General features: G+C 47.0%; 2 protein-coding genes and 1 pseudogene across 2 annotated transcripts; 2 read left to right on the top strand and 1 right to left on the bottom strand.

Annotated features, from left to right (window-relative positions):
- Nucleotides 1–32,863: 32,863 nt before the first annotated feature.
- LOC117863644 (uncharacterized) lies at nt 32,864–34,262 on the top strand. The gene has a single exon (XM_034747450.2). It carries the CDS (start codon nt 32,969–32,971, stop codon nt 34,004–34,006), a length of 1,038 nt encoding a protein of 345 aa, XP_034603341.1. The 5' UTR covers nt 32,864–32,968; the 3' UTR covers nt 34,007–34,262.
- A 3,397-nt stretch (nt 34,263–37,659) lies between these two features.
- Nucleotides 37,660–39,207, top strand: LOC140223407 (uncharacterized; annotated as a pseudogene).
- Nucleotides 39,208–40,340: 1,133 nt separating this feature from the next.
- On the bottom strand, nt 40,341–43,943 carry LOC117863646 (protein EIN6 ENHANCER). The gene is made up of 3 exons (XM_034747452.2): nt 43,553–43,943; nt 42,259–42,326; nt 40,341–40,772 (listed from the first exon to the last, which is right to left on the bottom strand). The coding sequence occupies exons 1-3, from the start codon at nt 43,725–43,727 to the stop codon at nt 40,641–40,643; spliced, it is 375 nt and encodes a 124-aa protein (XP_034603343.1). The 5' UTR covers nt 43,728–43,943; the 3' UTR covers nt 40,341–40,640.
- Nucleotides 43,944–72,089: the final 28,146 nt, after the last annotated feature.

The raw sequence follows: 72,089 nt of genomic DNA, 5'->3' as shown, positions 1-72,089 counted from the left end.
TTTTTGGTCTAAGGGCAACTTGTACCATGTCGGCCATGTATCCCATCGCTGCACCGAATAATAAATCGGCCAATCCGGTCAGAGGTTTCGTCCTTAAGGCGATGTCTCCCTGCATCGGCTATATGAACATGAGTCAATAGGAATCGGCCACAATGACTCGACATGCTATATCATCGGCTACGCGTCTACCCATATGCTAGGATAGTATCTCTTCGAATACCTTCCATTTAAAGCTCTTGTGAATTCCTCTCCTTCGATGGTCTCTAATATGTATGCATTTCTCGGTGCACATCGACCGATTTTATACGGCCCTTCCCAAGTAGGTGACATCTTGCCGTATTTGGGATCTTTAGACCCTATCGGCAGTACTAGTTTCCATACCAAATCTCCTTGGGAGAACTGCTTGACCTTGACTTTCTTGTCATACCACCTGGCAACTCTTTTCTTATTCTCCTCAATACTGATCAAGGCCCTCAATCACTGACCTGCCAAATCGTTGAGCTCCCCTTTCATAAGGAGAGAATACTCATCGGCCGTCAACTGATCTTGAAGTGACGTGCGTCTAGACCCCATCCTTAATTCCCAAGGTAACACTGCCTCATGTCCATATACCAATTGATAAGGAGATACCTTGGTAGCGCCGTGGCAAGCCATCCTGTAGGCCCACAAGGATTCATTAAAAGATGCGTGCCATCTCTTGGGCTGTTCCTCTATCTTCCTTTTGATTAACTTGATTATCCCCTTATTGGATGATTCGGCTTGACCATTAGCTTGAGCATAATACGGAGAAGAATTTAACAACTTAATTCCCATATCGACGGTGAACTCCTCAAACTCTCCCGAAGTAAACATTGTCCCCTGATCGGTTGTGATGGTCTGAGGGATACCAAACCGATAGATAATGTGCTCTCTCATGAATTCGATCATGACGGCCGACGTCACATTTTTTAAGGGGACTGCCTCTACCCATTTGGGAAAGTAGTCAGTGGCTACTAATATGAATTTGTGTCCCTTGCTTGATGGAGGATAAATCTGTCCAATGAGGTCTATTCCCTAACCCCTAAACGGCCATGGTTTAATTATCGGGTTCATAGCTGAGGCTAGTGCACGTTGCACATTCCTGAACTTTTGGCAATCCTTGCACCCCTTATAATACTTAAAGCAGTCTTCGAGTATCGTGGGCCAATAATAACCATTGTTCCTAATCATCCACTTCATCTTGTGAGCCGATTAATGAGCCCCACATACGCCTTCGTGAATTTCCACCATCAGAACCTTCGCTTCTTCTACTCCAAGGCATTTGAGTAGTACTCCATCAATGTTCGATAAACAAATCATCTTCAAGTAACACATATTTCGTGGCCTGAAAATGTATTCGCCGGTCCACTTTCTTGGATGGATCTCTTATGTAATTGGCGATCTCCTTTCTCCAATCGTCGGCTGCAAGCACCAGAGTCATGGCGCCTTGAATCGGCCGATACCCAAAAGCATGCTGGGCAAGTCTGTTGGCTTCTTCGTTGTAACTTCTGGGAATATGCTCAATAACCGCAGATTGAACTCCTTCAATAACTGGAGGCAATCTTCATAGTAAATCCTCAAAATATCATCCTTGCATTCAGACTTCCCGGTCAATTGATCCACAACGAGCATGGAATCCCCAAAAATCTCCACCGCATCGGCCTTGATTTCCCTCAATAATTGGATACCCTTTAGGACGGCTCGATACTCCACTTGATTATTTGTGGCGGATGCCTCTATCGGCAGAGAGAAATCATAGCTTGCCCTCCGAGGTGATATGAGGATGATGCCCATTCCTGCTCTAGCCCCACATGAAGAACCGTCGAAATATAGTGTCCATGGAGCTGGCTCGACGATGGCGATTTCCGGTCCACAGTGTTGGGTTATGAAGTCGGCCATTACTTGACCCTTGACAACTTTGGCTGATTCGTACCTTAGGTCAAACTCTGATAGAGCTAGAATCCACTTTCCAATCCTTCCTTTCAAAATCAGCAATGAAAACATGTACTTGACCACATCATCTTTACATACAACTATGCACTCTGCCGATAACAGGTAGTGCCTGAGTTTAGTGCATGAAAAATATAGACAAAGGCACAGCCGTTCCACCGGGGGATATCTAGTTTCAGCGTCCAGGAGTCTTCTGCTGACATAATAAATCACTCTTTCTTTTCCTTCAAATTCCTAGACCAGCGCTGACCCAATAGCTCGTTCGTTGGCTGATAGGTATAATTTGAATGGCTTGTCGGCCTGTGGCGTAACTAGTACTAGTGGCGAGATTAGGTACTGTTTGATGTCGTCCAATGCTCTCTGCTATTTCTCACCCCATGCAAATTCTTGATCGGGTTTTAATTTCAACAAAGGGGTGAAAGCTTGAATACGTCCGGACAAGTTAGATATGAACCGTCGGATGAAATTGACTTTGCCGATTAAGGACTGTAGCTCGGTTTTGTTCTGCGGGGCCACAACTTTATTGATGGCAGCTATAATCTTCCGGTTGATTTCTATCCCACACTCATGGACCATGAAACCCAGAAATTGTCCAGCCAAAACACCGAAGGCATATTTGTTTGGGTTCATTTCAACCCATGCTTCCTTGTGCACTCCAAAACCTTTCGCAAATTGGCCAGATGCTCCTGATGCCCCCTTGATTTGACCACGACGTCGTCGATGTAGATCTCCACCAGGACACCAATAAGCTTGTGGAAAATATAATTCATTGCCCATTGATATGTAGCTCCGGCATTTTTCAAACTGAAGGTCATTACTACCCACTTGAACAAACCGAGGTGGCCTGGTCATCTGAAAGCCGTCTTCGAAATATCTTCTTCGGCCATTAATATCTGATTATAGCCAGCATTATCGTCCATAAAGCTGATGACTTTGTGTCCCGTGGTAGCGTCTATTAAAACATCAGCCGTTGGCATCAGAAACGCATCCATTGGCATAGCCTGATTAAGATTCCCGAAGTCAATGCACACACGTAGTTTTGCATTTTTCTTGTATACAGGCACAATATTGGAAATCCACTCGGCATAGCGACACTGCCGAATAAACCCTGCTTCGATCAATCTCATGATTTCAGCCTTAATATCAGGTAAAATTTTAGGATTACAACACCGTGCGGGTTACTGATACGGCCGATACCCTGGTTTTATAGGCAACCGGTGTTCAACGATGGACCGGTCTAGACTAGGCATCTCATGATACTCCTAAGCAAAGCAATCCTTAAATTCTCGTAATAGATTCGTTGACTCACGCTTATACTCAGGATCTAACTTAGCACTAATATATGTCGGCCTCGGCTTGCTGTTGTCTCCTAGGTCCACCATCTCCAATGAATCGGCCGACGTAAACTCGTGCCCAAGCTTTCCATCATCTCAGACGAACTGATCCATTTAACCTGATTCTTCAGAGCCGACTGCTTAGATCGGCTGTGGACCAAAATCAGACACCTTCAGGAAGTCGGTGTCCCAAGTCCTGCCAGATATGCATCTGACATGTTCGCAGCTCCACTGTTGCGCGTCGGCTGCGGCAACACTGTACACGGAATCAGCGGTGACTATTTCGATGTTGTCGCTGACCCACTGGACGACGCATTGGTGCATTGTAGATGGGATGCAGCAGTTTGCGTGGATCCAATCTCGCCCGAGCAACATGTTATAGGACCCTTTGCCATTAATAGCAAAGAAAGTAGTGGGTAGGGTGTTACTGCTGATGGTGAGGTCGACGCAGAGTGTCCCCCAGGCCGGGGATACGTTGCCTTCAAAATCCTTAAGCATCACGTCTATCTTGGTCAGATCTTCTTCACCTTTGCCCAATTTGCAGAACATAGCATACGGCATGATATTCACGGCCGCGCCTCCATCTACCAGTAGTTTGGCGACTGGTCGTCCATCGACGTGTCCTTTGAGGAACAGAGCCTTGAGATGCTGACGTTTTTCGTCTTCAGGTTTCTCAAAAGTGGTTGTCATTGGCTCCAGAGCCAATTGCGCCATCAGCTCTTCTATTTCTGTCGCACCGTCCCGATCGGCGGGAGCCATGAATTCCATCAGCAGGATGAACACCATGCTAACGTCTGCTGCCGAATCGTGAGTGTCATCTTCTTCGTCGGTTTTTCTTCTAGGGCACCAGACTCGAGACCCGTCTCCTTTCTTACTCACCGTCTGCCTTTGTTCTTCTTCCTGCTGTTCCCATTGGTGCAGGCACTGGACCAACCATTTCTGGGACTTAGTCAGACCGTCCAGCCACCATCTGGGGTTTACTGGTTTGCCTGGTGGTTTTGCATGATCCCAGTCTGGTTCTCGCCCCAAGGGATTCTCGTCTGAGACTCTAGCTTCGGCCATTTCGCCCATCCGATTGTGTGCATTGGTCCTGCCCCCCGGCCGATTATGCTGGTTAACTCTGCCCCCCAGCCGATCACGCACTGAAACGCGCCAATCTCCTTGCTCGTGCCTGCTGATCGGCTCTAGTCCTCGATCCCTGGAGCGTGATCTTTTGAACGGACGGCTGCTGCGATACTGGCCGTTGCACTCGGGGCAGTTATCGACCGACGGTAATCTAAGGTTATTTTTCCAACAGTGGATGAAAAACGGGCACCTCCAGTGATCCTCATGTAGGCGCATCATCTCCTCACGACGTTGTGAATCCTCTCACTGCCGCTGATACTTGCTGAGTAAGTCTCGGGAAGTAACAGGCCGACGTGGCCGTTCTGATCTTTCACCTTTGTCTTCCATCCGTCCTTTTCCTTTGACATCCTCAAACATGGCCTGATTTCTAGGATCCACGGTGCCACTCCTTCTGGCCGATTCTGACATCAGGACTTTGGTTTGGAGTGCATTTTGTTGGGATACGAGGTAGGCTACACTAGCGCAAATCAAAAATTTTCAACCGCGTAAACCAGGAAAGCTGTCGTATAAGGATCACAGCATTACCACTCGATGCACTGATGCAGAAGATGTAGATTCACATCGATGCGGCAAAGTCGATTAGCGTAGTTGTACGTAGTCGATCACGTCGACGTCCAGCAGCTCCTCAGCAGCTCATCCACGTGCAGCAAGATCGCCGTCGTGCCGCGGCTCATCGTCAGCTCGACGTGGCTCGTCAGCGGCTCGTCGGTGGCTCGTCCAAGTGCTGTAGGCGCAACACCTCCTAGGTATCCACACGTGCAGGGAGGAAGCGTCGCAAGCTGGACTGCTAGGTTCGTGAGTTGCAACAGGCGAGGGTGTGGGAGGCGCGTGGCAGATGAGTTTTGCCAAAAGGTGTAAACCCTAGGGCGTCCCCACCCCTCTATTTATAGAGGTTCCTAACGGGCCTTTGGGTTCGAGGCCCATTAGTACTTCTAAACCTAATCCAACTCAGATCACATCCGAATTGGGCTTCCAGCCCCTTAAGTGTGTGACCCTATGGGTTCGAATACGTATAGACATGGCCCGAGTACTCCTACTCGACCCAATAGTCGGTAGCGGCCTCTAGCAAGATGTGCCAACTCCTATACGCACACGAAGATCATATCAAACGAACCATCACAAGATTATATACATGCTATTCCCTTTGCCTCACGATATTTGGTCTAGCTTCAAGCCGACTGCTCTTTCTCGATCCTATGATTCGGAATCCCTTTGTAGGTTAACTCTTAACTGTACGTAGCATGGCCATGCATTTTCGGATCCGATCACTCGAGGGGCCCAGAGATATCACTCTCAATTAGAGAGGGGCAAATCCCATCTTGATTGACCATGTTTCATAGCATGCTTCTTGACAAACCCGAAAGCTACCTTTATAACTACCCTGTTACGGCGTAGCGTTTGATAGCCCCTAAGTAAGTCGATCCACATCTTGAGTATATGCGACAATCTCAGGTCTAAGGACAAAGCGTATATGTTGTGTAAAGAGAGAACTACTTCTCATGTTGGGTCAGTCCTAGCACATGTCTCCACATGTGCCCATATTATTAGTTCAACATCTCCATGTCCATGACTTGTGAAACATAGTCATCAACTAATACATGTGCTAGTCTAATATTCATGTGTGTCCTCACATGAACTCCGACTAGGGACAACTTTGGAATAACCATACAAGTAAAGAGTTTCACATACAATTCACATAATTGCAAATCAATTCAAGTAGCCTTTAATGGATATTCAAGGAACACAATATAAATCATGGATACAAATGGAATATCATCATCTCTATGATTGCCTCTAGGGCATACCTCCAACATGTTTCTTCCTACGTCGACCATGTTGGCGGGGTAGGGGTGTTGATCGATTTTCATCGGTTTCATTGGTTTCGCCGGAACCTCAAACCTGAGTCTTCCTTGTTCAATGGCCAACTGTATCTGTTGTTGGAAAATCTTGCACAAATTTTTGTCGTGGGATGTGGCATTGTGCCACTTGCAATATTTCATCTTTTTGAGCTGCTCGGCTGACGGAATGGTGTGGTAAGGCGAAAGTTTGATCTGCCCTTCTTGAAGCAGCAAGTCGAAGATTTTGTCAGCCTTTGACGTGTCGAAGCCGAATGTTTTTAGTTCCTTCTTTCCAAACGGGCACGATATTGGCTTTTTTCCTTTTGCCCACTCTACTAGACCGACTTTCGCCTCTTCCTCTAATTCGGATCCCTCTAGGTACACCACCTTCTCCTGGAAATTCCTTCGTTGGTCGCAAGGGTGTATCTCCTGGCCAGACAACCAGTGGGCGATCTGACTTAAGCTCTCGAACTCCTGGGAGGCGTACTTCTCTTTGATGTGTGGTAGGAGGCCTTGGAAGGCGATATTGGCTAACTGGGTATCGGTTAAGACCAGGGTGTAGCACTTGTTCCTGACTTCTCTGAACCTCTAGACATAGCTATTTACTGATTCGTCGCTTCTTTGGTTGAGGCTAGTCAGATATGAGAGTTTCATCTCGTGGACCCCCGCGTAGAAGTATTTATGGAATTGCTTTTCCAAATCGGCCCAGGTAACAATAGAGTTGGGCGGCAGTGTTGTGAACCATTGGAAGGCCAATCCGGATAGGGATAATGAGAACAGTCGCACTCTTAGAGCATCTTGTGCAGCAGCTTCCCTGCACTGGATGATGAACCTATTCACATGCTCCACCATTGACGTGTCATCCAGGCCCGAGAACTTGGCGAAGTCAGGGACATTGTACCGGTAAGGAAACAGTAATAGGTCATAAGCAGGTGGGTATGGTGTCTTGTACGTGTAGGTCTGTACTCTTGGTTTCAGCCCAAACTGATCCTGAATCACCTCTACTATTCTCGCGGTCCAATGCACTTGCTGCTGATGTATGACCGGTTGAGGAATCTGCATGTGCTGCTGGCCTTGTGGTGTTGCAATCGGGTGATAGGCAGGCATGTGATATGGGTCTTGTGGCTGGATTATCGGCTGAGGAGCCGATGGCTGATGTAGCACAGGATCAACGTGATGTGGCGGGTCTGCCGTTTCTTCGTACAATACCAGTGGAGCCGCAGTCCTAAGGGTTTCTGGAGCCCCTGCCCCCCTGCCGATTTCTGTAGTAGGTTGTGGGTACTATGTTACTGTCGGCCGAGGGGCTGATTGGAAGAACGCCTACACTGGAGATTTTCCATAACTTGTTGACGGGTCTAGATCAGTAGGCGTTGTGGCTGCTCCCCACGGTGCCAAGTTTGGAAATGGCGGTTGCGCGGGGAGAATTGGTGAAGGGTAAAATGGCGTTCATGCTTGACAGAGCATTGTGCCGCTGTACCCTAGGGGTATTGAAGTGTTGTACCCTCAGCTTTGCATCTGCATCGGCTGCAAAACTGAATGGGACGTGTTTGGCACCGTTGGGAAACCTCTTGTTGGTGCCACGATGGGAGGAGCATAGGCCGGTCCCTGATACCCTTGAGCTGCGCCGTTGACCATGGAGCTAACGAAGGCATTGTATACAGTGTTCGTCATCACATTGGACTGGTCGATCATAGCTTGATAGACCGACTGTTGTATGATATCAGACATCTTTCCTGAGTCCTTGGCGATGGTGATGTGGCGGGGAGTTAGAAGAGGAGCTTTCTTGACAGTCTCCTTGCTTCTGGTACGACTAAAGGATTGCAAGCAAGTCTTCCTGTATTCTTCTAGAGCCCTTGCCACTTCTTCCTTCTGGTCATCCTTGAGATCTGCTTCAGTAATTTCGATGACGTTATCTTCGGAGACCTCAGCAGCCTTTGACATGTTGAATGTTGTTTGGTCCCACCGGGTGTGCCAAAAGTGAGTTGGTGCTGAAAATCGGCCTATGATCCTTAGCGTCGGACACACGACCCGGGAGAATCTGCTTAACTCTTGTTTGGGTTATCGCCCTGGTGTGGTTCGTGCAGCGTGCCAGTCAATCTGACCTGTTCATTGACAAGGAAACAAAAGTATTAAATTCCAGGGGCTCCGATCGGCTAAAGTTTCGATCTGTCTTTAAAAGCGTATCGGTGAATCGGCCGATTTACTGTAGAGGTGACCAGCTATAAAACAGCCGATACCGTGTAGCGATTGTAAAGAAAAGCTACTAGAGCAAACTAAACAACGCTAGAGAAGCAACACTTAGGATAGATCTAATCGGTTGTATGATAACAAAGAACGAAAGCAATAAAAGTTGACAGTTCATACCTCAAGCTGGATAACTGATGATAAAAACTAAAATAATAGGTAAGACCTACGATTCTAGTTGATATCGATAACTGGTGAATAAATCTAAATGAAACAACAGTGATGCACACGAAGTTAAAGCCTAGATATTACTCGATAAGCGGAACTTACAGAATCGGCCGGAGATTGTGTCGATGCAGCCCTGCCAACCCGTACGAACTTGTGAAGAAAAAAAGGTGTTTTGGCGAAGTCGCCGACTTGAAAGTAAAGTATGAGGAAAGAGTAGATTTGTTTTATTGATTGATGTATTGTCTTTTTACAAACCTCTAGAGGTGGCTATTTATAGCCTGTTACAACTGATTTCCTAACCGACTAGGATCTATGCCTCCCAAGACAATCAGATCAATCTTGACCAATACAATCCAATAAACAGGACGTAGGGTATTACTCTTCGGAGGCCCGAACCTGTCTAAAACCCTCATGTCTCCTTCATATTCTTGTGATCACCTTCTAGTTCTTGGTTTCGCAATCATCCTCACCTACAAATCAACCACTTAGGTAACCCCCTGGTGGACTGTCGGGCTTATAAATCCGACAATTGGTGTGCCAGGTAGGGGTGGTTGCGAGATCCTTTTTGTGACCTCGATGGCATCCCATCCCTGCGTAGTTTTTCCAGAGAGTATGAGGGACCTCCTCGCCAACGTGGTCCAGATTCAATTCGGGACCATGCCGGTGGATTCTGATCCAACCGCTTTTTCCATCAATTCAGCAGTTCCCGCTGACTCGGTGACTCCCATCGACTCGGCGGCTTCCGCCAACTTGGCGTATAGCACCAGCTTGGCTCCCATCGGATCTGTTCTAGCAAGATAAGTTCTCCACCCAAGGATCGTCATGCTGCTTGCCTACCAAGTCAACAAACACTCTCTCTAAGAAGATTCTAGATCTACTCATTGGCGAACACCCACCCATGCCCTCTGACCTGATCACGGGGCTAGATCGCATCAGTAGCACTATTGCTAAATGCATAGAGTTGTCTAAGGCGGCATTGGGCGAAACTAGGTTGGCGCAGGGTCCGTCTCACGTCCCCTTTGGCCTACGGAACTCGGCCACCAAGTACTCCGCCACACTCGATCATGTTTTTCGGACTGTGGTGAATTCTGGGTGCCTCACAATTGGGATACGAGGTAGGCTACGCTAGCGCAAATCAAAAAAATTTCTGCCGCGTAAACTAGGAAAACTGTCGTTCAGTGTGTGACCCTATGGGTTTGAATACGTATAGACATGGCCCGAGTACTCCTACTCGGCCCAATAGTCGGTAGCGGCCTCTAGCAAGACGTGCCAACTCCTATACACACACGAAGATCATATCAGACTAACCTTCACAACATTATGTACATGCTATTCCCTTTGCTTCACGATATTTGGTCTAGCTTCAAGCCGACCGCTCTTTCTCGATCCTATGATTCGGAATCCCTTTGTAGGTTAACTCTTAACCGTACGTAGCATGGCCATGCATTTTGAGATCCAATCACTCGAGGGGCCCAGAGATATCACTCTCAATCAGAGAGGGGCAAATCCCATCTTGATTGACCATGTCTCACAGCATGCTTCTTGACAAACCCGAAAGCTATGTTTTTAACTACCCTGTCACGGTGTAGCGTTTGATAGCCCCTAAGTAAGTCAATCCACATCTTGAGTACATGCGACAATCTCAGGTCTAAGGACAAAGCGTACATGTTGTGTAAAGAGAGAACTACTTCTCATGTTGGGTCAGTCCTAGCACATGTCTCCACATGTGCCTACATTATTAGTTTGACATGTCCATGTCCATGACTTGTGAAACATAGTCATCAACTAATACATGTATTAGTCTAATATTCATGTGTGTCCACACATGAACTCCGACTAGGGACAACTTTTATAATAACCATAGAAGTAAAGAGTTCCACATACAATTCACATAATTGCAGATCAATTCAAATAGCCTTTAATGGATATTCAATGAACACAATATACAAGTCATGGATACGATCACATATCATCATCTCTATGATTGCCTCTAGGGCATACCTCCAACAGTCTCCCACTTGCACTAGAGTCAATCTAGAATATATCTAATACCCATAGCTCTTATGTGCGCATCATGCTTAGACTACGGGAGAGGCTTTATCAACGGATCAGAAATATTCAAATCCATTTGTATGTTGCATTTCTTGATCTCACCCTGATTAACGAAGTCTCTAATGAGATGAAATCGCCGCATAACGTGTTTGTTCTTCTGGTGATTCCTTGGCTCCTTTGCTTGCGCAATTGCCCCATTATTATCACAGTAGAGATTCAATGGGCTGGACGCATTTGGGAACACACCAAGCTCAATGAAACATCCTCCTTCAAGGCTTCCGAAGCCGCGATGTACTCGGCTTCTGTTGTAGAATCGGCAACCGTCTCCTGCTTGGAACTCTTCCAACTAAGAGCACCACCATTTAGCATGAACAAAAATCCTGATTGTGACTTTGAATCATCTCTCTCGGTTTGGAAATTAGCATCAGTGTAACCTGTTACAACGAGCTCCTCCTCACCTCCATAGACGAGGAACATATCTTTAGTCCTTCTTAAGTACTTAAGAATGTTTTTCACCGCTGTCCAGTGACTCTCACCCGGATCAGACTGGTGTCTGCTTGTCATACTTAGCGCATATGAAATATCTGGGCAAGTACTTATCATTGCATACATGATAGATCCAATAGCCGAGGCATATGGCACTCTACTCATGCGATCCCGCTCATTAGCAGTCGAAGGACACTGAGTCTTGCTGAGATGTATGCCATGTGACATAGGCAAGAACCCTTTCTTCACCTCTTCCATTCTGAACCACTTCAACACTTTGTCAATGTAAGTATCTTGGCTTAATCCTATAAGCCTTCTCGATCTATCTCTATAGATCTTAATGCCCAGAATATATGCCGCTTCCCCTAAGTCCTTTATCGAAAAACTATTTTTTACTGAAGTCTTTACGGACTCAAGCATAGGAATGTTATTTCCAATCAGCAATATGTCATCCACATATAAGATTAGAAATACTACAGAGCTCCCACTAACTTTCTTGTAAACTCTTCTTCGTTCTTGGTGAAGTCAAACCCTTTGACCACTTCATCAAAACAAATGTTCCAACTCCTAGATGCTTCCTTCAATCCATAAATGGATCTCTGAAGCTTGCATACTTTTCAAGCATTTTTCGGATCGACAAACCCTCAGGCTATATCATATACACGTCCTCAGCTAGGTTTCCATTCAGGAAAGCTGTCTTGACGTCCATCTGCCATATCTCATAATCAAAATATGCAGCTATAGCTAGAATAATCCGAATGGACTTAAGCATCACTACGGGCGAGAAGGTCTCATCATAGTTAACTCCTTGAACTTGTCGAAAACCTTTTGCGACAAGTCGTGCTTTATAGATGTGAACATTTCCATCCATGTCCTTTTTCTTCTTATAGATCCACTTGCACTCTATGGCTTTAACACCATCAGGCGGGTCAACCAAGTTCCAAACTTGTTTGTCTCCCATGGACTCTATTTTGGATTGCATGGCACTCTGCCATTTTTCGGAGTCTGGGTCCATCATTGGTTCTGCATATGTCGCAGGCTCATCATTGTCCAATAATAATATTTCCTGCATTTCGCAGAGCCTTGCCGACCTTCGTGGTTGTGGCAGTGCTTCTCTTGCCATGGGTATTGTCGGGCATACTCCCCAGGCCCACGAGTAGACCTTGGATGGCCCACTAAGGGATGTACTCGGACAAGATCTGAACAAGGATAGGCGTATCCTTCTCGGACTAGTCTTGTATGTTTATGGAAAACTACTCGGGCCAATACCGAGTAGAACTTTGTAATAGTACTCGACTAGGACTCAGACTTGTAACCCTGCCCTCCTGCGTATATAAGGCCGGGCAGGGACCCTCCTCAGGACAACTCCAATTCATCAATCCCCAAGATCAATACAAACCAACACACAGGACGTAGGGTATTACGCGATCTAAGCGGCCCGAACCTGTCTAAATCGTGTTCCTTGCGTCACCATTGATTCCTTGATTCTCGACGACCCTTACCGCATAAAAGACCACCTAGGGTACCCCCTAGGCGGGTTGCCGGTCTAAAACATCGACAGCTGGCGTGCTAGGTAGGGGGGCTCGTCGAGTTTCTCAGCGTGAACTCAATGGTGAAAGTCATCATCAGGCCTGTCTTCTTCATCGAAGCCGGCACCACCTTTGTTTTTGGATCCTGGCTTTGCGTCGCCGAAGGCTCGGGATCATTCCGGCGTCAGATCATCGACATTCACGAGAAGAAACCAGAAGATTTGACCAGAAAAAATCAAGATTTCAAAGTCAACGAGCTCGAGTTTGACTACGCGTCGGATCCGACTTCCCCTCGGACTACTCCAACTCCCCGCTCAGGGGTCGAGCGTAGCCGACCCCAGGACTCAAGGTCGGGCGAAGCGGAGCTTCACTGGGGGTCGGGCGAGGCGGAGCTACTCTTCCAAAGGGTCGGGCTCCGCCGACCCCAGGACTCAAGGTCGGGCGAAGCGGAGCTTCACTCGGGGTCAGGCGAGGCGGAGCTACTCTTCCAAAGGGTCGGGGTCCGCCGACCCCAGGACTCAGGGTCGAGCGAAGTGGAGCTTCACTCGGGGTCGGGCGAGGCGGAGCTACTCTTCCAAAGGGTCGGGCTCCGCCGACCCCAGGATTTAGGGTCGTACTCGCCTCGGATTCAACGACCCCAGTCAGCATCCAAATCGGTTTCGACTTCAACGCGGTTCCCGCACGGACTCCGCAACGCAACCAAAGTCCACCAAAGTTTTCTTGCTCAAACCCGAGTCGACCTCGGGCATGAAGATGTTGACTCCGACTCATCCTACTCACCAGAGATATCATTATCTGGTCCAGCCCAAGGGTTGGTAATAACTTCGACATCTCAAGGCAGATTCATCCACTGGCCGGGATTGCGACCATCTCTTCTCGACCATGACTACGACTCACGCCTTGTCGCCCATATAGACAACCTACCATTTGAAGAAGGTGTTCCACTCACTTCCAACTGCGAAGAAAGTTACACAGAGATTGCAACATCAAGCTCCGGAAGCTACTACCCGGACAGGGAGGTACTTGTTATTACTCAGAATAACATCCCGGGTACTAGCCAGAACAGAACCCCCAGGCGATTAGCACAAGTCGACTACATCTCTGAAGATGAGTCTACAGCTGATGCCCCTCACAATGAAACTTCCGAACAGCGCAACAAACGAAGGGCACGCGATGCCACTCGAGCCGAGCGACGACAGTCGATGGCTACAAATATTCCTGTTACAAATCTTGAACGGGCTTTCAACGCAGTCCAGGCTCAGGAGCATAATACTCCACTTGCGGCTATCGCTTCAATCAACCTTTTAACGACATTGATGCCTCAAGATAAGGATAACGCAGCCACAGCTCACCTCGTGCGGCGTGGCAACGGACTAATCGCACAACTCGCAGAGCAAGCTTACAAGCTACTCGACAAAGAATCACCAATCCCGTCCGTTCCTCGCATTACATCGCATCAAGACGGAAGCAGGGGGGCTGCAGATAAAAATGCCACCCCATGAAACGATGATGCAGTCAACCAACCCCGGCAACATAGCCAAGGTCCAAGCAAGCATAAAGCTCCTACTCGACAGAAGGATGTTGGTGAAGTCAACTGCACCAACTCGGTTAAAAGTATTCGCCCTACTCGGAAGGTCCGCGAGATGTCCAACTTCAGCGATCTACGAGAAATCCTTAACAGTCGGCGCGAACGAGAAGTCGACAGCTACAACCACTTTCCTGCTTTCACAAACCGGGTAATGAAAACAAAATTACCCGAAAAGTTCAAACCAACCGGCATTACCAAGTACGATGGCAAGCAAGACCTAGTTCAATGGCTACGCTGTTACTCGCTAGCCGTCCAAGCAGCCGGGGGTAACAATGGCACTAAAGTCATTCATTTCCCCATATGCATGGAACCCGCACCACTGACTTGGCTCGAGTCACTCAAACCCAAGTCCATCGACTCTTGGGCAGACTTGAGAAAGGCTTTTACCAACAACTTCGCCGGCTCCATGGCTAGACCAGGCAACAAAATCGACTTAAGACAAATTAAGCAGAAAGAGGGCGAGACCCTGCGCGACTATCTGCGACGGTTCTTCGAAAAGAAGGCTACTATAGTGGACATCTCCGAAGCAGATGTCATTGAGTGCTTCCAAAACGGACTCTATGATCGATGAACATACCAAGACTTTGGTCGCCGATGACCAGCCGATGTCAAAGAACTCAAACTCATGGTGCAACAGTGGGCCGATGAAGAGGACAAAGAACGAGAACAATTCGGTTCCCACTGTAATCGCAGACGCGACAACATCCACAACAATGAAATAGATAAAACTCGGCATAACGATGCTCGGAACTCCTATCCGGGTAACCACAATCGCAAAAGGAAACCCGACAACACCGTTGCTGCCATGACCAGTTCCGAAAAAAAGGGACATCGCAGATACGACGAAGGACCAACCTTCACGGAGCTACTCAAAAAGCAGTGCCCATGGCACCCGACTAGCAAGCACTCTGCAATAGACTGTTACAGCATGCGCCGAGTCATGCAAGACTTACCCGTACCACCAACTCCTGAAGAGTACGCCAAAAACAGAGATAAGGGTAAAAAAAAGCCCGCAATGACGAAGATGAGGACAACGATTTCCAACCAGCTTCAAAAACCGTCAACGTCATTTTTGGCGGCAGTCCTAGCACCGCATCCAAGCGAGCTAACAAACTCGTACTCAGGGAGATCATGGCCATCGAGCCGACGGACCCCACACCGCTAAAGTGGTCGGAAGTTCCAATTTCTTTCAGCAAAAAAGATCGATGGACAAAATTTTCAGAACCCGGCCGTTTTCCACTAGTCCTGGATCCAGGCTTACATGTTCAAAGTTAACCAAAGTATTCATCGACGGCGGGAGCGGCCTCAACGTTATTTTCACCAAAACATTAAGGAAAATGTGCCTCGACGTCACTGAAATGCTTACCCCAACGGATTCACCTTTTTGTGGCATTATGCCCGGAAACGCGGCCATACCACTGGGACAAGTTGTCCTTCCAGTCACCTTCAGAACTAAGGAACATTACCGCACCGAGTACATCAGATTTTAGGTCGCCGACTTCGAGACATCTTATCACGCTATACTCGGACGGCCAGCACTAGCCAAGTTTATGGCCATACCACATTATGTCTACCTGGTACTCAAAATGCCAGGTCCCAAAGGAGAGCTCACGCTACGAGGAGATCTCTGGAGATCCTACGAATGCGACACCGAAGCCGTGGAAATTGCTGCGACTACTCAATCTCCTAGTCCCATACAGCAAATCTTCACAGCCTCAAAAAAGCTTCATCCAACTGAACTTGAGATCCCGGAAACCAAGTCAGGATCCACGAAAGTGAAACCTGCTAGTGAGCAAGACTTGAAGTCAGTCGACCTCCAGACCGGTGATCCTTCCAAGACAGCCCTGATCGGAACAGGGCTAGATCCTAAATACGAATTCGCGCTCGTCAGTTTCCTTCGGGCTAACCATGATATCTTCGCTTGGAAGCCGGCTGACATGCCAGGTGTGCCCAAGGAACTTATCGAGCATTCCCTCAACGTCGATCCCAAAGCTACTCCAAAATGGCAACGACTACGCCGGTTTGCTTAGGACAGACGAGAAGCAATCAAAAAAGAGTTAGCCAAGCTACTCGCGGCAGGATTCATCAAGGAAGTCTTCCATCCTGACTGGCTCGCCAATCCTATGCTTGTTCGTAAGAAAAACAACGAATGGAGAATGTGTGTCGACTACACCGACCTCAACAAACACTGCCCGAAAGATCCTTTTGGGCTACCCAGGATTGATCAAGTAGTTGACTCCACCGCCAGGTGCGCCTTGCTATGCTTCCTCGATTGCTACTCCGGCTATCATCAGATAAGCCTCAAAGAGGAAGATCAAGCCAAAACAGCGTTCATCACGCCCTTTGGAGCTTTCTGCTACAAAACAATGTCCTTCGGACTAAAGAACGCAGGACCGACTTATCAAAGGGCCATACAGATGTGCTTTGAAAAACAACTTCATCGCAATGTCGAAGCTTATGTCGACGACGTCGTCGTCAAAACAAGGAACCGAGAGGAACTCATTGCTGACTTCGAGGAAACTTTCTCCAGTCTCCGTGCTTTCCGATGGAAACTCAATCCTACTAAGTGTGTCTTTGGAGTACCTTCCGGCAAACTACTCGGGTTCATCATTAGCCATCACAGCATTGAGGCCAACCCAGAGAAGATATCTGCCATCACAAACATGCAGGCACCAGCCAGCATTAAGGATGTGCAGAAACTCACAGGCTACATGGCCGCTCTCAACCGGTTCATCTCGAGACTTGGAGAACGGGGACTACCCTTCTTAAAGCTTCTCAAATGCCAGGACAAGTTCAAATGGATGGAAGAGGCAGATAAGGCATTAACACAACTCAAAGACTTTCTGTCAAAGCCTCCTGTACTCACTGCTCCCTCGCCGAACGAAGACTTGCTCCTATACATCTCCGCTACTACTCATGTCGTCAGCACGGCAATAGTAGTCGGCGTCTGCCTGGATCATGTCCATAACATAGCAAGGCAACTTTCGTAGCTCCTCTAGCTCTAACTCCAACCTTGCAATTACACATTGGTCATTCCTAAGATTACTTACAGCAGCTTCTAAGCAATGTTCGGTTTCCTTGCACACTTCAGCTTCGTACGTTAGCTTCTGGAATACTGCATACTCACGCTTGACCACCGTGTCATGCTCCTACTTGAGGTTTCGTTTGAGCTTCTCCTCCCTCCTCATGGAATCTGTTTGTCCGACCAAGTCTGCATCAGTGCGACGATATCCAAGAAAAACATGATTTAACAAGTCGGCATAACATACCCATCAAGTTCGAAGTGAGGATCTCCTTCTCAAAAGCAAAGTCAATTTTGGCCTTTTGTAGGTCGGCCTTGAGGCGAGCATTGGAGTCCTTGCACTCCTTGAGGTTCCGCTGGAGTCTAGCTACTTGCATCACGGAATCTGCATAACCAACACAGGATCGCATTAGCATCAAGGTTGTCAAAGCAAAAAATTGATTAAAACAGGTCAGCACACCATACCTTTCATGAGTCCATCATGCACTATCTTCTTGAGGTTCTATCAAGACAGCTGGCTCTCGAGATATCCTTTTGCCTTCTTGAGCTTGGCCTCCAAGCGCTCTGCCTTTAGGCGATATTGCTTGGCATGATGGATCCTGTTTGCCCTCTTATGAGCACGCTCGGCCAAACCCTGCTTACATTCTAACAATCAGACCTCTACAAAGAAACTGGATTTCAGATATAAGTCCTCCGGGTTGGTTGGCACACTTACGAATAACAACTCAAAAATCTCGGAGGACGACTACCGTAGCTTGGCAAGATCCTTCTTGTCCTGTGCTGCATCCCCTTGCAAGGTCAACCCCAGAGACGTCCAAGGTGTCAGAATCATTTACTCCATCCCAGGTGGACCTCTCAGGGAGTTGACCATCCCTGGGTGGCTCATCCTGCTGAAGCTCGTCCCTGGCATCCTCTTCAGCCTCCTTCTCGATCTCAGGGTCGATCATGACATCCTTATCTACCTCCTTCGTGACCTTGAGGTCGGCCATGGCATCTTCAGCAGCTTTGGAGCCAATCTCATCCTGTTGCGGTGAGTCGGTGCAACCTCCATGACGTGACCATCATCACCAGTCCCAACCTCTATGGCTGGCGACTGCTCGACAGTGCGACCGCTGTGTTGGCATACGAGGTAGGCTACGCTAGCGCAAATCAAAATTTCTACCGCGTAAAACCAGGAATAACTGCCGTATAAGGATCACGGGATTACCACTCGACGCACTGCTGGTGCGGAAGATGTAGATATGCGTCGATGCAGTGAAGACGATCACGTAGTCGTACGTAGTCGATCAACGTAGTCGATCACGTCAACGTCCAGCAGCTCCTCAGCAGCTCGTCCACGTGCAGCAAGATCGCCCCCGGTGCCGCGGCTCGTCGTTGGCTCATCGTGGCTCGTCGGTGGCTCGTCGGCGGCTCGTCCAAGTGCTGCAGGCGCAACACCTCCAAGGTATCCACACATGCAGGGAGGAAGCGTCGCCAGCCGGACTGCTAGATCCGCGAGTTGCAACAGGCGAGGGCGTGGGAGGCGCGGCAGGTGTGTTTCGCCAAAAAAGGTGTAAACCCTAGGGCGCCCCCACCCCTCTATTTATAGAGGTTCCTGACGGGCCTCTAGGTCCGAGGCCCATTAGTACTTCTAAACCTAATCCAACTCGGATCAGATCCGAATTGGGCTTCCAGCCCCTTAAGTGTGTGACCCTATGGGTTCGGATACATATAGACATGGCCCGAGTACTCCTACTCGGCCCAATAGTCGGTAGCGGCCTCTAGCAAGACGTGCCAACTCCTATACGCACACGAAGATCATATCAGACGAACCATCACAACATAATATACATGCTATTCCCTTTGCCTCACGATATTTGGTCTAGCTTCAAGCCGACCGCTCTTTCTCGATCCTGTGATTCGGAATCCCTTTGTAGGTTAACTCTTAACCGTACGTAGCATGGCCATGCATTTTCGGATCCGATCACTCGAGGGGCCCAGAGATATCACTCTCAATCAGAGAGGGGTAAATCCCATCTTGATTGACCATGTCTCATAGCATGTTGCAGGCGGCGTAAGTTGTGGAACAATTCCGCAACTCTTTAGATGATTGCTAAACTCGTGGCTCAAATACTCGCCTCCACGATCAGATTAAACGAAGTGAAACGAAGTTAAACGAAGTTAGAAGTCCATCAGAATGGAGCTTCTTCATGCGCTTTTCACTTATATGACCCAAACGACAATGCCACAAGTAGGTAGGACTCAAATCATTAGGCCGAGGCCTTTTAGCACTTACATTACAGACAGGTGAACCATCAAGATTTAAAACAAATAATCCATTCACAATGGGTGCAAAAGCCATAAACATATTATTCTTAGAGATCACACAACCATTGTTTTCACTCGCAAATGAATAACCATCCTTCATCAAGCATGAAGGAGACAAAATGTTTCGACTTAAACTAGGAACGAAATAACAATTATTCAACTCCATAATAAATCCTGACGGGAGGTGGAGTTGCATCGTCCCGACGGTCAACGCAGCAACTCTTGCATTATTGCCCACGCGGAAATCAACTTCTCCTCTTTCCACGCTTCTACTTCTTATCATTCCCTGTATCGAATTGCAAATATGAGAAACCGATCCGGTATCAAATACCCAAGAATTAATAATTGTATCAGCGAGAAATATGTTGTCTATAACATTAACAACAAGCGTACCTGAGGTAGAAGTACTCTTACTTCCGCCATTCTTCAAGGAAGCTAGGTACTGCTTGCAGTTTCTCTTCCAGTGACCAAGTTCATGACAGTAAAAGCACTCTTTGTCTGGAGCAGGTCCAGGTCCAGCTTTAACCTTGGGCGCTGGGTTTGGCTTGGACGTTCCAGCCTTACCCTTCTTCTTCCAAGAATTGCCCTTCTTCTTAAAGCTAGGCTTGTTCTGTATAGCCATCACATGGCTGGTACTAGCGCTTTTCTTGATGTCAGCCTCTGCTGTTTTAAGCATGCCACACAGCTCATTCAGACCCTTCTCCATCCCATGCATATGGTAGTTCGAGATGAAGTTCCCATAGCTAGGCGGAAGAGATGAAAGAATGAAATCAGTGGCCAACTCTTGGCCCAGTGGGAAGCCTAGCTTCTCCAACCGTTGAGTGTAACCAACCATCTTGATTACGTGTGGTCCTACTGCTGCGCCTTCTGCTAGCTTGCTCTCAACAAAGGCCTTAGACACATTGAACCTTTCAGTCCTGGCATGTGTTTGGAACATGTCTCTAAGCGCCACGATCATATCGTGCGCCTCATGGTTTGTTTCGAACTGCATCTGCAGCTCGGGTTCCATGCAAGCAAGCATAAGGCAGCTTACTTCGAGGTTAGCATCACATGCTTTCTTGTAAGCATTCTTAGCACCAGCGGGTGCATCATCAGCAGGTTCTTCTGGTAGTGGGTTGTCTAGAACATCTTCCTTTTTCTCAGCCCTGAGAACAATTCTCAGGTTACGGATCCAATCCGAGTAATTTGTTCCATTCAACTTGTCCTTCTCAAGGACCAAACGCAAAGCAAACGGTGTAGTGCTGCTAGGTGCCATTTGATCTACAACAAAGTAATGCAAAATACACTAAGACAAACGTATCCATGATAGAGCAAATCACATTAAACTATTTTAACAAAATCTATTCCCACTAAAATCAATATCCCTCTATTGAAACTTAGTGATTCAGGATCCACAACTAACAAATCCACTAGTGAGCTTTAGCATCACCGCTAGCAAACAAGGTAGATCGGTAAGCAACTTTTGCTAATCATATCACATATGACTCCTGTTGTTGGGTGACATCTCTATGTCTTGGCGCCCAACCTTTATGCCCCAAGGTCCTTAACCGTTAAGATAACCTTGTTAAGCAAACCAACCCTTATGCATGTAAGTGTCCGACACAAACCCGTCTAGTCAAGGAAAACTAGTGGCACCCTAATTTCATAGACCCACCACTAATTGTACAAGACATGGGACAGTGCAAGTTTTAGTTGGGAGGGCATACTAACTTAAACTTTGTGAGGGATCGTTCTACTTCTAACATCACAGCATGCAGAAAGTAAAACATAAACAAAACAGCATTCACACAGTTGTGATACAGTATGGCCCGTTTTCATATGGTGATCTCCATCTCCATAGAACCTGTTCACCATGGTGATCTCCATCTCCATGTTCCATGTGCGCCATCCTCCTGGTGATGAGTCCTCCAAGAACTAGAACATGCTATTACGCCTAATAGCTAGTGAAGAAGCTAGTAATGAAGATTACATAGTTGCTTGGATCATCACAGATTGGTACGCAGACCATTAAATACAATAAAGTGACAACACATATGCCTCCTGCCGTGTTGCCGTACGCGCAACACGCAGGTCACGAATGAGTTACACACATGCATCACATACACAAGGGGGTCATACTGATCACAAGATACAAACATACATCCTGCAAAACAGAGTTAGGCGTCCTAACGTTCCAAACATCGGATGCCCGAAACTCCATCTTCCAAGCCGAATTTGGGAAATCTAATTTCACCCGAAACTCCATCATGTGTAACTTTTTCTGTAGATCAATTTTCATATAAAATTCGCCCCGATCCGAGATCGTACCGAAAAGTTACGGCTGATTTACCGAAGCATACGCATACGGCAAAAATCCCGACCCCGGTAGTAGATCCCATCTACTATTGCACATCTAATGCGCCTGGCGTATGACCCTGGATTTCGATTCGACCAATCATATTGATCTTCGCTCACTGCAACTGGATTTACGTGTATCACTTAACTCCGATGGCGGAAACCGACCGGTAGGAGTATGTCGTTACACTACCATTGCAGCAAGAGCACGAAACCAGGACATAGATCAAACTGAAAACTCGCATATCTCCATATGCACACATCCCGAATCCAAAACTAAGCAGCTACGGCTCTGATACCACTGTTGGCATACGAGGTAGGCTACGCTAGCGCAAATCAAAATTTCTACCGCGTAAAACCAGGAATAACTGCCGTATAAGGATCACGGGATTACCACTCGACGCACTACTGGTGCGGAAGATGTAGATATGCGTCGATGCGGTGAAGACGATCACGTAGTCGTACGTAGTCGATCACGTCAACGTCCAGCAGCTCCTCAGCAGCTCGTCCACGTGCAGCAAGATCGCCCCCGGTGCCGCGGCTCATCGTTGGCTCGTCGTGGCTCGTCGGTGGCTCGTCGGCGGCTCGTCCAAGTGCTGCAGGCGCAACACCTCCAAGGTATCCACACGTGCAGGGAGGAAGCGTCGCAAACCGGACTGCTAGATCCGCGAGTTGCAACAGGCGAGGGCGTGGGAGGCGCGGCAGGTGTGTTTCACCAAAAAAGGTGTAAACCCTAGGGCGCCCCCACCCCTCTATTTATAGAGGTTCCTGACGGGCCTCTGGGTCCGAGGCCCATTAGTACTTCTAAACCTAATCCAACTCGGATCAGATCTGAATTGGGTTTCCAGCCCCTTAAGTGTGTGACCCTATGGGTTCGGATACGTATAGACATGGCCCGAGTACTCCTACTCGGCCTAATAGTCGGTAGCGGCCTCTAGCAAGACGTGCCAACTCCTATACGCACACGAAGATCATATCAGACGAACCATCACAACATAATATACATGCTATTCCCTTTGCCTCACGATATTTGGTCTAGCTTCAAGTCGACCGCTCTTTCTCGATCCTGTGATTCGGAATCCCTTTGTAGGTTAACTCTTAACCGTACGTAGCATGGCCATGCATTTTCGGATCCGATCACTCGACGGGCCCAGAGATATCACTCTCAATCAGAGAGGGGCAAATCCCATCTTGATTGACCATGTCTCATAGCATGCTTCTTGACAAACCCGGAAGCTACCTTTATAACTACCCTATTACGGCGTAGCGTTTGATAGCCCCTAAGTAGGTCGATCCACATCTAGAATACATGCGACAATCTCAGGTCTAAGGACAAAGCGTATATGTTGTTTAAAGAGAGAACTACTTCTCGTGTTGGGTCAGTCCTAGGACATGTCTCCACATGTGCCCACATTATTAGTTCAACATCTCCATGTCCATGACTTGTGAAACATAGTCATCAACTAATGCATGTGCTAGTCTAATATTCATGTGTGTCCTCACATGAACTCCGACTAGGGACAACTTTAGAATAACCATACAAGTAAAGAGTTTCACATACAATTCACATAATTGCAAATCAATTCAAGTAGCCTTTAATGGATATTCAATGAACACAATATACAAATCATGGATACAAATGGAATATCATCATCTCTATGATTGCCTCTAGGGCATACCTCCAACACGCTGGTCGCCTCGGTTTGGCCCGAGCACCTCATTAGCTGTGCGCTGCTGTCATCAGACCGCACGCCAATCCTGCATCATCATCACAACCAGCAATCCATGCAAGATTAGACTACAATCATAAACATAGACAGTATAAAGATAGCGGCACTTACAGGGTGCTCTTCTTCCTCAAGCGCAACTTTGGGCACAATTGCGGAGGCGGAACGGATGTATCTCCACTAGAGCCACTACGCATCTTTGCCTTCAACGCCTCCTTGAGGCGAGCCACATTAGTTGTGGTAGTCTTCTTGAGTTCCGACTCCTTGTCCTTCGTGGCCGGGCTCGTCGCGTCGGACTCCACCTAGCTGACCGACCTGGTCGAGGCAGCGGTACTTGGCGCGGCTTTCTCCTTCCTCTTGCCGGCCATCTTCTTCCTCTTCCCACTCAACTGAGGCACCTTGGGAAGGGGCTGCTTGCGCATGACCTGCCAGGTCTGCCATCCAACCTACCCGACGCCCTGATCCTTCTTGGCCTCTTTTATCGCGCTCACGACCGACCCAAAAGAGGACTCCGAGTGAAACTCAAGGTTGACAGGTGGCGCAACCGGCGCATCAGCTGGACAGATCTTCGGCGGCGTCACTTTAGCCTCTCCAGGTAGTGGCGATGGGCGAAAATAAACAAATGCATCATCCTAGTCAAGTCATTGCTTCAAGTCAGAAACATCACGCACTGCATCAAAACAAAGCTAAGTACAATCTTACCAGGGTAGGTGACGGCCTCTTCAACAAAAAGGCTTTGGGGGCGTCTCTGTTGCTAATGACACCCTTGAAGAACTCACACACCCGTCTGATGACCTCCTCGTTGGGCACCTTGTCACGGACCTCCCGGGTCAGATCATCAAGCCCCAAGTACTCGTACGATGGACGGTATTTGATGGGATGCATCGCTCTCTAACAGAAATTGATACTGATGGCCGCGGCTGTCAACCCTTGTGCCTTTAGGTCGACGATCTTTGCCAACAGCTCATTGACTTGGACCTATTCTTCCAAGGTAGGTAGATTTTGTGACTCGGACACTGCCACGAGCCTGTACCCCATATGCGGTGGTAGCTCAGGTTTCTGATCCGCGATGAGGAACCACTCGGCATGCCACACCTTGTTGTACTCCCTTAATTCCATATCAAAGTACTGCTGCATCCTTTTGGGTCGCAGCGAGAAACAACAACCCCCAATAACCCGGTCATTTTTCCCCTTAGTAATCATGGGTTTCAGTTGATAAAGATAGTGCCACAGATGAAAATGGGGGGGGTGCCCAAGAACACTTTGCACAGATGGATGAAAACATATATGTCCAAGATTGAGTTCAGATTCAAGTGTACCAGCTCAATCTTGTTGTAGTTGAGGAGGTTGCGGAAGAAGTCTCCTGTGGGGATCCCGAATCCACACTTGAAGAATGGCACGAACACCACTGCCTCCGCTGTGTCCTCCGATGGGAACTCCTGACCAGTGGTGGGCTTCCAGTCAGTAGCTCTTGCAGGCCAAGGAGGCCACGGTTGATGAGAGATTGGATGTGCTCCTGTGTCATCATAGACTTCCTCCACACCGAGGAAAGCTCCGGGGCATTGGGTTGAGCCATCTCTTCGAGCTTGGAAACTTGAGACTTAAATCTAAAAAGGACTAGGGTTTTGATGCGCATATAACGATGTGGCGGCTCGGGTGGTGGTGGCGTGTGCACAAGCAGAACGTGGGTTGTGGCGGCACGGCCTAGGGTTCGTGGGCGTAGAGGTGAAGTGCTCAGTGAGCTCAAGGCGGAGGCGCTAAGATAGATTGAAGATAAGAATTGCAACGGCTCCGTACCCCTCATGCTTTTAAAGGGGGTGACGGCGTGAGTTACGGACGGAAATCACGGGCCTTCCGTTACAACAACGCAACGTACAGGGCAAAATTAACAGGCATTTCCATTAGCGATGCGTGTGTGGGATGGAATCTGTGGGATCATTGTTGCGCTTTTAATGACGCGCCTCCGTGTCTTTGTCAATCCTCGTCCTCGGTGCTAGACACCTAGCTCTGGCCGGCGTGCTTCAGCGACTCTACCAGTCCTCGTCCTTGGGGGCTGAGCGCCTAATTCTACTCGGCGTGCCTCAACGGCTCCACCAGTCCTCGTCCTCAGATGCTGGATACCTAATTCTACTCGGCGTACCCCCATGGCTCCACCAGTCCTCATCCTCGGAGGCTGGGTGCCTAATTCTACTCGGCGCGCCCCGTGGCTCTGCTAGTCCTCATCCTCGGGCTGGGCACCTAATTCTACTCGACGTGCCTCAGCGGCTCCGCCAATCCTCATCCTCGGGGGCTGGGCACCTAATTCTACTCAGCATGCCTCAACAGCTCCGCCAGTCCTCATCCTTGGGGGTTGGGCGCCTAATTCTACTCAGCATGCCTCAGCGGCTCCACCAAAACTCATCCTCGGGGGCTGGACACCTAATTCCACTCAGCATGCCTCAGTGGCTCCACCAGAACTCATCCTCGGGGGCTGGACACCTAAATCTACTCAGCGTACCTCGGCGGCTCTGGCAGTCCTCGCCTCGGGGGCTGGACGCCTAATTCTACATGGAGTGCCTCGGCAGCTCCGCTAGTCCTCATCCTAGGGGGCTGAGCACCTAATTCTACTCGGAGCGCCTCTGTGGCCCCCACTAATCCTTGTCCTCGGTGGCTTGGCGCTTACTTGTACTCGGCAAAGCTTCCGTGGCAAAGCCAGTTTACAACCTTGGGGACCAGTATCCCAGTTCTAAGAAAGCACGCCTCTGCGACCCCATAAAACACAAGAAAAAGATGCAAAGGCATATTTTCATTCAGCTAAAATCAAATTCCCGGCATTACATATTATAAAAGACTGTGAACAGCTCTAGGATAGCTGACATCCCAGCATCAGAAGCTACAATGCAGAAAAAGAAAAAAACACAATACAAGAAAGCTGGTGTCATGGACAAAGTTGGCAGGGTTCATGATACAACCTCCTCATGAGGATTCTTCTAGCATCGTTACCCCCCGACCCTATCACAGAGACTGCGAAGGGAAGGAGCACCCGGGTGTTCCTCACAAGAATTGTTCTGGCATCAGGCTTCTGGGTGAATGCTACTCCTATCAATAACTACAAGTTTTAAGCCTACAAGCGCTATTACTCGAGCCATGCCTCTCCAAGCTGCAATGTTGGTCTATTTATAGTTGAGTGGCTGGCTAACATCCAAGACGCTACAATAAACTCATGGGGGCGCACGACAGAGCTCTTCCATGCCACCGTGGCTCCATAGTATTCACGTGACGATTGGCCTTATCTTCAAGTACTGATGATAGTACTCCCATGAAGTTGCTTCAATGGTGCAGTACTCCTATGAACAAGGACTTTTTGTCGTTTACCTATCATTGCTTCAGTCCTTATCTCCAGAGATTTGGGCATGCACTTTTGGTCGGTAGGCCTCAGTGGCTCTACCTATCTTTTTCCTCGGGCACTGGGATCTACTTCAAAATACAACTTCTTTCTTCCTTGACCATTCGACAATTATTCTAATCGCTTCAATGCTCGGGGGCTACTCCTATGGAGTGTGTCTTGTGACGCCCTCCATATCCGTCGCTTTGACTCGCTAAACGCTGGCTTCTATCAGCTCAGCACTTGTCTTTGCTCTACGCATTGGCTCTGCGTTCGCTCGAATTTTCTTCTTTTTGAGCACTGCATAGCCTCTCCGTCACCATGACACCATCACAGCTTTAGCCGACCTAATTTCAAGCTTTGTTGTGATGGCCTCAAGTTCCTATTTGCCTACACATCGCTCGGGAGCTTGAGGGATATGGGTACCCCACGGGTCCCCACCGATTAGGATACTAGCTAGACCTGACAAGTGGGCCTGCCCGACCAGGACGTGCGGGCCGAGGACATGAAGTTTCATGGAGTACACGTCAAGGCAACTAGACAGTCCAAATTTGTCCGGATATCATGGGACGTGTATTGTAATCCGACTTGGATTACCTTCCATATAATTCCCGAGTAGATTAAGTTCAAACAACTTGTAACTCTTGGTCGTCAGCCTATATAAGGTGGCCAAGGGAGCCGCCCAAGGCAATCAGATCAATCTTGAGCAATACAATCCAACATACAGGAAGTAGAGTATTACTCTCCGGAGGCCCGAACCTGTCTAAAACCCTCGTGTCTCCTTCGTGTTCTTGTGATCACCTTCAAGTTCTTGGTTTCGCAATCGTCCTCACCTACAAATCAACCACTTGGGTAACCCCCTGGTAGACAGCCGGGCTTATAAATTCGACAGATTCATTATGCAGGTCCGAACAGATCAAAACAGGAACAGTTTGGGTGTTTGGCTTCATTAGGTTGATCCGCTCGTACCCAAACATTCCTTGCTGGTTTGTTTCTTGTGGTTTGCTCTGATTGTTGCGTTTCTTCTTCATTTAGTACAATACCCACCTCTTCATGTGTAAACCTAGTCACAACCAATGTAAAGGATTTAGATAGTATAAAATTCTCAAGTATGTTGAAGTTAATTTCAGCAAGGAAAGAATGCACCTCGTGTTGGAATTTCTTAGCACGGCTGCGCGTAATTGGTCCTTCGTACACATGTTCTTGTGTAACCGCTGGATGTCCTCATCAAGTTCTTTCTATAAATATCAATCTCCTTGATGATAGTGTTTGGCAGTTTCAACATGGAAGAGATATATGTTGATTGGGATGTAATAATAGAGTTGACAAGCATAATATCTTAACAACAATCTCCCCGAGTATGACAAAAATATAGTGGTAGCTACAACCTTTCTTTCAATTCTACAGAGAAGAGGAGCATAATCTCTTACCAAAGGTCTTGTGGTTCCCATTGGTAAGCCAAGATAAGTGAAAGGCATGGAGCCAACCAGACATCCAAAAGCATAGCAAGATGAGTCACTCTATCAAGTTCCACGTTGATTGGAATCAAGCTGGATTTGTGAAAATTAACTTTGAGTCCTGTACTCTGAGCAAAGGTGTTTAGCAGTGCTTTGAGGCACATTAGCTGTGGGGTGTCTACTTGCATAATGCGGAGGGTGTCATCTGCATATTGCATAATGGGAAAATCAGTTTGTGAATCCTGTGGTACTGGTGGTTTGAACATGTTTAATGTATAGGCCCTGTTTATAATGCTTTGCAGTAGGTCACCGATGAGTACAAATAAGAGTGAGGATAAAGGGTCCCCTTGCCTAACCCCTCTTTTACACTAAAATGCCTTTCCTGGAACTCCAGTAAGAAGAACCACAGAGGAAGCTGATGTAAATATGTTAGTGATCCACTGTATCCATCTACCAGGAAACCCCAAAGCTTCCATGACCTTAATGATTGGCTGATGTTCAACTATGTCAAAGGCCTTTGCAACATCCAACTTCAAGATCACAATGAAGATCTTGGAATGATGACACTGATATAAGTACTCAAAAGATCAGGCAAGACAATCTTGGATGGTTCTTGACTATATGAATCCATATTGATTTTTATGAACAATCTAGAGGATAACCTTTTGCAGCCTGTTTGCTAAGATTTTTATTATAATCTTCAAGGTAGCATTCAGGAGGGAAATTGGTCTATTATGAAAATCTTCACATAGCTTATTCACGTTCCCCTTGATAATATCCGAGCTCTTCTTGAAGAAATAACCATTATAACCATCTAGACTAGGAGCCTTGTTATTTGGTAATTCTTTAACTATTTGATCAATTTCCTCTGTTGTGAATGGAGCTATGAGGTCTTGTAGGTCAACATTGGCATGTAGGAACTGAGCCATATCAAAGTGCATAAAAGTTTCATTTGATATACCAAGCCTTCCTCTGAGTTCCTGCCAAAAAAGAAAAGCTTTTTCCAAGTGGTCTGTGACCATCCTACCATCCTTGTCTTGTATCTGTGCATTTGTATTTTGCCTATATCTTTCAGAAGCCATTGCATGAAAGAATTTTGTGTTTTCATCGCCAAATTTCACACTTCTCTCTGTAAACCGCTTTTTCCAATACAAATTTTGATAGTGAAGCAGCTTTTGCATGTGCACTTTCATTATATTTCTAAAAGTCTTCTCACAGGGAAATAATCTTTTGAAATCCTCTAGCCAATCCATGAAGAGGATTACCTGATTGTAATTCTGTATGAGTTTTCTTAGGGAAGCTTTAGTTCTATCCCAGACTCTGATGCTGTCCCTCAGCTGCTTCAACTTTCGAGTGATACTTCTAGCACAATCTAGAATTGGTGTTAGTTTCATCCAACTATCAAGAACCAGATCCTTGAAGCCTGGTTGTAGAGGCCAATAATTTTCAAATCTAAATATATCTGATCTTGGAATGCTTGTTTGTATTTGTATTTTGCATGGCAGGTGATCTGAAGTTATCTTCGCAAGAGGCAAAACCAAAGTGTTAGGAAAAGCTGTTGTCCAAGCAAGGGTTGTGAAGAACAAGTCTATCTGCTCTAAGAGAGGTTGATCTTGCATATTACTCCATGTGTAAGATCTCCCTTTAAGGGGGAGTTCAATAAGTCCAAGATGACTGATGATATTGTTGAATATAATGATATCATTGTGATTGCCCCAAGCATGTTTCTATTAGCAGTTGATCTCTAGAAATTGAAATCCCCAACTAATAGGCAAAGATCATCATCTTGGAAATCGAGATCATACAACCACTTAGTGAAATTATCCCTCTCTGGGTTGTGACAAGGTTGTACTCACTATATACTGCACAGATCACATAAGAGTAAACATACACACATTGTATAGGACTTAGTTCTATGCACCCAGGCACTATAGGAAGACAGTACCCTACTGGTCTGCCAGCGTAGTTACACCTAATTTTCAAACTCCTACGGCGTACCCGAACATGAGGGATCACGAAGGATGGACAGGGCCGTCACCACCTGCTGCCTACCCCTAGCAACCCGTGGGGCAAACCCATATCCAACGAAGCTAAACAACCCAAGCACACCACCTTGCATATATACATATACTAAAGTTCCTAGGTTTCGAGCTCCCTCATGAATTTTGACCCCACGTGGGACCCACATATTGTTCAGGTTGGACCCATGTGGGACCCGCACACTATTTAGGTGGGACCTACTCACATTCAGGTGTGATCCGCATGGGACCCACACACTGTTTAGTGGGGCCCATTTGGTGGTACCCACGGCACTGTTGATAAAAATGATCGATGGCGGTTTTTTCTATCATTTGTAGTTATATTGTATGGAAAGTATAAAATATATTTAATTTTCCCTATGTATGAAAACAATAACTAAACTTTGTATACTATGTTCATATGTGATAGCTCCAATACTTTTTTTATTTTGCTTTCAGTTCATAAATTCAAAAAATATGATGGAATTATTCATTCATTACTAATTTCATCTTTTACCTCTAACAAAACCAAGAATCAGTGTAACATAGCACGTCAATCCATTAGCTATTTCTAGTAACACGCAAATGTCAATGAATTCCTAAGAAAAAAGTTATACAGACGACCATTGTGATAAAAACAATTGTTTGAATTTAATATTGGATTGAGCACAATAACATAACAAATTTGCATTTCATCGTTATTTCATGTTAACATTTGTATAGACGCGCATCGTGCGTCAACCTGACTAGTTGTTAACAACACTCCAGCCATCCCGAGCTATTGTGACCAGGGTTGAAGCCACCATAGACATGGCTATTGAACCGATAGCGTGGCATAGATTGACTAGCCTACGCAGGGTATATATGCAAACAAAGTATGTACTGTAGCAAGATCTAAGGACACACATGAGAGTATATAATCGTAAGATATTTTCTGAGACTAGTCAAGAAGCGTATCCTACACCCTAGCATTACTGTAAATAAAATAACAATACAAATTTGTATAGTTAACCTTCAAAATAAAAAATAAAATTAGTATTTTTCGTAATCTCTATCTCTACCTAATATTAAAGTGCGGTTGTTTCTTCCAACCATCGTGGTTATTTTGCAAAACAATTCTCAACTTTTTCGTAATCAACTCGCGACCCTTGGAATATGTCTTGACGATTTTGCCAAAAGTCCTCAAACTTTACTGCAATTGTGGAGGTGGAGCTGCCCGCACCAGCCAGCCTCGACACTGGGGTCGGGGCCACCCGTGCCGGGGTCGAGCCGGCTAGCCTCGCCTGGGCTGCGCTGTCTGTCGCCGTCGTGGAGCTCGAGCCGGCCGACTACAAGCGCCGCTGGTGGCCACGCCGGCCGCCTCCGCCGCGGGGTCGGGGCCAGGGTGGCCACCGGCGTCAGGCCGAGGTGGCCGCGCCAGCCGCCAGGGCTCCTTCGCGGGGGCGTGCCGGAGAGGTGGGAGAGAAGAGAGAGAAGGAGGAAATAAGGTTGGCTGGTTGAGAGGGAAGGGTGCGAGGAGAGTTCGGCCAATAGGAACGTTCGGTTTTGGAGTCGTGGATTGATAACGTGGCAAATGTGTTTCTTTTCTGAACTTATAACACATTTTCGGACTACTAAACGATCTCGAATGGAAAAGTTGTCAACTACAAAGTTTAATATCTCATCGAGCTCTAAATTTTGTATGAAGTTTGTATTCATCCAAGATTGTATGCAAAAGTTTGTATTAAAAAATACAGCCTTCAAATTTAATCATTCCCATCCTTAGCTTTATTTCTATTTCCGGACACAACAACGGTTGCACCATCATCGTCGTCATACATTTTGACGCCGCTCCCATTGTAGGTCGCCTTTTACCGCGGCAATTGGACTCCGAACCGCGGTACGCCACTTAGAGTTGTGCCTGCCTCTGCTTCCGTCGGAAAGCACGAGTTGCATGTGTGGATCCCACGTAATAAATAGCTGACATCAAACCACCCAAAAATATTTTCTACTACTGTACTTGCAAAGAGAGGACTACCAGAAACAACGCACCAACATATTGTGAAGCGAAACTAACATATCAGGAAGAAGCAAATAATGACATGAGAGCTAATAAAGACCCGTAGCAATGCATGAGCATTTCTGCAAGTAAATATAAATAAAAAATCGGATAGCTTAATGAATTGCAAATCAAATCGTCGTCTGCCGTCGTCTAGTCGTCTGGGTGTCTTCGAAAAAAACCGTCATCTCGCAAGTGCCTTGCCACGAGAAAAATTTCCGAGGTCTACAATTCCCATTCCTATAACAAATTACATTATTGCCACGCCAACAGGATAATCACCCCAGAATCAGATCGCCGGGACATTCCGGGCCTCCGCCGCCGGCCCCCCGACTCACCACAACGCCGCCGATACCTCCCAGCAGACAGATGGCCGCGGACAACCGCCCCACCGCCGCTGCGCCGTACCTACCGGCGGAGCTCATCCCGGACATCGCGCGGCACCTGACGACCCTCCAGGACTTCTTCGCCCTCCGCTCCACCTGCCGCTCCTACCGTGCCGTGCTGCCCCCCTCCCGCGCCGTCCTCGCCTCCCAGCCCCCGCACCTCCTCGTGCCCCACCACGCGTCCTCCCGGCGCTCACTCGCCCTCGTCCACCTCCCGCGCCGCCGCCTCCTGCGCTTCCGCGCGCCCACTCCCCCTCTTCCCAGCGCCGTCGTCGCCTCCGACGGCGCCCGCGTCGTCACCTTCGACTACTTTGCCCACGAGCTCTCCGTCACCCACCTCCTCTCCGGCGAGCGGGTCTTCGTCCCCGACACCCCCTTCCTGTTCTCCCGCGCAGTCCTCGCCGGGGACCTCGTCTTCCTCATCGCCCCCGGGTGGGTCCGGTACTGCCGCCTCGGGGATGGCCGATGGCGGGAGGCATGTTGCCGCCTCAGAAGCGGCGTTCGTGGCCTCTACATGATGGTCGGCATGCTCGCTGCCAATGGCGTCCTCTATGCGCTCCTCAACACCTGCCAGCTCGCTATCGCGGAGCTGAGGGACGATAAGGTTGAGTTAAAGCTGCTTGGAGGGGAAGTCAGTGACCATGTCAGAAATGCTTGGATGGAAAGCACGGATTTCATACTTGGGGAGTGTGCTGGTGAGCCCTTACTCATCTTCAAGGGGTTGGTCAAGCCGCAGTATAAGGTTTTCCGATGGGAACCTGGGGAGCAAAGGTGGGTGAGGGCTATGAGCCTGGGAAGGCGGACGCTTTTCGTATCTGGAAATGGCTTTGATGCTTGGCTTGGTCCAGATTCACCTGGAATTCGTGGGGATTGCATATATGAAGCTCTGCCACAGGCTGCGGGTTGGAGTGAGTACTTGTTAGTTGACAACACTTGTGAACTCGTCACTATTGACTACCATGGTGCACCAGAGTTAGATGCTGTAAGAAAGCAGGTTTGGGTGCTCCCAAGCTTATATTGATGTTGGCCTACGCAAGATCAAATTCTGAGGTTGAATGCATCAACATTAACTAAAGGTCCTTCTGCTCATCTGCACTATTCTTAGCTGTAAACTGCGTAATTAGAAAGCATGAATGCATTACTACTTGTTATCAAATGTTTAGTATTGTGCTGATTCTATTCGATTGCAAATGGTGTTCCAATACAATAAGTGTTCAGATCAAAATCTCATGTTGGCTGGGGTATCCTAAATTTAAGAGTTCCAAATGTGTCTCTAATCTTAAAATATCTCCACAACTTATATTATTGCCATGCTCTTCCTTGGGTCAGCCTCAGGCCTCGTTTGGCAGGGCTCCGGCTATGGCTGAAACAGCTCCGGCTGTGGCTCCTCCGGTGGAGCAGCTTCTGTGGTGGAGTTGAAGCCGTTTTAAAAAATGTTTGGCAGAACGGTTTCTTCTATCTTTTATAAATAGATGGAAGAGTTCAAATGTCCAATACCCTTACTTGTACATATATGAGTTTTATGTTTGCCCTGTTAAATGAAAAATAAGAATAGGAACTCTAGATTAACAAATAATTTGTCTAGCTGAGTTATTGGACCACAGAGCACACTGGTCCATATTCAGCCTGTTCGGTAGTGCTGGCTGCACAGCAGCAGCCCAGCCCAGCCCAGCGCGTCAGCCACTCGCTGTGATGAACGCGGGCTGCAGCAGCAGCAGCACTGCAGCTGTGCAGCCAGCACTACCGAACAGGCCGATTATAGAATTACAGCCTTTTAGGCCCAAGACAGGCACGGGTGAGAGAGAATGAGGAGTGGATAAGAAGAGAGCGTTCTGCTCTCTGTTCCTAGCCGGCCATGGTCGAGCTCCTGGAGCTCAGCTCAGCGGCGCAGGAGCTAGTGGATGAGATAGGGACGTGGTGGAATCGGTCGTCTGGAAGATGGGGAGCTCGTCTGCGGTGGAAATCGGTGTACGGGAGTAGCTGGTTGGTGGCAGCGGCCCCGCCGCCCCCTCGCGATGCCATTGCTGAGCTCATCTCGGCACTCCACCGCCGCGCCCCGCGCGATGCTATCGGCCACGGCGCTGCTCTGCAGGCGAGGTAGGTGGCAGGGTAGTGAGTTGGGATGGCATTTTGGGGTGTGATTTCGGTGGATTTGATGGGCAATTTGGTATTAGTGCTTGCATGGATGGGGTGGAGCTGCGGGGAGCCGGTATTTTCAGCTCCGGCCGTCCAGTACAAATTGGCATGCGGCTTCGGATGGGCTTTGCACGCGAAGCCGGTTTTGACTTGTGCGTTTGGTAGGGCTCCTAGAGAAGCTGGTGCCGGAGCCATTCATGAAGCCCTGCCAAAGGCACCCTCAGTAAGACAGCTTTATAATCTAACATTTGAATTCCACATGGTGACAGACGATTGGGCTCCTTTTGGTGGTGGGATCTTCTGTTTATTCTCAATAATTTTAGGATGCTTGCTCCTTGCAAAGTGAAAATGGCGCTACTGCAAGATTCTGGCTTGATCCGTGTATTTTGGTGTTCTGAAATGGTCTTTTAGACAACTGTTTTCTTTTGGGAAAAAAAAAGCTTTTGGCACAGCAATTTCTATTGCAAACCAATGATCATCGGTTTTCTTGACCCCTATCCATTGAAGCTTCAGCTCAAAACTTACAAATCTGTAGAGTATTCTAGAAGCCTTCACTTTCTTTGAAGATGACAAAGATATTTGGTCCTATCTGTGGGGAAATCAAATCTTCTCCTCCAAACAATCTTACAACATGCTGGTGGGACCTTTCCATGGTTGATCCAGACTTTGCTTGGTTATGAAATCATGTTGCCACAGAAAGCACTAGCTCTTCTTCTGGCTTCTCTTTGAAGTTAGATTGAACATGTTACTTGCTTCGGCTGAAAAATGTCCTCTTGTATGACTGCACTGTATCTCCTGCACTTTATCTCAAGAAGGGTCCAAAGTTCATCTCTTCTTCCAATGCTCTTTCAGCAGTACTGTTGGTGTTTTCCTGGTTTCAGTTGGGACCTGTCTATATCCCTTTTTGACATATTGGCTGAGGATCGTTAACGCCTTGAAAAGCACTTCTTCAGAGAGGTTTTGATCCTTACATGCTGGTCAATCTTTTTAATGAATGATATTACTTTCAACAATGGGTCCTCGTCCCTTCCAATATTGGAAGAAGGGATTGAAGAATTAGTGTTGCTTATGCACACTGGGCTAGAACAATTGTAAAAGTCAAACACCGATATTGGCAAGAGTCACATTTCTAATGCTTAGTGTTAACAGAGGTCAACCAATGTACATGTATTTTTTTCCTTAATAGCAGATAAACACAGCTGGGGGCTCCCCTCATGTTTATGTTAGAAAAAGAATAAGCAGAGGGGTTTTCCAATTCTTTAATCTCTGTGGCATGTTAGAAAGTATAAGAAAAGAAACTGACAATGGAAGCTGATTATCACGTCTCTATTTTTATATTATTTTGGTAAATTGTCATGATTCCATTATGGTTGATGATTGCAAAATATGGATTGATGAGATAGAAAAACTGACTGACTATGGAAAAGAGGGAAGGAATTATAGAGCAAGGGTCCACAAATTGGCATGTCCAACAAGTCCATGCCACGCCAACGCAGGTTCATAGGTACATTACGCTATTTTCATATTTTGTGCACAAGATGATATTGTTGTGGCCCGGAGCATGCTATGGAACTCAACAAATTAGAAGTTCCACGCATATTTGTATATAATCATACACTGCTTTTATATTTTACTTTCACATTTTTACTAGACTACTTGTTGACAGAAAAAGAATGAAATTTCAGGTAAAATATCTACTCCTACATTGTGAGATTCATACTATCAGAAGAAGGTTGCATGCTCACTCATCGAGCCAGAACTGCCAGGCCAGATCGAGTTCCATTAGTCCTACAGAGCAACAGCCCTTGCAGGTAATGGTAACTAGCAACTAGTCTGGTCGCTTTATCAGGAATGCTTTTTCTGGTGACCGTTGAGAGATGTTTTCTTGCTATAGGTTTCTCTTTTCTTTTTGTGAATGAATCTACATGATTACTTCTACCACCAGTGAGTTCATGCTGCGAGTGTTAGGAGAATATTTCCTCTCATTTATCTTGATTCCATCAATGTATTAAAATTTTAAAATAAACTGATTGCCAATAGATGTGTATATGGGCTTTACTTCTTTATTGCTATAAACTTTGGTCACTCTTTTAGGTTATCCATTAGCAGAATGTCGAATACACCTGTTTGAAATTCATTCCACAAGCCCCATTTATATTCAACTATTACTCTCTGCTTATGAATCAGTAAGGGTTTGTTGGCTACTACTCCTACCACCACACACACACACAAAAGGAAATTAAAAAAATCCTCCAGTCAATCTAGTGACACTACCTCCCTCAGCCAAAGTTGGGTTTACAGCAAGAGGCTGCTGATCCTTCTTTAAATCTTAAGAATAGCATCAGCTAACCAGCTTATACACTTTGACCTTTGTCTCGAGTTCTAAGAATGTTGCATTCTCTTTTCTTCGTGGTTCGTCTATTCAAATAGCCTTTATGTGTTTCCCTATCATGCTCTGTATAGACATCATTTGGAGTTTTAGGTTCTGCAGAGCCTTCAGTCTCCAATGAACAGTTCATGAAAGTACAAAATTGATAACTTATTCTTGGCAAAGTCGTTGACAAGCACATCTGGAGGCTATCTCCTTCAGGTGAATACACAGCAAGATCGGCCTATGATGCTTTATTCCAGGGAGCAATTCTCTTTAATCCATATGAACGCATTTGGAAATCTTGGGCCCCTCCCAAGTGTCGTTTCTTCATGTGGTTAGTAGCTCATAGGCGCTGCTGGACTGTGGACCGGCTGGCCAAACGTGGTCTCCCCCACCCAGAACATTGCCCCCTTTGTGATCAAAAAGAGGAGGATATCCAGCATCTCCTGGTTGGTCGTGTGTTTGCTAGGCAGTTCTGGTTCCAGTTCCTGCAACACGTTGGTCTAGCTGCCCTGGCCCCTCAACCTACTGATATCTCTTTTGAGGACTGGTGGGAGAAGGTTGAGCTGTTGGTTAATGGGGATATGAGGCAGGTCTTAACTCCCTTATCATCCTGGGGGGTTGGACCATTTGGAGGCACCACAATGATTGTGTATTCAATGGCGCTTCTCCTAGTATCGCTACAACACTGATTTTGGCAAGGGATGAAGCCCAGTTGTGGAGCATGGCAGGAACTAAGGGCCTCTCTCTGCTCACTGCCAGGGGAGTGGGTTAATCCCAGGTTTTTTTTTTGGTCAGGTCCTTCCTTTGCCTTTCAGGCAATCAGGATTTTTGGTCTGTGAGAGTGTAGGGGTGTGTGTGGGGTGTGTTGGTGTGTGTGTGTCTGTTTTGTGGGTGTTTGTGTGAGTCTATGTATGACTCTTCTTCTACTATTAATACAATGATACGAAGTTCTCCTGCATGTTCGAGAAAAATACAGTCCTATCAAAAAAATCTGGCGTCACTCAGAGTGCTGTGCCAAAAATTAAAGTGCCACTACCATTAGGGAATATAATAACATAATACAATCCAATCTCTACAGAACTGGCAAACTTGTTACAAATTGCAGATGGTTTATGAGCTTGTAGCCAATTTCTTCACCATATTCTTGCCATTCTCTGTAGGACAAGGAACAGCAATTTGGGGATACTCAGCCTGTCATTTGCTTTGCCATCAAAATAGCCTATGTAATTTTGATGCCGTTGCTACTATATGTTCCTTGCACACTAGAATTCGATCTCTTTACGTAAGCTTGATAGTGACCTTAAATGCAAGAGCCACATCGTGATCTCAACAATTTACCTTCATATTGTTTCCCAAAATTGCAGAATAAAAATTAATTCATATATTCATTTGAACGGTTACTTTGATGCTTTATTGCATTGCAGGTATAAGATTTTAATGGATCTCCCTCTGGACTCTTGAGCAATGAATTTCGACGTACTGGTTAATCTTTTCGTTTGCTGTTTCACCACATATCTGGGATTTCATGCCACGTTTCTTACAAATTTATTTGTGTATATGGATTCTGATTTGGACAAGGTAACCTCAAGTTCATTTAGGACCAGTACTTTGTATGCCAGGAGCAGACATGACACGATGGTCTGCAAATTCAGAATCGTCAAGCATTTTGATTTGCTTGTTCTAATAAATAAAGAGCTTTCGTTTAGTATGCAGAGCTGCTTCTGTAACCATGCATTCATGATTTTGACTTGTAAAGAATTCTGCTCCGGGCGGAATTTATACTGTAATGAAAATTACTTGAGACTTCCAGAAATGTTGGGAGGTTCACATTCTCCTATAGTTCTTTGCTCAAAACAACCAGATGTGCTCATGCAATTTTGTCATTGCATTCCATCACGCATGATGCTTAATCATAATACTGAGTTGAAGACTAGCAGAATCATTCATAAAATTAGGCTTATTAGCTGCAATGCTCATGTTATCGTCTTCATAGTTAAGTCCTGTACGGAATGGAATGAAGGGAATGCATACAAAAGGAGTGCACAAGATTTTGGAGGAATCGTGAAACGGTCCTAGGACCGGTTGGTCTCCAGAAGGTTAAGTAGCATTGGCCTCACTAAGAGGTCTGGGTTCGATCTCCTTTGTAAGCGGATTTTCAGGGGATTTCCTATGATGAACTTCTGCAGCCTAACACGTGCTGGAAACTGATGTTTGAGATCATCTCTTCCAAACAGGCACGTGAGTATGAGTGTAGGATGTAGACTTTACTTTGTGTAGGTGCGTGGGTGGGTGGGGGTCTATGTGTAAGTTCGGAGCTTCAGCGAGGTTATCTTTAAAAAAAGGATTTTGGAGGAATCATGGTGATCGTTCCGTGGGCCCTGGGTATTTGTCTTGACGAACTGACGATTATGCGCCCTTTGTGTTCACCGGGAGTCACAACATTATTATTACTTGCGATTATCCATTATCGGCTGTAGGCTGTAGTAATGTAGATTATCGGATGCATCATCAACTGCGAATCTGCGATTGCGTTTGCCTGGTGCATTTTCTGTGAGGTAAGTTAAGAGCCTAGAAAATCTTCCTGTGATGCTAATTGTTTGCCAAATGAAAGGTTTTGTTCTATAAGCGTACAACACGGTCTCAGCTGTTGTTAGAATCACAAAATGTAAATTGGATTAGAGGTGGTTAACATTGGAATCGTAGATCTTAACTACAAAATCATATAACCGCATATTTCATTGACTAGAATAGTAGAATCAGCCCCATTAATCCAGAGAGTAAAATGTAAAACCATATGATAGAGTTGAAGATTTTGATAACCATACCCCAGATTGTGGCACTGATATACTCAGCAAACAAATTAGGTATGAATTGAATATAGCACATTGATACCACGTTTGGATTGAAACGAACTCACCTACAGCAGACAAGAACACATTAAACATCAGTTCGCAAACTTCAGCATGCAAAATACACACAGAATGTCTCTAAGCACATAGGCAAACCCTGATATACGAGAGCCAGGAAGAAAGATCCGTTTAAAAGGATCAGGGTTCAGAAACAGCCTCCATACAGAATCAAAGTATTCAAGTGAGCGGTGGAACATGGTTAGGGCTACAAGACTGTTATCTGTGTTCAGGGATTGCTATCTCAGTATGACCGCTGCATTTCTCAAGGCCAGATACCTTTGAACGTATTCATTGGGAAGCATCCTGATCTGCTTGAACACCTCTGGATCAGCGTAGCGCAGCTTTGTCCTAGGATCCACATACGGTGCCTGCAATGGGAAATTCAGTTCACTTGCTGTTTGGCGGCCAAAAAGTAGAGGGAGAATGCAGCAGTAGGGATGTATAAGTTTGATAAAAAAAAAAGCAACGTAAATAACTGTGTGTAGAGTCTTCTTTCTAGAATTCTGTTTCCTTTCATGTCAGTCATGCAGATACTAGAGCTGAGGCAAAAGCCAGGTCCAGTTTCATTAGGGATTCTTTCCTGCGGCCCAACCAGAACAGGCTAGGCCATTGCTCATTGGCTAGGACAGGACTGCTCAGCTTCAGCCAAATTGTTAACATAGGTCAGCTGAGGATGTCAATGCACAAACTGAAGGTTATACATGAAGTTTATACTAATAATATCACGGAACTGCGATGAAGTTTATACATGATGTCATCTGAGGATGTCCAATACACAGGTTATTAACATCATATGAGGCAAAATTTATACATTATGTCACTCTACCAGTACTGAATAGATGCCAAAAGAGTTGATAAAAAATTCCAGAAAAATGGACAAAATCCTTGCCATTAACCAAAGATAACTCAGAAATGATGTTGAATAAATTCTACAGCTGACTGCGAAATGTGAGAATTCAGATATCATACAAGCCAAATCAGATTGTCACTTTCAATTTGGAGAAATTAAATATCCACAAAATCTTGTTTCATAAGTGTTCCAACACAGACTAGCCACTTGTAGATACAGGTGACTCGTATGAAGTGACTGCCAGGAACCTACAATCGCCTTGTAGTTTCTAATCTAGCGCTACCAGCCACATAACAGTTTCGAGTCTTGCACAACAATGTATGGTTTTTAATTTAGCGCTACTAACCACCTAACAGTTTCTAGTCTAGCGTTACAATGTACCAAGGTTTTCTTTCTCATGGCTTCCACACACAAAAAAAGGAAAAAAAATGTACTGTGTAAAATGGTCCTAATCAGAAGTTTCAGGAGGGCGGAAATACACACTCAAAAGAGCATCATGACAGCTACATTCTCAAAAAACAATCTTCATCTTCACAGCTCCAACAGAAGAAAATGATACACATTTCCAAAAATGCGTGCAACGTTTGTTTAACATAAGTCCACCGTTCAAAAGGCAGTAAGGCACTATTATTGACTAGCACACTACTAACAGTCTTGTTTTTCTTAGCTCTAGCTTCTTATAAGTTACCCATTGGTCTTTCTTCTAACCCAGCTACCAGCTAATAGCACATACTCTAGAGAAAGATCAGCTTTTATGTCCTATAGACAAGTATTAAACAGGTCTTATACGGATAATACAATTACATATCAAGTCACGAGTTAGCACTGCAACAATATAGTAGTAATAAGGAAACACAGAATGACCATTATAGTAGTGTTAAGGAAACACATTGTCACCTTTATTTCTTCTTCCAATTTGACCTTTAGACACTGAATAAAACCATTTAGTGACCTTCTCAGATACCTAAGCCCAAAAGAAGGAACTAATATTGAATTAAACTTACCTCAAAACCTGTTATGTCACAGTATCTCTTTGGTGGGTAAATGGATGGGGGTGATTGAATATTCAGATCTGCATAAAACCAAATAGTGTCAACATACAATGTCTGTCTAAAACTAAGAAAACCATATATGCATCATATTCAAGATACCATGTTCACAATGTAACATCTTAATTTCAAGCCATGTTTTTATTTTTCCAATAATCCAGCTTGAATGTTTTGACTGATAAGAATCGTACACAGGACTACCTTAGATCATATTCTTCTGATTGTCTTTCAGTACATGATACAGTATCTAAAAAAATATACAAATGGCAAGAATAAAAACCTGATTTTCTAGTGGCATAATCTTTTATCAAACATAAATTCTTCAGTTGCTGCTCCCCCCCCCCCCCCCCCCCCCCCCCCCCCGCCCCCCCATATGTAAACTCTACAATACAAGGAGCAGGGGGAAGGGAGACACCTACAAACTAGTTAGTTTGAACATACAATGAAAAGCGATTTGTTTGTGAACAAACAAGGACAGTGTGCTGTTGATTTTTCATGTTATGAGCTTTCTTATAAAACAAATGATGAGGTGAAAATTTATTTGTTCTCAGCATCATTGGCCATTAGGTGCCAATTTATTACAAAGATCAAGGTTCCCTCTGCAATGGTTTGCAAGAACCTAGAAGTTTTATATCAAAGATCTCCACCATATAATTTTATTGGCATTCATCCGTGTACGAAAGAATTGTATAATGATGACATTAACCTAAGGCTTTCTGTGTGAACAGTCAAGCAGCTACTCAGTAAAGACAATTTCAATATGAGATGATGCTTCTGCTGTCCAAAAATGGATATAGTTCAGAAGCTCTTTTTCTTTACCAAAATAGATGGTGCCAATATTCTTCAAGAATGTGCACTCTATGCCAATCAATTGTTGATGTAGATAAAAAATGCTAACTCTGAACAACCTAAACCCAATAGCAGCAACGAATTCACACCTCTATTTATCAGTACCAACAGTCCAACACACTTCCCAGCCCGAATAACAACAATCAGTCAATCACATGCATCCACCAGCCATGAAGCGCAACAGAGCACGATCTAAACCTCACAATTTTTACGCAAGTTGAAATCACCCACATAAACATGGAGAACGGAGGGGAAACAACAAATGGGTGGTTTCCAAAGACAAAGGAGAGCACCAAAGACTTAGTACGGCCACAACGCACAATAGTTGAGCAATAACCATCCAGCAGAACTCAGATGGAGTATCCAATCTGAGAAGAAGGGTGAACCGGAGGGTGCTTACAGTTGGGGCGGTCGGGGGGCATGGAGGAGGCATCTGCGGCCTGGAGGAGGTGACGGAGGTGCTTCCACTGGCGCCCCCGGGACTGGCCCTTGGGGTACTTGTCCGCCGTCTGCACCTTCTTGAACGACAGCGTCGGCGCCAGCACCATCTCCGTCCTCACCACCTCCGACTCCATCCTCCTATAATCTCCCGCGCCGGCGCGAGAAGCGGCAAGAGACCCGGCCTCGCGGCGGCTCCTCGGCTTGGAGCTTAGGGCTCGAGGCGACGCGGGTTGCCGGCAAGGAGGGTTCGGCACCGAGGGGGAATGCGAGAGAGAGGAGACGGGCGGCGAGGTCGGATGGTTCGCTAGAGGTGCTCTCCAGATGGGGCGGTCCCCGCCGGGGGCTCGTAACTTGCGGAAGCTAGTTTGGCTTTATAAGTTTAAAGCCCACTAGGCTCAAATAGTAGTCTAAATCAACATTTCAACCTATTTAGGTTCAACAATTTCTAAAAGTTGCGCGGGTGTTTTTTTATTTTTAACCTTTTTTATTTATTTTTAAAAATAACCTGAGGGGGACTTGAGGGGGACTTTATCTGCGCAAATAACCCTTTTGGCCGCGCCAGATCGCCTAACGCGGCAGGAGCTTCCTGCCGCGTCGCGTGCACTGGCGCGGCGGGCCCCTGCCACGCTGGCGCGGCGAGTGCGGCGCCAGGTGTGCGCTGACGTGGCGGGAGCTCGTCGCGCCAGCCCGCCTAGCGCGGCAGCGGTGCCGTGCCACACCGCTTGGCGCGGCAGAGCCTAGTCTACAGCCGCGCGCCGGCTCCCTTCCTCATCCCTCCCTCCTTTCTTCCTCCTCCAGACACACCAGCGCCCTTAGCTTGTTGCGCCGCCCCACCCCCAAATCTACCCAAAATCCGGCGATTTCGGTGGGGGAAAGTAGTGGAAATCGATCCCTGCTTTGTATGGAAGGTATCCCATACTTTTTCTCGTATTTTACCGTTGCATTTGGTAGATCGGAGGATGTTTAGGTGACTTAGGGTTATGTTGATGATTTCAATTTTGAATGAAATGCAATGGTGTTTTGTGTTAGATGATACGTAGTTCATACGCAATTGAGTCTCTGCTCGCGATATTGACGTGTAGAACTTGTTGAATGCTTCGATTTAGGTATATATTCATCCAATCGTGTGGTTTACATGACATGTATTTTTTTTATATGTTCAATTAATTAGTCTCATATTTTTGTTCCTTAATATAGTTGCTATAGTTGATATGTTTCAGTGTTTGTATTTTGTAGATGGAGTGTTTATATTTTATCGAAATGATGTATATAGCTCGTATGAATTACGTGTGTAAAGTTTATTTGTGTATTAAATTTGTGGCACTTGATGTCCAGGTGAGATAACGTCGTTTGGTTGTGAATACAAGCGGCGTAGGTGGTATGTGCGTTATGTGAGCGAGTCCAATGGTGCTGGTCCCGTACCTCCTGCCCTTCCGATACCTCTTTGTAGATGTGGCGTGCAAGCAGAGGTGAAACAATCAAGGCATCCAAAGATAGCCGGAAGAGCCTTCTATGTATGCAAGTGGACTTTTGATCCAATGCCTGCCGCACCTTGTGATTTCTTTCAGTGGATTGATGGACCCAACAAATATGATCCTAGGATCCGCCTATTCCCATATCATAGCATAGAGCTTAAACCATACCATCAGTTTAGGCGTTGGGTTCCTCCTCCACCAAACCCACCTAGGATGACCGAGGAGGAGAAGCAGGAGGCTGCTTGTAGGCGTGTAAGGGATCCTCCCATGTGCAAGTGTGGGGTTCCTGCTAAGCTTATGCGTTCTAACTTAGGGGATCCACCTAAGTTTACTCCATTCTTTCGATGCTCGCTAAAGACTCATGTAAGTATATTATGAGAATATTAGTATGTCGTTTAGCTAGCAGTTATAATTTTGCAGTATATTGTTCATACTTTTACTTGATGTTATTACTTGGAAGTTGGAGCAGTTTATGTATGAGTAGTTCACGTCACCGTTTTTTTGCAGGATGGGTGGCCATTGTGTGATTTCAATGAGTATATATACGGCCCAATGGCAATGTGGCCAACGGAGGAGCAAGTGCGGGAGTTCGAGAGTGGAAAGGAACCGTGGCCATGTGTGTCCTCTCCTAGTGATAGATGCAAGTGTGGTATATTGGCAACACAAGGTGTGGTGCCTTCTGAACTTGGATATGGTTCGTTCTGTGGAAATGCACATGGCGATTACTGGGTTAGTAACTACTTATCTCTTGTGTGTTATTAAGGTTGGAACTTGTTTCAAATTTGTAAGAATATGAAATTGTTGTTGCAGGAGGGAAGGACATGTGATTGGGAAGATTTTTCTGGTCGTTATGATTTGTTATTAAAATTGGGTAATACATCGGAACCATGGAAGTCAAGGAAACAACAAGAAATTAAAGAAAAGATTAGGAAGGAGTATGATGTGCCTATTCCTAACAACGACTTGCTTTGGAGGAAAATATATCAAGATATGGTGCATGAGACTGGAGTGGAACCTGAAGGACTTTATGCAAGGGAAACTATTATTAAGTATTGGAGGCAAAATAGATCCAAGTATCCACAACCTCTAACTGAAAATGAGAAGAGAGAAAATAGGAGGAAGTTGCAGGAGGAGAGGGAGTTGGAGAAACAAAGGTTGAGGGAGGAAAGAGATCGCTTAGGTTATGTGGTTGATCCGAATGCAAAATACCCTAAGGGTTCATGGGAAGAATATTTGCAGCAGGTTAGGGCAAGAAAGAGAAGGATTGAAATGGAAGAGTTACAACAAAAAGCGGAAGAGGCACAGATGGAGACGATGAAGGCTCTTGTTGCCGATTTACCTGTTGGTAAGGTTAATGTCGATAAGAAAGGGAAGGGAGTTGTTGTTGCCAGAGATGATGATGATGACGAGTTACTATATGAAGGTGACTCGGACTAGATGAACGTGTTGATGTAGCTGGATCATGTTTCTCTTTAGTTGTGAAAACTATGTTCATTTATGAGAAAACTATGTTTATGTTTATTCTGAGAACTACGATTAGTTGTCAAAAACTATTTTCATTTCTGAGAGAACTATGTCGAAACGCATCAAAGTTTCCTCTCCGAGCTAGTAGTGAGTGCTAGAGTGTGATAGAAATAGTAGTAGCTTCGATCAAAATTTTTAGCATACTCGCAAGTCACGTGAGAACCGATATCACCATCAGAAGTGCTTACCTGAGAGGAGCGGGGCGAACTCCCTCGTGTCGACACTGTGCTTCTTGCAGAGGGCGTCGAGCGCCTTCTGGCTCCGGAAGGACGAAGCGATGCGCTCAGCGGCGGGCCACGAGGGCGCGCTCCCGCCGTCGTCACCGCTGTCGCTGGTGTCGACGGCGGTGGCATCCGGGGCGCGCACGGGGATGGGGTCGATGATTTGGATGGAGGACGAGGAGGAGTGGGCGGTGGAGGAGGAGGAAGGCATAGCGCTGGTAGAGCGGGTGATGGGGCGGCGGGCGGCAGGACGCTTCACGTTCTCGTACGAAGGAAGCACCATCGAGTAGATTTGCGGTCAAGTTGCAGGAAGGAAGAGCAGAGGGCAGTGGCCCAGTTCTCTAGGCACAACGCAACTGCGCGAGACTGGCGTGCATGCATTGTGCGTCAGTGCGTGGAGTCCCAATGCAACACGGCCGCCAGGCTTCCCTCAATTTATTTTTCAGTCTTTGGACTGTTATTAAAATTGAAAATTTGATAACTGAGATCGAAAATTCGATAATTGAACCTGCTATCCCACTCATCTCTCCTCTGAATGATCTTGAAGTAATCAATATTCCTACTCCCACCGTATCTTTTTCTATAAAACTTCTATTGAAACCGGTATTAGGCCACCTTCAATGTACGATTTTATCGCATTATTACCAGTCTAATCGCATTATTACCAAGACTGTTGTATCATCTTTTCAATGATACTCCCTCCGTCCGTAAAGAATGTCCTTTTAGAAAATTTCGGACACAATAATACCTAATAACTGTCTATTTAGTTTTCTGAATCCTAAATAAATGCACATGCATTGTAATCAGAGAAACAACATCAATTGAGCATTTCATTTAATTGGCTCTACACACTCCTCCATATACGTTTTTATTGGTGTGAATGTTACTTTAATTAGATGAGGTTTACTTGAAGGTAAAAAAATTCACTCTTTGTGGGACAAATTTTAGACTCTAAATGGACACTCTTTGTGGTAGGGGAGGGGCTTGCTGCACCAGAAGGAGTGGAGCGGTAGCAGTGCTCTACCGCGCAAATCGAAACAAAATTTCAGTAGGATTTGCCCGGGTGTGGTCGTTGCCGCGTGCGCTGCCGCACCAAGCGAAACAAATTTTCAATATGTTTTGCGGGGGGGGGGGGGGGGGCCTTGCCGCGCCACTCCGCCTAGCGCGGCAGGAGTACGCTGCCGTGCCAAGCGAAACAAATTTTCAGTAGGTTTCGCCCGGGGAGGGGGGGCGGGCCTTGTCGCGCCACTCCGCCTGGCGCGGCAGGAGTACGCTGCCGCGCCAACCGAAATAAATTTTCAGTAGGTTTCACCGGGAGGGGGGGGCCTTGCCGCGCCACTCCGCCTGGCGCGGCAGGAGTGCGCTGCCACGCCAAACTAAACAAATTTTGAGTAGGTTTCGCCGGGGGGAGGGGTGCTAGACTTCCGCTGATGAAACTTAAATAGCTTTTTTTGTTCTGATTTTTTTAAACTAGTTTGAACCACAAATACGCGATAGCCTACCAGTGCGAACATTTACGAAAAAAATACACGAAACACAAGTATGTCACGGAGCAAACATATAACATTGTACAGATAGAAATAAACCTAACATCCAACTTAGTCTTTTACACACGTGACAGAAATAAACCTAACAACCAACTTAGTCTTTTACACACGTGACGGTTCCAAAAGTCTTGCATACACATATAATATAAATTGCACACCTAGTGCATCACACTTGAGACATGCAATGTTCAGTGTCGTGACCGCCGCTCATCCGGAGGGCTAAAAGGATCTCTTGGGCGACGGTCCCTCCTTGGATGCGTGGGCAGCACATTGGCGCTGCCAACATCGGTGTGGTCCCGAGAACGACGCTGCCGGCGTGGCATCCGGGTACGAGGTGTAGGTTCCTATGGAATTGGGCACAAAGCATAAAATTTGTATGACACTTCGGGAGTGAACATTAAAATCTAGAATTGAATGTAGGGAAACTTGTGAATGTACCTGGCTGGACTCTCCCTGCGTCTGAGTCACAGGTGGAGCATCGATCATGCTGGAAATCTCCAGTTCCTCACCATATGTAGGGTCGTCATCCTCAGACTGCTCACCTTCAGAGTCCTCGCTTGCCTGAGGGGATGCGGGTTCCTTGCCTCGTGATCTCCTGCTAGGACCTGCAGCAGTGGACGGTGTTGCAGCCTTGGGGGGAGTCGCCAATGGAGTCCGACGTGATCCCGAAGAAGTACCCTGGCCATTGCCCTCGTGGTGCACATCTGAGGACGACATGCAGTTCATCCTCATGGCCATTCGCCTGCAGCTTTTCCGAACCCTCTGCCACATGTAAGCAGCATATATTCATGACTATGATATTGATAGGGTTACAAAGGTAGTATGAGTATAAGTGGAAATTAGTTTGGGCTTCTACCTCTGCAAACTGATGAAGCAGACCATCACCTTCTCCGACGGCGTGCTCCATAATCATGCCCGCCTCGTTTGAGAGCCTTGCAAGCTGCTGTCCCTGTACGCATAGTTTTCATTTCATGAGTGATCAATGTTACGATACTATGATTACAAACCGAAATCTTACCATGTAGTCATGGAGAGGTGCACGCTCAGGCTGTGTCCCATAGCGTGTCACCGTGTCGTACGCGTCAGCTATGTCGGCGTCTGAGTCAGACGGTGCATCCTCAATGGGCACATTACTCCAAGATGGTTTCACTTTAGTTCTCGTCGAAGTACAGTACCATTGTATGTACTCATTGTTTGGTACTGGTCGCCAGTACGGTCTACCTTCAGGATCGCATCTGTTGGCGCTAGAAATCGGTCAACCGAATCTCCAACGTCTGACACACGACCCGGGAGAATCTGCTTAACTCCTGTTCGGGTGATTGCCCTGGTGCGGTTCGCGCGGCGTGCCAGCCAATCTGACCTGTTGATTGGCAAGGAAGAATACGTGTCAGGTCTAGAAATCACGATCGGCTAGATTTCCGATCTCGAGAGAGCTTATCAGCGAATCGGCCGATTTGCCGTAATAAAGAAATCGGCTATGAAGCAGCCGATCACTGTAGCCGTGTAGACAAGAAAATATTGGAGTAATCGACACAATGCTATAGTAACAACACTAGGAATAGATCTAATCGGCTATGTGTGAAATAAGCAAATTTAATAGCAGAATGTAAAGAAAGCCGAAACCGCCGATCCCTAGCTGGATAACTGGTGATAAAACTAGAAAGACAGGTAAAACCTATGATTCTAGTAAATATCGATAACTAGTGAATAAATCTAAACGAAACAACAGCGATGCGCCCGGAGTTAAAGCTTAGAATTTACTCGGTAAACGGAACTTACAAGATCGGCCGGAGATCAAGTTGATGCAGCCCTGCCAACCCGTACGAACTCGTGAAAAAGGAGAAAGTATTTGGCGAAGTCGCCTGCTTGAAAGTAAGTACGAGGAAATAGTAGTTGGTTGTATTGATTTGTTTATGATTACAGATTTACAAAGGTAGCTATTTATAGCCCCGTACAGATGACTCCTTAACTGATTAGAACTCTATCCCTAATTCAAATAGAAAACAAATATTTACAAGCACGATTCTTACTAGGTTGGTTATTATACACTTCATGGGCTGATTTCCTCTTCATCCTTCCGATCCTTCCCAAGCCCATACCGGCCCAATTATTCCAGCCCCCTAATCGGCTGATTCCTTATCGGCAAAGGGTAACCGATTCGGGAATCAGACGTGTCCGATCCGAACCCCAAGGGTTAAGCAAGGCAGAAATCATCGGCCGATCCCGTACTGTAGCATCTAGCCGATCTTGGACTGTAGTGCCAACCAACCGATCTCCAACTGTACTTTCCCATTTCCTCTCCTCCTGACGCCGATTTCACTAGTGACGAAATCTGGCGTCAACACATGCCCCCCAGTTTCGGAGTAAAACATAGTCTTTTACTTCGAAATTCTTTTCAACTTCCCCTCCGAAACAGCTGCAATGAAAATATCCTTCCATTTCACGGTCTTTAACCTGATGATTGCAATCTTTTCGAAACGGGCGCCCACGACAACCACTACTCCCAAAAAACTCGAAACGCTGGCGTGGTGAAAATTCCATTTTTACCCCTCCTTAGGCGCCCTTTAAATAGCAGTTCACCCCGCACTTCTCCTTCAAGCTGACGTCTTTCTTCCTCAGCGCGTGTGCCTTCTTCTTCCCTCAGCACTTTCCCTTAGCTCCAAAGCTCCTCAGCGCCACCTTCCTGTTGCTTCTTCTTTTCCCCTCCAATGGCGGCACCTTCAGGCAATTCGCCCTCGCGCAATGCTCCAGAAATGGCGCCTTCGGCGGAAGTGACGACAGCGGTTGCTCCATCGTCAGAAGAAGGAGCTTCATCGGAGATCCCAATGGCGATCCCCATTGCGGCCTCATCCTCCGCAGCTGTACCGGCGGTCACGCCGACTACTAGGAACTTCATCCCAGAGGTTATTACCGAATCCTTCCTCTATCGGCAATGCATTTACTTTAGATCTATTTCTTACTTTTGCACCCCCCCTTTTCCTTTTTAGGTGGTTAGAGATCGCATCACCATCCACCTTACGGGAAATCCTAGCCTTATCTGTCTCGGACCCATGGGGAACCCAGATCCAATAGAGCTCATCAATTTAGAAACCCACATAATCCCCTTCAAACAATCCACCATGGACCTGGATCACTGGTTGGGCACCTTTAGGTCCTGGCCGAATGAAACCCCAGGTTGGAGGGAGTGGTACCAACGGATAGCCGAACCGAAGAGGGTCCTATGGGACGAGCTCAAAATCGGCCAGTGTATCAACCTGTCTTTGTCCCAGATGGAACGAAATGAACCGTTGGTGATAGCGGCCTCTTACTTTTGGTCTGATGCCCTCAATGCTTTCTTGTTTGGGCATGGACCTATGACTCCCACATTGGCCGATGTGGTTCTGTTGACCGGCCTTGACATTTCCTCCCCGGATACACCTTTCCGCCTCTTAGCCGCAACGTCACATCGGCTGGACACAAGAGGAATCGGCGGGTGGAAAGGATTCATCAGATGCAACAAAAGAGCCGGGTCTGTTGAGAATAGGGAGCACACGGCCTTTTTAATGATGTGGTTAGAAAAACATTTCTTTTGCGGAAGAGCAGCCGGCCCATCAACCAACACCCAGGCTTTAGCCGAAGCGCTATCGGCAGGAACCCCTGTTCCCCTTGGGAAACACTTGCTAGGGGCGGCGTACCACATGCTCCACCAAATCGGCATCAAACTATCCAAGGGGGAGCCGATTGGAAATCCAGGTGGCCCCTGGTGGTTTATCAATTTATGGTTGAACCTTTATATGAGCAAGATCACTCAGCAGAATGTGGGTCACATGATGTTCCCTAACATTGATTCGGCAGAAGATCCTACTGCTCGTCGCCGATGCACATCTTTCGGTGAAGCGGCGTCGGCCTTCCCAGGTTGCTTGTACTCTGCTACAAAAGTGGCCGAGTACTTCCGATGCTTCTACAACGGCTTTAATGAAGATGCAACCGTCTGGTTTCCTTATCAGCGGGATGACCCAATCTTTGAACTCCCAACCTGCTTCAACTCAACCACTGGCCGATTCGACGAAGAACTCACTGATGAGCTAATCAAGCCAGGAATCCTGCCAGCCAACTTCTTTTCGGGGAAAGATGCCCCCACGTACGAGTTCTACAATCCCTCTGCTGCAGCACGCCAACTCGGCATGGGTGAGCTGCCGATTCAAGTATATTTTGCTAGCCGAGTCAAGTTCAGAGATGGGCTCACAACAGGTCTGGACTACAGTCGGGTACGAGACCGGATCCCGGACTCCACCACTATTGACCTGAACAACTGGATAGTAGCCCTCTTCGCTGTCCAGCCATTCAAACTTTGGTGGGCCGAATGGAAACAATTCCTCTTCTGCAACTCAGCATCGGCATACTGCAATCTCCTGGATCCAGCCAACATCGACCCGAACGCCGAGGTATTTTCCTTAGCCGATTTTTACTCTTTTTCAACGTAGTTGAATACTAAAGCTTTGCTTCATTTCTTCAGTCTGAGAATCATGTCCCCCCAACACACAGCCGGAGTGGTCGGTTAATAGAGGGTCATCATCCATACACCGCCTACCCTCTCATCGGCTATGACGCTCCGTCCGTGGACGTGATTGCTGGCTGATCGAAACAAGCTCAGAAGAGAGTCAGCAAGAAGACCAGCCGCCGAGTCCGAGCCCGTATAGAATCGGCGGATCCTCCCATGCTCGTATCGGCAGAGACTTCGGCCGCGCCACCCCCTCAGGCTACCAGAGATATCGACACTCAAGTCGTCGCACAAGTTGGGGCAGCCGCCGCGTCGCTGCTGTTAGAGGCCGTGCAGGTAAACTTATGTTTAATCCTTCCGATTGCCGTTTTGATATTAATCCTTCTTATCTTAGACTGCACAGAGTACCCCCATGGACATACAACAATCGGCTGCAACCCAATCGGCCATCAACGCACTCCCGCTTCCATCCGTTGAGGTACAACACAATTTCACCGATTCCCTTAGTGTTTGAATAATATGCTTACTCAACCTTCTAACACAGGTCATCGGCATGCCGAGCGCTTCTCAACCACTGATCTCTTCTCGGAAAGCTGGCCCAAGCACAGCGTCGATCATCGTGGAGTCTTCCTCTTCTGATGAACCTATGGTACCAGCCCCTGAGCAGGGGACGACGGCTTCCCGAATGCAACTTGAAGAGATTCGATTCAAAGAGGTAAGACATCTTTCAGCTTTATTTAGCCGATTTGCTATCACCGTCAGCCGATTTATTTTCTTCTTTATTATTTCCAGGAACAGGACACCCCTGACAATAGCCTCTTCTCTTTCGCGGTCGCCCTCTCTGATGACGAAGAAGTTGCTTCTCGCCAGGTCGCCTTGAGCTCCATCCCTGATGACGTCCGAGCCAAGCTTACCAGCATCCGACTCCTTCTTCAAGGAGACATCGGCCGATTAGTAGAAGATGCTTCGCCGATTCGGCAGCTTTTTGGTGACGTCAGCGGACGAGTGCCAGAAGAAGCGGAGGAAGCCTTGGCACCGGCTGCATTTATTGAGTCCATGAGGATCCCGGTCTACAGAGCCCTTCGTCACATGGCCGATCATGCCAAGTTGGCCAAGACTCGTGAAGAAGAAGACGCGTTCAAACGTCAAGCTCAAGAGGTGCACCAGCGTATTCACTTTCTGGAGGACTCCCATCCAGGGATCGTCGGTGAGATAGACCGCCTTAAACGCCGAAGGGCAGAGCTCGCCAAGGAGATGGAGCAGGTGACCAAGGCAATGAATGCCGAAGAGAAAAGGCTCCAAGAACTCCCTTCTGTCCTTGCCGATTTAAAACAGGAGAGGCAGCATTTGGCCCATGAAGCCCTGAAGCTCCACCGTAGTGCGTCAGAAGTCCCCGGATCGGCGGATGAAGATCAATGGATCTTGGACTCTGCCGATCAGATCCGGCGCCGGGCGATTGCGGCCATCGATGCCCTTTTGGGTAATCTGTAAAGGCACTGACTATTTTGTACGAACCTTTAATAACTGCTTTGACCGTCCTTCGCGACGCGTCCTTTATTTATTGCCTTTCTTACTTCCGATAGGACGCACCCTTACCAAATATCCACGCCTCTTTCTCTTATAAATGCCGGCCTAGACTCCCCCTTCCGAGAGTACCAGCTTGGCTTCGGCTTTATTTTCTCAACCCGTTCTCGTCGGCGTGACCTTCTGTCATGTCTTCGTCGACTTCCTCTTCCTCTGTCAACCAGGTGAAACCCTAGCCTTGATTCCCCTCTCTCTTTTTAATTCTTTGGAAGAGGATGACCCTTTTTAATCTTTCTCTCTTTCAGCCACGGCGTCTTAGCCCCGAGCTCGAACGTGCCATCGAGCTCATACACTCTGATGACCCATTGTCGTCAGAGGATAAGGATTTAATCAGGGCTCATCGTGACGAACTTCAAGAACACGTCTCTGCGGACGCCCGTCGGGTCTTGGACTTTTTGAATGACAACACCCGCCGGCGACCTCAAGCCGACAGAAGTCATCTGCTTCCTCCACGGGTCATCCTTGAAGATGCTGCGGCAGGAACTTTGCGCCCGGCCATGGATCGGAGCCACCCTCTCCCCCGTCAAGTCGAAGCGGAGGCTTCGATGAAAGAGACAGAAGAAGAGTACATTCGTCGTATGATAGAGTTAGGTCAGGCTGAGAGAGAGCGTAAGAAAAAGAATGGCGAGGCCCTAATAGAGATGGACGAAGAGTACATCCGTCTCATGATAGAATTAGGTCGGGCTGAGAAAGAGCGCAAGAAGAAGAATGGTTAATTTATTATTTTTTGTTCTAAGGGCGACTTGTACCTTGTCGGCCGTGTAATCCACCGTCCGTACCGAATGAATACATCGGCCGATTTGGACGATTTCATGTTTTTCATAGATGAACCGTTTTGTATCGGCTGCGCGCCGTTGTATTACGGTCAATCTTTTATGCTCCGACCCATATACTAGGGTAGTATCTTTTCAAGTACCTTCCGTTCAAAGCCCTAGTGAACATTTCTCCCTCGATTGTTTCCAGAATATAAGAATTTCCTGGAGCACATCTGCCGATTTTATACGGCCCTTCCCATGTAGGGGACCACTTTCCGAATTTAGGATCTTTCGACCCAATCGGCAATACTAACTTCCAAACCAAGTCCCCAGGGGAGAATTGTTTGACTTTGACCTTCTTATCGTACCATCTGGCTACTTTCTTTTTATTTTCTTCAATGCTTATCAAGGCTCTTAACCGCTGGCCGGCCAAGTCATCGAGTTCCCTTTTCATGAGTGACGAGTAGTCGTCGGCCGTTAACTGGTCCTGGAGCGAAATGCGTCTCGATCCCGCCCTTGACTCCCACGGTAGTACTGCATCGTGACCGTACACCAACTGATAAGGGGATAACTTGGTGGCCCCATGACAAGCCATCCTGTACGCCCATAGGGCTTCGGTTAAACATAGGTGCCATTTCTTCGGCTGCTCCTCTATTTTTCTTTTGATTAACTTGATTATCCCTTTGTTGGAAGATTCGGCCTGGCCGTTGGCCTGGGCGTAGTACGGAAAGGAGTTTAACAATTTGATCCCCATATCGGCTATAAATTCTTCGAATTCCCCCGATGTGAACATTATTCCCTGATCGGTTGTAATAGTCTGGGGAATGCCGAATCGGTAGACGATATGATCCCTTACGAAGTCGGCCATGATAACCGATGTTACGGCTCTTAATGGGATTGCTTCCACCCATTTGGTAAAGTAATCGGTAGCCACCAGAATAAATTTGTGCCCTTTGCTTGATGGTGGGTAAATTTGGCCCATAAGGTCTATTCCCCATCCTCTGAACGGCCATGGTTTGATAATGGGATTCATGGCCGATGCGGGTGCACATTGGACATTCCCAAATTTCTGACAAGCCTGGCACCCCTTATAATATTTGAAACAATCTTCGAGGATCGTTGGCCAGTAATACCCATTATTCCTGATCATCCATTTTATCTTATGGGCCAATTGGTGTGCTCCACATACCCCTTCATGGATTTCTCCCATTAGAGTCTTGGCCTCCTCTGTTCCCAGGCATTTGAGTAGGACGCCGTCAATCGTTCGGTAGAACAGGTCGTCTTCGAGCAGTACGTACTTAGTAGCATGAAAACGCACTCGTCGTTCCACCTTCTTAGACGGATCTTTCAAGTAGTCGGCAATTTCTTTCCGCCAGTTATCGGCCGCGAGTTCCAGAGTCATAGCGCCTAGAATTGGCCGATATCCAGATGCGTGCTGGGAGAGCTTGTTGGCATCCTCGTTGTGGTCCCTTAAGATGTGCTCGATTACTGCCGATTTAAATTTTTTTAAGAGCTGTAAGCAATCCTCGTAATAAATTCTTAATACATCATCCTTGCATTCGGACCTCCCGGTTAATTGATCCACAATAAGCATGGAATCCCCGAAGACTTCGACAGAATCGGCCTTGACTTCTCTTAGTAGTTGTAAGCCCTTCAATACAGCCTTCAATACAGCTCGGTATTCCGCTTGATTGTTAGTGGCGGTGGCTTCTATCGGCAGAGAAAAATCATAGCTTGCCCCCCAAGGCGATATGAGAACGATGCCGATTCCTGATCCGACCCCACATGACGACCCATCAAAGTATAAAGTCCAAGGCGCCGGCTCTACGAGGGTAATCTCTGGTCCGCAGTGTTGGGCGACGAAATCGGCCATGACCTGACCCTTGACGGCTTTTGCCGATTCATACCGCAGGTCAAACTCTGACAAAGCTAAGATCCATTTGCCGATTCGACCTTTCAAGATCGGCAGTGATAACATGTATTTTACTACGTCGTCTTTGCATACGACCACACATTCTGCCGACAGTAAATAGTGCCTGAGTTTGGTGCATGAGAAGTAAAGACATAGGCACAACCGCTCCACCGGAGGATATCTTGTTTCAGCGTCCAGAAGTCTTCTACTGACATAATAAATCACTCGTTCCTTGCCTTCGAATTCCTGGACTAGAGCCGACCCAATAGCCTTTTCATCGGCTGATAAGTATAATTTAAATGGCTTACCAGTTTGAGGAGGAACCAATACCGGTGGTGAGACCAAGTACTGCTTGATATCTTCCAATGCTTTGCGTTCTCCTCCCCCCATATGAACTCCTGGTCAGGCTTCAACTTCAACAGTGGTGTGAATGCCTGAATCCGCCCAGACAGATTAGATATGAATCTTCTGATGAAATTCACCTTGCCGATTAAAGACTGCAATTCAGTTTTATTCTGCGGGGCTATGACTTTGTTGATAGCCGCTTTGGTCTTCCAATTTATTTCTATTCCCCGCTCGTGCACCATGAATCCTAAGAATTGTCCGGCGGACACGCCGAAGGCACATTTATTGGGGTTCATCTTCAGCCCATGTTTCTTGGTGCACTCTAGCACTCTTCGCAAATCGGCCAGATGCTCTTCATGTCCTTTGGACTTAACCACGACGTCGTCGATGTAGATTTCTACCAGAATGCCGATGAGTTTGTGAAATATGTAATTCATGGCTCTCTGGTACGTGGCGCCGGCGTTCTTCAAGCCAAAAGTCATCACCACCCACTCGAATAAACCAAGGTGGCCTGGGCATCTGAAGGCCGTTTTGGGTATGTCCTCTTCGGCCATAAGTATTTGATTGTACCCAGCGTTTCCGTCCATGAAGCTAATAATCTTGTGTCCCGCGGCAGCGTCTATTAGCACATCGGCCGTCGGCATGGGGTATCCGTCCATCGGTGTGGCCTGATTAAGATTCCTGAAGTCAACGCACACGCGTAACTTTCTGTTCTTTTTGTACACTGGTACAATGTTGGAGATCCATTCGGCATAACAGCATTGTCGAATAAATTTTGCTTCGATTAGCCGAGTTATTTCGGCTTTTATGTCTGGTAGAATTTTAGGTTTGCAGCGCCGAGCGGGCTATTGGTACGACCGATACCCTGGTTTTATGGGTAGCCGATGTTCAACGATAGATCGATCTAAACCGGGCATCTCATGATACTCCCAAGCAAAACAATCCTTAAATTCTCTTAACAAGTTTGTCAACTTACATTTGTATTCTGGGTCTAAATTTGCACTAATATAAGTCGGCCTTGGTTTGGTACCATCGCCTAAGTCTATCATCTCTAGTGAATCGGCCGACGTGAACCCGTGCCCTAGCTTCCCATCTTCTCGGGCGAACTGATCCATTTATTCTGAGTCTTCGGAGCCGACTGCTCGGATCGGCTGTAAGCCAAAATCGGTCACCTTCAGGAAATCGGTCTCCCATACTCTGCCAGATATGCACCTGACGGTTTCGCAGCTCCACTGCTGCGTGTCGGCTGCCGCGATGCTGTATGCGGAATCGGCGTTGACTACCTCGATGTTGTCGCCGACCCATTGTACAAGACATTGATGCATTGTTGATGGGATGCAGCAATTTGCGTGTATCCAGTCCCGGCCGAGTAGCATGTTGTAGGATCCCTTGCCATTAATAATAAAGAAGGTAGTGGGAAGGGTCTTACTGCCGATGGTGAGGTCGACGCAGAGAGCGCCGCGAGCGTTTGACACGTTGCCTTCGAAGTCTTTGAGCATCATGTCTGTCTTGGTCAAGTCATCATCGCTCTTCCCAAGCTTCCGGAGCACGACATATGGCATGATATTGACTGCAGCTCCTCCATCTACCATTAATCTGGTGAGGGGGCGACCGTTGACATGCCCTTTGAGGAACAATGCTTTCAGGTGTTGTCGTTTGTCATCCTCGGGCTTCTCGAACGTGGCTATCATTGGCTCCAAAGCCAACTGTGCCATCTGCTCTTCTATCGCCGACATATCCTGTCGATCGGCAGGAGTCATGAATTCCATCGGCAGTATGAAAACCATGCCGATATCGGCTGCCGATTCATCACCCACCGATTCGTCGCCCCCTTTATCGTTTCTTTTGGGGCGCCATACCTGAGGCCTGCCTTCCTTCTTGTCCGTCGTGCTCTGTTGTTCCTCTTCCTGCTGTTCCCATTGGCGGAGACGTTGGATCCTTCGTTTTTGAGATTTGGTCAATCCATCGGGACACCACCTGGGGTTTATTGGTTTGGCTCCTGACTTGGCGCGTTCCCAACCTGGTTCGCGTCCTAAAGGGTTCTCATCTGTGATAGAGTTGGAGTGCCCGATCTTTCGGTGAGTGGAGATAAATTCGACTTGGTGGAAGTAGACCCTCACGATCCGACTACGACGAGCGAACCCGAAGCGCCAATGCAATCGTTGAACCAACTCCCGATGGTTACCAACCTCGCCGGTGCGAGATCAGCCTGATCACGAAGATCGATTCCTGTCCGCAATCGAAGAACGAACAAGAACAAGAGGCGAGCAATCTAAATATCACTCGAAAGTGGAGTTCTGAATCACAAGGACAGCGCGTATTTGCGCGTGTTCAAGAGTAGCTAAAGCTAGATGTAAAACAAAACTCAAGTCGTAAACAAAAAGGACTCGGACTAAATAAAGGGGGCGCAGCCCCTGGAGTCCAAAGGGGTCACGGCGCCCAACCCTAGGCGCCCCACCTGGGCTGCCCTGTTGGGCCATCTTCTTATTCCGATGGGCCTTCGTTCCTTAACAGCATGATGAAGTTTAATTCTCTCGCACGGGCTCGAGTGATTGGCCCAACTGGATGAGCAACTGTAGGCGCCTGAGGTGGAGGAGCAACTGGAGGCGCCTGAGGTGCTGCTGGTGTAGATGTACTCGTGGTGTCCTCATCAATCTGTCACCCGAGCGTCGGCCATCTCTTCAAGCCGACTGTGAACGTTGGCCCTGTTTTCTGGCTGGTCGTCTCGATCAAACTTGCCCCCCGGTCTGTCACGGCGTCATTCTTCTAACCGGTCATATCGGTCACTTCTGCCCCCTAGCCGATCACGCACGGGAGGGCGCTGGTCATCTTGGTCACGCCAGTTCCTGCTGATCGGTTCTAGTCTTCCGTCTCTGGAGCGAGACCTGTTAAACGGCCGATTACCACGATACGGGCCGTTGCATTCTGGGCAATTATCGGCCGAAGGTAGCCTGAGGTTGCTTTCCCAACAGTGGATGAAGAATGGGCACCTCCAGTGATCTTCGTGCCGCCGCATCGCTTCTTCCCGAGATCTTGAGCGTTCATGTTGACGCTGATATTTCTGGAGCAGGAACTGGGAAGTAATGCGTGGCTCTTCTGATTCGCCGTCGTCGTCCTCCATCCGCCGCTTTCCCTTGACGTCCTCAGGCGTTGCTTGATTTCTGGGGTCTACGGCATCACTCTTTTTAGCCGATTCGGACATCAGCACCTTTGTTTGGAGTGAGTTCTTCCCCGTATCAACCATGTTAGTGGGGAAGGGGTGCTGGTCGATCTTCATCGGCTTGGCCGATTTTGTTGGTACTTCAAATTTAAGTCTGCCCTGCTCAATGGCCGACTGTATCTGCTGCCTGAAGATTTTGCACTCATTAGTATCATGGGATGTGGCATTGTGCCACTTGCAATATTTCATCTTTTTTAGTTGTTCGGCAGAAGGTATTGTATGATATGGCGAGAGCTTGATCTGCCCTTCCTGGAGGAGAAGGTCGAACATTTTATCGGCCTTCGTCGTGTCAAAACCGAACGCCTCTGGCTCCTTTTTGCCGAACGAGCATGATATTGGCTTCTTTCCCTTGACCCACTCCGCAAGTCCGACCTCAACATCTTCTTCGGCCTCCACCTCTTCCAGGAACGCCACTTTCTTCTGGAAATTCCTCTGTGGATCGAAAGAACGTACCTCCTGTCCAGACAATCGGTGGACGATTTGGCTTAAACTCTCGAACTCCTGTGAGGCGTATTTTTCTTTGATGTGGGGTAGGAGGCCTTGAAAGGCTATATCGGCCAGCTGCACGTCGTTTAGAGCCAGGGAATAGCACTTGTTCCTGATTTCCCGAAACCTCTGTACATATGAGGATATCGGCTCGTCGCTTCTCTGCTTGAGGCCGGTCAAATCGGACAGCTTCATCTCATGTACCCCGGCGTAGAAGTATTTATGAAACTGTCTTTCCAAATCGGCCCATGTAATAATCGAATTCGGCGGTAAAGTCGTGAACCACTGGAAGGCCGATCCGGACAAGGATGATGAGAATAGCCGCACTCGTAGAGCATCTTGCATGGCCGCTTCTCCGCATTGGATGATAAATCTATTCATGTGCTCCACGGTTGAAGTGTCATCCATCTCCGAGAACTTGGTGAAGTCAGGAACTTTATACCGATGGGGAAACGGTAGTAGATCGTATGTAGACGGGTATGGTGTCCTATAGGTGTAAGTTTGTACCTTCGGCTTTAAGCCGAATTGTTCTTGAATCACTTCTGCAATACGTGCCGACCAATCCAGCTGTTGCTGGTGAACCGTCGGCTGAGGTATTGGCACGTGCTGGTATACCGGAGGTGGAATAGCCTGATGCTGAGTGAAAGCAGGTGGCATCTGAGTGAAAGCCGACTGTGTATTCAGGGTCGGCTGTTTGAATGAGCCACTCGTTTCATCATATAGTACGAGCTCTGCTGTTTTACTCATCTCTGGTGCAACAGGCTGGTACGGCGGCATGGTTGGTCGAGTGGCCGCTTGGAAAGACGCCTGGAATTGGGGACTTCCCTGACCGGCCGATTGATCCTGAACGGTCGTAGCTGATGGTGCCCCCCAAGGCGATGGGCTAACTGGAGGGAACGGCGCAGAGGACAGCTGGACGGGGTGTGGCTGAAAGTGTTGTGTGCCACCATACCCCATGGGAACCGATGATGATGAAGCGCCTGTACCCCCAACAGAAAATTGGATCGGCTGAGAAACCGAATTCAAATAAGCCTTGTTCGGTGGAATCGGCTGAGTATATGCTGATCCCCTGTATCCTTGAGGTACCCCACTAGCGAAGGAGTTGACAACGGCATTGTACACCGTATTTGCAAGCACCGGGGATTGATCAATGAAGGCGTGATAAACGGACTGTTGGACCATATCGGCCATCTTGTCCGAGTCCTCAGAGATTGTGATCTGGCGGGGAGTTGGAAACGGAGACTTCTTGATAGTCTCCCCGCTTCTGGTGCGACTGAAAGACTGCAGGCAAGCTTTCCGGAACTGTGCCGTATGCTTATCCAGTTCTTCCTTCTGGTCGTCCTTTAGATCTGCTTCCGTCACTTCGATGACGTTATCTTCGGAGACTTCAGCAGCTTTCGACATGGCGGCGGTTGTATTCGTCCCACTGGGCGTGCCAAAAGTGTGTTGGCGCTAGAAATCGGTCAACCGAATCCCCAGCGTCTGACACACGACCCGGGAGAATCTGCTTAACTCCTGTTTAGGTGATTGCCCTGGTGCGGTTCGCGCGGCGTGCCAGCCAATCTGACCTGTTGATTGGCAAGGAAGAATACGTGTCAGGTCCAGAAATCACAATCGGCTAGATTTCCGATCTCGAGAGAGCTTATCAGCGAATCGGCCGATTTGCCGTAATAAAGAAATCGGCTATGAAGCAGCCGATCACTGTAGCCGTGTAGACAAGAAAATACTGGAGTAATCGACACAATGCTATAGTAACAACACTAGGAATAGATCTAATCGGCTATGTGTGAAATAAGCAAATTTAATAGCAGAATGTAAAGAAAGCCGAAACCGCCGATCCCTAGCTGGATAACTGGTGATAAAACTAGAAAGACAGGTAAAACCTATGATTCTAGTAGATATCAATAACTAGTGAATAAATCTAAACGAAACAATAGCGATGCGCCCGGAGTTAAAGCTTAGAATTTACTCGGTAAACGGAACTTACAAGATCGGCCGGAGATCAAGTTGATGCAGCCCTGCCAACCCGTACGAACTCGTGAAAAAGGAGAAAGTATTTGGCGAAGTCGCCTGCTTGAAAGTAAGTATGAGGAAATAGTAGTTGGTTGTATTGATTTGTTTATGATTACAGATTTACAAAGGTAGCTATTTATAGCCCCGTACAGATGACTCCTTAACTGATTAGAACTCTATCCCTAATTCAAATAGAAAACGAATATTGACAAGCACGATTCGTACTAGGTTGGTTATTATACACTTCATGGGCTGATTTCCTCTTCATCCTTCCGATCCTTCCCAAGCCCATACCGGCCCAATTATTCCAGCCCCCTAATCGGCCGATTCCTTATCGGCAAAGGGTAACCGATTCGGGAATCAGGCGTGTCCGATCCGAACCCCAAGGGTTAAGCAAGGTAGAAATCATCGGCCGATCCCATACTGTAGCATCTAGCCGATCTTGGACTGTAGTGCCAACCAACTGATCTCCAACTGTACTTTCCCATTTCCTCTCCTCCTGACGCCGATTTCACTAGTGACGAAATCTGGCGTCAACAGCATCCTTGCTTATTCTGCCACATGACGAGGTACTGACCATGCTTCACCCTCCAATCATTCTCCTTATACCTCTTTCTGCGGTCGATCCTGCATCAGAAATTAGTGAAGTATTAGTATAACATGTTATGTACATTAATTGAATAACCTCCAATAGTTATTTATTCCTGCGTACCTGTGCAGCTGCTGCGAAGTCGATAATTCCAAAGGAGACCACGGTTGCATCCTCCCAAACTGCCGCATCACCCTATGCAGCATATGAAACTCTACGACGTAGTACAATATTGTTGGAGGTATGCCCTAGAGGCAATCATAGAGATGATGATATTCCATTTGTATCCATGATTTGTATATTGTGTTCATTGAATATCCATTAAAGGCTACTTGAATTGATTTGCAATTATGTGAATTGTATGTGAAACTCTTTACTTGTATGGTTATTCTAAAGTTGTCCCTAGTCGGAGTTCATGTGAGGACACACATGAATATTAGACTAGCACATGTATTAGTTGATGACTATGTTTCACAAGTCATAGACATGAAGGTGTTGAACTAATAATGTGGACACATGTGGAGACATGTGCTAGGACTGACCCAACACGAGAAGTAGTTCTCTCTTTAAACAACATATACGCTTTGTCCTTAGACCTGAGATTGTCGCATGTACTCAAGATGTGGATCGACCTACTTAGGGGCTATCAAACGCTACGCCGTAATAGGGTAGTTATAAAGGTAGCTTCCGGGTTTGTCAAGAAGCATGCTATGAGACATGGTCAATCAAGATGGGATTTGCCCCTCTCTGATTGAGAGTGATATCTCTGGGCCCGTCGAGTGATCGGATCCGAAAATGCATGGCCATGCTACGTACGGTTAAGAGTTAACCTACAAAGGGATTCCGAATCACAGGATCGAGAAAGAGCGGTCGGCTTGAAGCTAGACCAAATATCGTGAGGCAAAGGGAATAGCATGTATATTATGTTGTGATGGTTCGTCTGATATGATCTTCGTGTGCGTATAGGAGTTGGCACGTCTTGCTAGAGGCCGCTACCGACTATTGGGCCGAGTAGGAGTACTCGGGCCATGTCTATACGTATCCGAACCCATAGGGTCACACACTTAAGAGGCTGGAAGCCCAATTCGGATGTGATCCGAGTTGGATTAGGTTTAGAAGTACTAATGGGCCTCGGACCCAGAGGCCTGTCAGGGACCTCTATAAATAGAGGGGTGGGGGCGCCCTAGGGTTTACACATTTTTGGTGAAACACATCTGCCGCGCCTCCCACGCCCTCGCCTGTTGCAACTCGCGGATCTAGCAGTCCGGCTTGCGACGCTTCCTCCCTTCACGTGTGGATACCTTGGAGGTGTTGCGCCTGCAGCACTTGGACGAGCCGCCAACGAGCCACGACGAGCCGACGACGAGCCGCGGCACGAGGGCGATCTTGCTGCACGTGGATGAGCTGTTGAGGAGCTGTTGGACGATGACGTGATCGACTACGTACGACTACGTTGATCGACTACGTACAACTACGTTGATAGTCTTCACTACATCGACGCAAATCTACATCTTTCGCACCAGTAGTGCGTCGAGTGGTAATCCCGTGATCCTTATATGGTAGTTCTTCCTGGTTTTATGTGGTAGAAATTTTGATTTGCGCTAGTGTAGCCTACCTCGTATCCCAACAGTGGTATCAGAGCCGTAGCTGTTTAGTTTTGGGTTTGGGATGTGTGCATATGGAGATATGCGAGTTTTCAGTTTGATTTATGTCCTGGTTTCATGTTCTTGCTGCAATGGTAGTGTAACAACATACTCCTACCGGTCGGTTTCCACCATCGGAGTTAAGTCATACACGTAATTCCAGTTGCAGTGAGCGAAGATCAATATGATTGGTCGAATCGAAATCTAGGGTCATACGCCAGGCACATTAGATGTGCAATAGTAGATGAGATCTACTGCCGGGGTCGGGATTTTTGCCGTATGCGTATGCTTCGGTAAATCAGCCGTAACTTTTCGGTACGATCTCGGATCGAGACGAATTTTATATGAAAATTGATCTACAGAAAAAGTTACACATGAAATTCAATGCTTCGCTGTTTTCGGTGAAATTAGATTTCCCAAATTCGGCTTGGAAGATAGAGTTTCGGGCATCCGAAGTTTGGAACGTTAGGACGCTTAACTCTATTTTGCAGGATGTTTGTATCTTGTGATCAGTATGGCCCTTTGTGTATATGATGCATGTGTGTAACTCATTCGTGACCTGCGTGTCGCGCGTACGGCAACACAGCAAGAGCCATATGTGTTGTCACTTTATTGTATTTAATGGTCTGCGTACCAATCTGTGATGATCCAAGCAACTATGTAATCTTCATTACTAGCTTCTTTACTAGCTGTTAGGCGTAATAGCATGTTCTAGTTCTTGGAGGACTGATCACCAGGAGGATGGCACACATGGACATGGAGATGGAGATCACCATGGTGAACAGGTTCTATGGAGATGGAGATCACCATATGAAAACGGGCCATACTGTGTCACAACTGTGTGAATGCTATTCTGTTTATGTTTTACTTTCTGCATGCTGTGATGTTAGGAGTAGAACGATCCCTCACAAAGTTTAAGTTAGTATGCCCTCCCAACTAAAACTTGCACCGTCCCATGTCTTGTACAATTAGTGGTGGGTCTATGAAATTAGGGTGCCACTAGTTTTCCTTGACTAGACGGGTTTGTGTCGGACACTTACATGCATAAGGGTTGGTTTGCTTAACAAGGTTATCTTAACGGTTAAGGACCTTGGGGCATAAAGGTTGGGCGCCGAGACATAGAGATGTCACCCAACAACAGGAGTCATATGTGATATGATTAGCAAGAGTTGCTTACCGATCTACCTTGTTTGCTAGCGGTGATGCTAAAGCTCACTAGTAGACTTGTTAGTTGTGGATCCTGAATCACTAAGTTTCAATAGAGGGATATTGATTTTAGTGGGAGTAGATTCTGTTAAAATAGTTTAATGTGATTTGCTCTATCATGGATACGTTTGTCTTAGTGTATTTTGCATTACTTTTGTTGTAGATTAAATGGCACCTAGCAGCACTACACCGTTTGCTTTGCGTTCTGTCCTTGAGAAGGACAAGTTGAATGGAACAAATTACTCGGATTGGATCCGTAACCTGAGAATTGTTCTCAGGGCTGAGAAAAAGGAAGATGTTCTAGACAACCCACTACCAGAAGAACCTGCTGATGATGCACCCGCTGCTGCTAAGAATGCTTACAAGAAAGCATGTGATGCTAACCTTGAAGTAAGCTGCCTTATGCTTGCTTGCATGGAACCCGAGCTGCAGATGCAGTTCGAAACAAACCATGAGGCGCACGATATGATCGTGGCGCTTAGAGACATGTTCCAAACACAAGCCAGGACTGAAAGGTTCAATGTGTCTAAGGCCTTTGTGGAGAGCAAGCTAGCAGAAGGCGCAGTAGTAGGACCACACGTAATCAAGATGGTTGGTTACACTCAACGGTTGGAGAAGCTGGGCTTCCCACTGGGCCAAGAGTTGGCCACTGATTATATTCTTTCGTCTCGTCCGCCTAGCTATGAGAACTTCATCTCGAACTACCATATGCATGGGACGGAGAAGGGTCTGAATGAGCTATGTGGCATGCTTAAAACAGCAGAGGCTGACATCATGAAAACCCCTAGTACCAGCCATGTGATGGCTATACAGAACAAGCCTAGCTTTAAGAAGAAGGGCAATTCTTGGAAGAAGAAGGGCAAGGCTGGAACGTCCAAGCCAAACCCAGCGCCCAAGGTTAAAGCTGGACCTGGACCTGCTCTAGACAAAGAGTGCTTTTACTGTCATGAACTTGGTCACTGGAAGAGAAACTGCAAGCAGTACCTAGCTTCGTTGAAGAATGGCGGAAGTAAGAGTACTTCTACCTCAGGTACGCTTGTTTTTAATGTTATAGACAACATTTTTCTCGCTGATACAATTATTAATTCTTGGGTATTTGATACCGGATCGGTTGCTCATATTTGCAATTCGATGCAGGAAATGATAAGAAGTAGAAGCGTGGAAAGAGGAGAAGTTGATTTCTGCGTGGGCAATAATGTAAGAGTTGCTGCATTGACCATCGGGACGATGCAACTCCACCTCCCGTCAGGATTTATTATGGAGTTGAATAATTGTTATTTCATTCCTAGTTTAAGTCGAAACATTTTGTCTCCTTCATGCTTGATGAAGGATGGTTATTCATTTGTGAGTGAAAACAATGGTTGTGTGATCTCTAAGAATGATATGTTTATGGCTTTTGCACCCATTGTGAATGGATTATTTGTTTTAAATCTTGATGGTTCACCTATCTGTAACGTAAGTGCTAAAAGGCCTCGGCCTAATGATTTGAGTCCTACCTACTTGTGGCATTGTCGTTTGGGTCATATAAGTGAAAAGCGCATGAAGAAGCTCCATTCTGATGGACTTCTAACTTCGTTTGATTTTGAATCATACGAGACATGTGAGGCTTGCTTGCTAGGCAAGATGACCAAGACGCCTTTCACAGGATTTCCTGAGAGAGCAGTAGACTTGTTGGAACTCGTACATAGTGATGTATGCGGACCAATGAGCACGACGGCTAGAGGAGGATTCCAATACTTCATAACTTTCACTGATGATTTTAGTAGATATGGCTATGTCTACTTTATGAGGCACAAGTCTGAAACCTTTGAAAAGTCCAAGGAATTTCAGAATGAAGTTGAAATTCAGCGTGGCAAGAAAATTAAGGCCTTACGATCTGATCGTGGAGACGAGTATTTGAGCCACAAGTTTAGCAATCATCTAAAGAGTTGCGGAATTGTTCCACAACTTACGCCGCCTGGAACACCTCAGAGAAACGGTGTATCCGAGTGATGTAATCGAACTTTGTTAGACATGGTTCGATCAATGATGAGCCAGTCGGACCTACCGTTGTCATTTTGGGGATACGCTCTAGAAACAGCAGCTTTCACACTTAATAGGGTACCATCTAAATCCGTAGTTAAGACACCATATGAGATATGGACTGGAAAGGTTCCTAGTTTGTCTTTTCTAAAGATTTGGGGATGTGAAGTGTTTGTCAAGCGACTTCAGTCGGACAAGATCAGACCCAAGTCGGATAAGTGCATTTTCGTGGGATATCCAAAGGAAACTTTGGGATATTATTTCTACAACCGATCAGGAGGCAAAGTGTTTGTTGCTCGGAACGGGGTTTTTCCTAGAGAAAGAGTTTCTCAAAGGAGAAAAGAGTGGAAAGACAGTGCATCTTGAAGCAGTTCAAGATGAGCCGATCGGGCAAGAATCAATGAGTGATGCTAACATAGCAGAACAAGTTGAGATACCCATGGCAAGAGAAGCACCGCCACAACCACGAAGGTCGGCAAGGCTCCGCGAAATGCGGGAAATATTATTGTTGGACAATGATGAGCCTGCGACATATGCAGAAGCAATGATGGACCCAGACTCCGAAAAATGGCAGAGTGCCATGCAATCCGTTGACAAAACCACTCCCGCAGGCTAAGCATGATGCGCATATAAGAGCTATGGGTATTAGGTACCTTCTAGATTGACTTTAGTGCAAGTGGGAGACTGTTGGAGGTATGCCCTAGAGGCAATCATAGAGATGATGATATTCCATTTGTATCCATGATTTGTATATTGTGTTCATTGAATATCCATTAAAGGCTACTTGAATTGTTTTGCAATTATGTAAATTGTATGTGAAACTCTTTACTTGTATGGTTATTCTAAAGTTGTCCCTAGTCGGAGTTCATGTGAGGACACACATGAATATTAGACTAGCACATGTATTAGTTGATGACTATGTTTCACAAGTCATAGACATGAAGGTGTTGAACTAATAATGTGGACACATGTGGAGACATGTGCTAGGACTGACCCAACACGAGAAGTAGTTCTCTCTTTAAACAACATATACGCTTTGTCCTTAGACCTGAGATTGTCGCATGTACTCAAGATGTGGATCGACCTACTTAGGGGCTATCAAACGCTACGCCGTAATAGGGTAGTTATAAAGGTAGCTTTCGGGTTTGTCAAGAAGCATGCTATGAGACATGGTCAATCAAGATGGGATTTGCCCCTCTCTGATTGAGAGTGATATCTCTGGGCCCGTCGAGTGATCGGATCCGAAAATGCATGGCCATGCTACGTACGGTTAAGAGTTAACCTACAAAGGGATTCCGAATCACAGGATTGAGAAAGAGCGGTCGGCTTGAAGCTAGACCAAATATCGTGAGGCAAAGGGAATAGCATGTATATTATGTTGTGATGGTTCGTCTGATATGATCTTCGTGTGCGTATAGGAGTTGGCACGTCTTGCTAGAGGCCGCTACCGACTATTGGGCCGAGTAGGAGTACTCGGGCCATGTCTATACATATCCGAACCCATAGGGTCACACACTTAAGGGGTTGGAAGCCCAATTCGGATGTGATCCGAGTTGGATTAGGTTTAGAAGTACTAATGGGCCTCGGACCCAGAGGCCTGTCAGGGACCTCTATAAATAGAGGGGTGGGGGCGCCCTAGGGTTTACACCTTTTTGGCGAAACACATCTGCCGCGCCTCCCATGCCCTCGCCTGTTGCAACTCGCGGATCTAGCAGTCTGGCTTGTGACGCTTCCTCCCTGCACGTGTGGATACCTTGGAGGTGTTGCGCCTGCAGCACTTGGACGAGCCGCCGACGAGCCACGACGAGCCGACGATGAGCCGCGGTACGAGGGCGATCTTGCTGCACGTGGACGAGCTGCTGAGGAGCTGCTGGACGTTGACGTGATCGACTACGTACGACTACGTTGATCGACTACGTACGACTACGTTGATCGTCGTCGCTGCATGGATGCAAATCTACATCTTCCGCACCAGTAGTGCGTCGAGTGGTAATCCCGTGATCCTTATACGGCAGTTCTTTCTGGTCTTACGCGGTAGAAATTTTGATTTGCGCTAGTGTAGCCTACCTCGTATCCCAACACTAATATTCCTATTACAAATCTTGAATGTGCTTTCAACGCAGTCCAGGTTCAGGAGCACAATACTCCACTCGCGGCTATCGCTTCAATCAACCTTTTAACGACATTGATGCCTCAAGATAAGGATAATGCAGCTACAGCTCAACTCGTGCAGCGTGGCAACGGACTAATCGCACAACTCGTGGAGCAAGCTTACAAGCTACTTGACAAAGAATCACCAATCCCGTCCGTTCCTTGCATTACATCGCATCAAGAAGGAAGCAGGGGAGTTGCAGATAAAAATGTCGCCCGACGAAACGATGATGCAGTCAACTAACCCGGCAACACAGCCAAGGTCCAAGCAAGCATAAAGCTCCTACTCGACAGAAGGATGTGGGTGAAGTCAGCTGCACCAACTCGGTTCAAAGTATTTGCCCTACTCGGAAGGTCCGCGAGATGTCCAACTTCAGCGATCTACGAGAAATCCTCAACAGTCGGTGTGAACGAGAAGTCGACAGCTATAACCACTTTCCTGCTTTCACAAACCAGGTAATGAAAACAAAATTACCCGAAAAGTTCAAACCAACCGGCATTACCAAGTACGACGGCAAGCAAGACCCAGTTCAATGGCTACGCTGTTACTCGCTAGCCGTCCAAGGAGCCAGGGGTAACAACGACACCAAAGTCATTCATTTCCCCATATGCATGGAACCCGCACCACTGACTTGGCTCGAGTCACTCAAAGCCAAGTCCGTTGACTCTTGGGCAGACTTGACAAAGGCTTTTACCAACAACTTCGCCGGCTCCATGGCTAGACCAGGCAACAAGATCGACTTAAGACAAATTAAGCAGAAAGAGGGCGAGACCCTGCGCGACTATCTACGATGGTTCTTCGAAAAGAAGGTCACTATAGTGGACATCTCCGAAGCAGACGTCATCGAGTGCTTCCAAAACGGACTTTATGATCGACGAACATACCAAGACTTCGGTTGCCGATGACCAGCCGATGTCAAAGAACTCAAACTCATGGTGCAAGAATGGGCTGATGAAGAAGACAAAGAACGAGAACGGTTCGGTTCCCACCGTAACCGCGGACGCGACATCCACAACAATGACACAGATAAAACTCGGCATAACGATGCTCGGAATTCCTATCCAGGTAACCATAATCGCAAAAGGAAGCCCGACAACACTGTTGTTGCCAAGCGAGCTAACAAACTCGTACTCCGGGAGATCATGGCCATCGAGCCGACGGACCCCACACCGCTAAAGTGGTCGGAAGTTCCAATTTCTTTTAGCAGAAAAGATCAATGGACAAAATTTTCAGAACCCGGCCGTTTTCCACTAGTCTTGGATCCAGTTGTGGCAGGTTCAAAGTTAACCAAAGTACTCATCGACGGCGGGAGCGGCCTCAAC

This window comes from Setaria viridis, chromosome 7 (genome assembly GCF_005286985.2).
Source record: "Setaria viridis chromosome 7, Setaria_viridis_v4.0, whole genome shotgun sequence".
NCBI classification, from domain to species: domain Eukaryota; kingdom Viridiplantae; phylum Streptophyta; class Magnoliopsida; order Poales; family Poaceae; genus Setaria; species Setaria viridis.
Note: the sequence above shows the minus strand (reverse complement) of the source record. Positions and strands in the feature narration are given on the sequence as shown.

What these genes read in the sequence shown, in the direction of transcription:
- LOC117863646 (XM_034747452.2), bottom strand. Translation starts at nt 43,727, where the DNA reads ATGGAGTCGGAGGTGGTGAGGACGGAGATGGTGCTGGCGCCGACGCTG. An exon ending in GCCCCCCGACCGCCCCAACT is followed by an intron (nt 42,327 to 43,552) that starts GTAAGCACCCTC and finishes GGTTTTATGCAG; the next exon opens with ATCTGAATATTCAATCACCC. An exon ending in GTGACATAACAGGTTTTGAG is followed by an intron (nt 40,773 to 42,258) that starts GTAAGTTTAATT and finishes TTCCCATTGCAG; the next exon opens with GCACCGTATGTGGATCCTAG.
- LOC117863644 (XM_034747450.2), top strand. Translation starts at nt 32,969, where the DNA reads ATGGCCGCGGACAACCGCCCCACCGCCGCTGCGCCGTACCTACCGGCG.